Source organism: Pleurodeles waltl, chromosome 8, assembly GCF_031143425.1.
Source record: "Pleurodeles waltl isolate 20211129_DDA chromosome 8, aPleWal1.hap1.20221129, whole genome shotgun sequence".
NCBI lineage: Eukaryota > Metazoa > Chordata > Amphibia > Caudata > Salamandridae > Pleurodeles > Pleurodeles waltl.
In genome coordinates, this window is record NC_090447.1 from 495,987,629 (window position 1) to 496,059,717 (window position 72,089).

Here is a 72,089-nt window from a genome sequence, read left to right on the forward strand (position 1 = left end):
CATAGTACACTGTCACTGTTTGTCACTCATGCATACATGAAACACAGGCAAGGGATAGGGCCGGGATTACGTTATTTGAATACATGTCCCAGACCTTGATACCATATGTAAACTGATTAAACTATACAATATATTTGTGGATTCATCGTAGACCTACCAGACACAATACCCCAGGAGGAAAGTGAGGGCATGGAAAGCAACTATGAGAGAAATGTAGCCACAGGGAACCTCTACGGTAACACAAAGACAGGAAACAATCAGGCTAACAGGATGTACGCTCTGTCAGGAACTAACATGAACAAGGCAAATGCACAGTGAGCATACTCAGACTGGGAATAGCCTGAACAACACTGTGGATAACTGAAAACTGGATTTGTGCTGTCAGCTGCAACGTTACACAATAACCCAAGGGCTGTGTTACACAAGTGGTTTATACGGCAATGCACAACAAGGATATACATAAAATGGCTGCTTCTAAGCTGCTCCAGGCAGCAGCAATGGCAGTGCAGGTTCAAATGGCTGGTCTGCATGGAAGTGCTCACAGGTGTGTGCAGCTTCAGTCTCTCACAAGTCCTGTAGGTGTGAATCCAGTTCAAAGGACCAAAAGTACCTTTCACATGGGAAGCAATGGGCAGGTGATTACAGGTCCTACAGACTACCAGGCAGTGCATTTTCGGACCAGCAGTCCATGCAGTCAGATACACTAGGACTATGGCATGTCATACTAAAGAGGGAAGCACACTGGAGTCAGAATGTGAGTCTGGGTGTGTGTAGATGAAGGATTATCAGGGTACAAATAGTCCTGTTACAGGGCCACCTAGAGAAGGGTGGGGAGAGACTGAATAAATGCCTGTGACAGAACTTATAACCTGGGATGGCATGCACAGGGCATGTCTTGTGAGCAATGCTTATCATACTTGGGGCACTCGTGCTATCCATTTGCAGCTTACATGGACTTATTGTTCCACATGCTCCTTGCAGAGAAAGATGATGTCACACTTACTGCTGTCAAGGGCGTGGTCATACATTCCTGTTACCAATGCAATTGCAAATCCACTGCCTCCTGTATGAAGTAGGTTTTTTTACTTGTGATTGATGGTGTCTCAGTTGTGTGACATATGCTGCGATGAACCATGTTGCCAACATGGATGTGCACCATAGCTGTGCTACTCTGATATTGCCCTTCAAATGTGAAATGAACACGATGTATGTCATTTACACTGTATGTGAAGTTAGGTGTGCATTCATACCCAACAAATGTGATGTGGCTTTTTTTAGTATCCTAATCAGTATTACTGTACTGCTCGATGAGGCTAATCTCTGATTGTGATTGCTAAGGATCATGTGATGCATAAATAATTACCCAGACCATGATTTATTGATTAGATTAGGTGTTTAATGACATATGATAAGAAAGTGGTGATGGTGACTGTAGTTAAAAGACGTTTTGTATAATGTGTTGTTTCCGATGCAATCCTGCTGCAGTGTTTGGATGGTCCCCCTCATGTTGATGGACAGCATCCTCCTCTTCCTCTTCTTCAAGCATTTGTGGGTCTAGTTCATAGAGGGGAATGTTCCTCCTTACACATACATTGTGCAGGATGGCACAGGTCAGAATGATCTTGCAGACCATTTCCAATGAATATAAGAGGCTGCCTCCGCTGATATCGAGGCACCTAAATCTTGACTTCAGGATGCCAAAGGTCCTCTCTACTATGGTGCGAGTCCTCCGATGTGCCTCATTATAGTAACGCTCTGATGCTGTGCTTGGGTTGGCAAATGGGGTCATGATCCATGGCTGGATCCCATACCCCTGATCAGCTGAAAGAGAAAATGAGTGATAATTTTTGATGGAGTTGCACCATGATTATCACTATGCATGGCAGTTGTTATCTTGTGTTGTCTGTGATCTGCGTTTGTTTTATTGTGTTGAATCCTAGGCTTCTAGGACGCACCATCAGCATTGGGTTGTTTCATTATCTGAAATGGTTTTTGGCTGATTGACCGGATGCCAGTGGTATTTTTGTACACTTGCAGTACATTGTGTGCCCCCATGCATTATGTCATGTGAAAGGGGTGTCCATGTGTCTTAACTGAGAGTGACATGATACTTCTACCCACATAACCAATTCCACAGTGGTGGCAACATGGTTGCATCTATATGGCCTGAACATCCCATCCAATTCAACATATGCAATAGAATGTGTTATACAACAGTGAGGGCCTTTGATTTGACTAGGTGACAATGTACAACACATCTCCATAAGTTGGCAGCACTGAAGGGTTGACAAGTGACAATGCACAAATATCCCATATGTGACAAGTTCTACGCAAGCCTATTTTTCTGCCCTCACCGAGTTGGCTCATGTTCAAACGTGTACCTACACTACTGAACCTGCTCCACGTAATGTGCCTAACTTGGTTGTGGGGGTGAAGATTTAATTGTCAGAAGGTCCATATGCCTGTACATCTGTTGTGTATATGTGTAATTGTCTCAATCCGTATGTGTAGCAATGTGCAATTTGCAATATTGTCACATCAATATGTGTTCTTAGCACAGTCCACTTGCTTATTAGTAGTGGGCAAGGTTACCCCAGGAGTGATGTGAGATGTTGGCACTGCCTCAATGATTCCATGTCACCTTCATTAGAGTCATCATCATCATGCTATGTGTCTCATGGTGTTTGACACTTCAGCGAAACACATTACACACCCCTTACATAGTACTTGTTGCTTGGAGGGGTGGGTGATTGAGTACTATTGATGTGATATTGGAAGATTCATCTTCCAAATTGTCCTGCCAGTTAGGGCATGTCATTGTCACTGTGTGGTTTTAAATTGGTCCCTTGTTTCTCTGGAGTGGCACCTGTTGTTATTTGCATCTGTCATTTGTGGGAAACCTCCTGAACAACTAGGTCTAAACCACTACTTGCCTGAACCACTACTGCTAAACAACTAAAAAGTCTCTACAACTAAGTACTGAACAACTACTGTCTAAACAACAATTGTGCCTGAATAACAATTGCCTGAACAACTAATTTAAGGTAAGGTTTTCTTTTTGGTTTTTATGGTTTATTAGTTGTTTAGAATATATATTAAAATTAGTTGTTCAGGCAATTGTTATTCAGGCACAATTGTTGTTTAGACAGTAGTTGTTCAGTACTTAGTTGTAGAGACTTTTTAGTTGTTTAGCAGTAGTGGTTTAGGCTATAGCTGTTTAGGACCTAGTTGTTCTGTCATATATTCGTCATTTGTCCCTAGGTGTGTATCCCATTGGTTCAGGATATCAAAGATGACTAGCAGTGTCACAACTTCAGTGTCTTCCTGGCCACGCGCCAATGTAGTGGTGTATGTGTTGTGTGTCCTTCAGGGGTGCTGTGCTGTGTGTATATAACTAGGTTTCTGTACTTACCAACAAGTAGGCCATTGCCATATCGTCCATCCTGGAAGTGTTGATTGATGGTGCAGTGGCGGAAGATGAATGAATCATGTACACTCACAGGATACTTTGCCACGATGTTGGTGATCAATCCCCGGTGATTCGCAATGGCCTGCACATTGATGGAGTGTGTGTGCTTCCTGTTGCGGTATAGATGCTCAGTTTCAGCAGGTGGCACCATCCGTACATGTGTGCAGCCAATGGCACCAAGTACATGTGGGAAGCCGTTGATTTGGTAGAAGCCCTGTTTGGTGTCTTGCCACTTCTGCTGTGTGTTGTGGAAGCTGATGTGGCAGGGTGTTAGGGAGATGATGGCATCCAGTACCTTTGGTAGGATGAGGGCTGTGAGATCCCAGCAACCAGGGCACCAGTGGTTTGAAAAGAGCCACTTGCCAACATGTGGAGGACAACTAGCAGCTTGGTATATGGTGGAATGATGTGGGGTGTCTGAAAGCTGGGTGCCAACTGTGGCTCAATGTTGCACAGCAGCTTCTGTATGGCTTGCCAGTTTAGTCTGTACCTCTGGATGATGTCATGTTCCCTGAGGCTCAGAAGAGATGTCCTGGTCCGGAATATCCTCTCCTGCCTTCTGCATTGCCTTTGGGGTCCCTGTTGGTGTTGTGGAAGCTGCTAGCATTGGTCCTGTGTTCTGCAACTTCGTGCATGCTGGATGAATAGCACCTCCATGTCTTCCTTTTGGAGCTCTGCTGTTGCTTCTGTATGTTTCCCTTAAGTACTGGTGTGTTTGCCCCATTTTAACGCCTGCCCTGACCCAGGCGTTATTTTTTTACGCAAATTGGGCTGTGCACAATTTTCCCACTCTGCCTCCCAGCCGTGCAGGATTTTTGCGAGGTAGGATAAATATGGCGCACAGGTGTTTAAGTCATTTTTTGGACGGGAATGCCTACCTTGCATGTCATTAATGCAAGGCGTTTTCATGCATCCAGAAAATGACGCACATGGCGGAATTTTGGCATTCACAGGGTCGGGCGTCAAAGTATAAATATGGTGTTAGGTTTGTGCCAAATTTGCGGCAAATATTTTGATGCAAATTTGGCTCACAAAGAGTATAAATATGCCCCTTTGCATCAAATGCCATTTGGACTATGAAGGAGCATGTGGATCACCATATGTCCTTGTCAAATGATAAGGGCGGTGTAAAGTAAAGAATGCTGAAGCTGCACCAGTTATATTGATCAGAGCACAGCAGAAATAAGCTTGTCATATATCACATTAGGGTATGAGACAAAGGTAAGTTGTAGTAACAACCACAGGAATCACCATGTACCACTGGGCCAAAGGTATCACAAATCATAATGATTATGCACGTGTCTACACGGCTGGTACTATAGCCTCACACAGGATATCATTAGGGCATGGGATACTGTAATCATCATATGGTGCAAATCATATCCTCAGGCACATCTTTGCAGGCTTATCACACACTTATGGGGCCAAATACAACTCCTTAGCATAAAACAACGTGATTAGTAAGATGCTAGGTGCAAGACCCATTATTTTGCCCATACATAACTGAAATGCTGTCACCAGAATAGTGGGTGTAGCACATCTTTGCTTATATTAGGTGTAATGTGGTAATTCTCTGAAGCTCTGTGAGCGCACACAAATCTCTAAATACAATCAGAGGTCGGAGGGACACCTTGTTTACCACCAAGAACATTATGGTAGAACTCTTAGCGGCAAGGAGTGCCATGCAATCTCACTGGAATGACTCAAGTCCAAGTCACTAATTACCCAGTTACCACCTCGGCTGTGGGCCAGTAAAGAAAGCAACTGGGTTACCAGTGTCAGGCAACCAAGCCAGGACTCCTCGGATCTGAACCTGAGATTCACAGGGTCCGCAGAAAGTATACTCCCCCACCTCCTGAGAGGTGAAATCTGGATGCGGGGGGGCATGAGTAGTTTCCACCGGGCTTCTGAGTCGGCACACTCCTTTTTGGTGTGAGCGTTCTGAAAGTTTCCCCCGAGGGCACACCAGCCATGCAGCACAGTACCTAGTAGGAGCGCTGGACAGTTTCAAGGCTCCCCTTTCTGGATGGGGGCAGGGCCTGGGGTAGTCCAGAATGTCCTGCTCCAGAAATGTGTCACGGCCAGCGCACGTTGGTTGTCAAGTCATCATGGGGGGGTGCGCCTCGGCTCCAGCAGGGAGTGTCCCCTCAGGCTGCTTCAGCTGGTTCAATTTTACAACTGCAGCTCGTGGAAAGGATTTAGAGCACTCACCATGCACTTTTCAGGAGGTAGCCAATGAACAGGCACACAGTGCCCTCGCTGCAATGTGCTCCCTGGGAGACACTAAAGGGGGGCACAATGGGGACAGGTAAAGCAGCTCATCTTGATGGCTGGTGGGTCCTCTTAGCAGTCCTGGTCGTGCCTGGGTCATCCAAGGTCAGGGAGCAGCTTGCAGCAGAACAGCAAACAGAAAAGTCCAACACTGAGTCCTTTATGCCACCAAGCAGTATTAGGAAGCAGGGCAACAACAGAAGAGTAGTCCAGATGAGTCCCTTTGTGCAGTCCACCAGTCCTTCTGGCAGAGGTTCCATCCCAGTCCGAAACGTGCTCTAAAAACATGGGGTTACAGCCCCTCTGCCTAAATTCAAAATACCCATCTTCTAAAAGGTGGATGAAGGTTCCAGCCAGATCTGAGCAGTTCGAAGAATTCCCCTTGTCCAATACTCTGGCTCAAGACATCAGTAGGGGTAAACAAGCTTGTTGTGTTAGAGCAGGACACAACCTATGCAAATGTAAAGTGTGTCCTGATTCCCTCTCTCTAAACTCAAGAAAACCATTAGTATGCAATTGTAACCCTGTCCCACCTAACCCTCCCTGATGGATGGCTTTCTGGGGAGTGTGCACAAAGTGAAGCTGTCCGGAGACGTGAATTGGAATCATTCTGCAAAGCACCAAAATTATAAGCCCAGAGAAATGCCCACTTTCTAAAAGTGGCATTTCTGAAATAGTAATGAAAAATCCACCTACACCAGTAAGCATGAATTCTCACTACCGTTCCAAACATACCAAACATGCCCACACTACTCCTAATAGATCAGAAATTACCTCTTAGACATATATAATGGAATTCCCAATGCAAACGTCTGACAGGAGCATCACTCACTTAAATGAACAATTAAATAGGCTGTTTGTCACTACTACGACATGTAACACATAAAAATATATGTCCTACCTTTTACATATACAGCACCGTACCCATAGGGCTACCTAGGGCCCACCTTAGGGGTGACGTAGGTGGAGTAAAAAGGGAGTTCAGGCCTTGGCAATTAGTTTGACTGGCCATGTCAATGTGGAACTAAACTGTGCACACTGGCCTTGCAGTGGTGAGCCTGAGACAGGTTTGAAAGGCTACTTTTGTGGGTGGTGCAAGCTGCACTGCAGGACCACTAGTAGCATTTAATTTACATCTCAAGGGACTTACAGGTAAATTAAATAAGCGTGTAAACCAATTATACCAAGTTTTAGGGGTGAGTGCACATGCACTTTAGCACAGATTAGCAGTGGTGAAGTGCCCAGAGTCCTAAAGCCAACAAAAAGAGAGTCACGAAAATAGGAGGAGTAAGACAAAATATTTGGGGATAACACTGCAGAATACTGCAGAAAGGGCCATTTCCAACAGTTAGAGAGGCTTTAATCTGTCCCCTCCAGCAGAGGATGAGCTACCATATTGAGCTGATGTCTGAGGACATTGCAGCCTGATTTGCCGAAATTTGCAGCCTGCAAAACAACAAAATTGCTGCCAAAAAGCTAAGTTTGCAGTATTTTTTAGACATGAACAAAATGTGTCTGTCATGAAAATACTGTGGTCCAGCCAGCGAACCAGTACTGCGCAGCAAGTGTGAGGTGAGGAACAATGGGCCTGATGTAGGCCAGATGTATCATACACCCGATTTGAGATTCTCAAATAGCGATTTTTAAGAAATCGCTATTTCAGAAATGCAAAAAGTTATGCATGATTTTTGCGATTCGGTAATAGCGATTTCTTAAAAATTGCAAATTCTATTACCGAATTGCAAATAGAGAATCTGTCCCCATTCGCACCTATGGGCCTGTTGGCCCATATCTGCAAATTTTTTGCATTTCCAAAATTGCAATTTCTTAACCAGAAATCGCAATTTTGGAAATGCAAAACCCCAGGGTGCTGGGGGCCTAAGGCCCCCTCTGCTGCACCCCCAAATTTTGTTTTGGGATATGTAAGGTGCACACATGCCAAAAGGTCATGTGTGCTTTACATGTACATTTTAAAAATGCATTTTAAATGCATTTTTTTATTTTGCACATGGTTACCACCAGGTTCAACCTGGTGGTAAATAGCGATTCCTAAATGCCCAAATCGCATTTAGGAATGGCTTCATACATGTGCTAAGAAATCGCAAATAAGGAATCCTTATTTGTGATTTCTTATATAGAGAGTCGCAATTTGCGACTCTCTAAACAGGATCACAATTTTAAGGAATCGCTATTTTAGCAATTCCTTAAAATTGCGTTCAGAATGTCTTTCATACATTCTGAACTGGCTTTTTGCATTCGCAAACGGCCATTCGCACCGTTTGCAAATGCAAAAAACCTTGATACATCTGGCCCGAAATGTCTAATGGCAGAGAGAGTGCAGACTACAGTTTAAAATGTATGTTCTCTCTGGCACCATCAAAACATGTCATGCCACAGTGTGAGATATATGCTGCTAGAGAGAGGTATAAATGTGCCCTCTACAATCTCCTCCCATCTTAATGTAAGAAGGGAGGAGGGAGCTGCTGTAACAGCCCCCTGCAGCAGCATGTATTTCACGCTGATCCATCATGCAGAGGAGAAGAAAGGTGACTGGGGAGGAGGCCAGAAAGGGAAGGAGGGCGAATGCAAGGGCAGAGGGGCGAAAGAGGGCAGGAAAATGCCTACTGGGCAGGGGATTTGGGGGATTAGGTAAAAGGCCGAGATGCTCATATGCCAGCAGTGTCCCAGTCTCCAGGAGTCTTTTTCTCCTTTTGTGTTGGCACCGCTTGCTTTTAGGTTGTTCAAGGAGGTCTCTACCTTCAGGAAGCTCATTCGGAGAGAATCTTAATTAGGGAATCTGTATTCATAATGTTTGTACATCAGGCCCCTAATTGTTCAGTTCAAAAATCGCCAGGTCGGGAGGTTAAGCCACATCTCTTATGCCTTTTTTGTGTCTATGGATGTCTTCATACAATATTGGGACACGTTTGGAGAAGTAAGAGAATGGAATTCGTATGGGCAGTCGCTTTTATATTTTTTATAAGGGAAACCACTTTAAGAAGCAGAAAGTAGCAACACTGTTTTAACATAAGTGCCTCTATAAACAGAAGAATCAATCTTAGTGGAACGTGTACCTGCTTTAGCAAGGAACTTTTACAATAAGTGGAGACATGTACCACTCTGTATTGGCAAGCTGCTACATTAACTTGCAGGATGTTTTACACAATAGTGCCATTATGTAGTTGAAAGTAACGGTCTATTAATGCAAAGAACAAACTACCTTCTATGCTTTTCAAAACGAATGTGGGAGCTAAAGTGGTAGTCTCGGCAATAAAGTATTTATAACACGACCACTTACATGCCATTGCCAGCTCTCCCTTTCTTTGAGACCAGGATCGCTTTATCAATGCCCGGCTAAATAATTGCTGAAATACATTTGCTTCTCTCTGAACAATGTGCACTCTTTTATAAAGGCTGATCGAAGTAGTACAGGATTCAACTGAAAAAAGCTAGAGCAGGCTGAAAAGTAGTCAATATCGTTGTTTTTTATTTTACAAATGTGAGGTATACTGGCTGACAAAGTGTACATTTTCATGTGGCTTAACACATATCAACCCTAAAAGGATTTGCAGAAATGTCCTATGATGTAATTTGAACACATATTAAAAGATTTTCACAAACATGGGAAACTGTGCTGGTCCTAAATCTAAATATGAGATATTCATATTTATACTTTTTTAGCGCCGCATTTGTGTCTTTTTTTGACGCAAAAGCGGCACAATCTTGCAAAATACAATTGTATTTTGTAAGTTTGCGCCGCTTTTGCGTCAAAAAGCGGCGCAAATGCGTCTCTAAAAAAGTATAAATATGGGCCTCAGTGCCTCTAGTTTACTTGCAGGGCATGCAGTGCCCAATTCATAGCTATTTTCCCGCATGAAAATTAGACATGCACGTGGAGTGAGTCATAGCATATGCATGTTTGACTTCGCTGCAATAATGTGCATGCCGAATTATGACGTACGTATTTGGAACCCAAAGAAGAAAACAGTACCTCCACTTTCGGCAGTGCCATCTACATCTGCGTGTGCACACTCACACAGTCAGCGGTGGTTATTCACATACGTGTAATGCATTTCTCCCACTAATCTACACATTTAAACTGCCAGCTGAATGATCCAGATGTGAGTGGTGAGGAAAATGCTGGGAAAGAAGGATTAATCATTGTTTTTAGGAAAAATAAAACTAATCAAAAGCCAGACGGTAAATGACTAATGGAAAACCTGAGCCTCCGCCTGGGAGGGTTATAATTAGGCCTTCAGTTACTTTAATGATTCCAGTACACTACGGCCTTCGTTCTAGGGTGGTCACTTTATACCAATATGAATGGAAAACGCTGCTCTGAATGAAAATATAAAAGTGCCGGTACTCACTATTTAGAGTACCTCCATGCTCCTAAGAAGTACAAGTACTCTACCCGTTAAATGTTTTGCAGCAGTGCTGAGAAGTGCATTTACACTATTTTTAAAATAAAAGGAGTACAGGTACTCAATACCTCACAGTGCCTGTCCATTTGAAGCACTGGACGAAACTTGATTGACGCTCAAAACGATATTATAAGGAATACAGTAATGCCATAAACTGTATTACCATTGGTACCTGAGACAAATTCACCAATTTAAACTTCGATTAATTTGTTCCAGGTTAACGTCCTGGAATTTAAGGATAACGTTCAGAATTGCGTGTGAAAACACAGATTTCTGGTGCTATTTTGGATTCCATAGTGTCTTCACAGGTGAGGACCTTTAAACCCAGAGTAATAACTAATATTTGAGGCATTGATCACAATTGTACCAGTTGTTTCAGGTGTGAAACTACAAAACCTCAATAACCACAGTGCATGTTATAAAACTCCATGTGGTGAATAACACAAATATTGAATCAAAAATATCATATGACATGAATATCATGTTCAAAATATCATCTCTACAAAAAAAAAATCAAGGAACAGCATTTAGAAATGTGTCTTTTTTGCATGATATTGTTTTTAAGACATAATTTTATATAATTTTGTTTACTTTACTGTTGTATTATATTTTTTTTTTTAGTAAATGTAATATATATATAAGGTACAACATGAATCTTCGGTGTTAATCATATGAATGTATTTTTTTACTGTCTGAACGCGTAGTTTGTAATTATATAAGTGCAAATAAATTTTTTTCAGCTGTTGATTAGTGATTTATAATTTAGTTAGTCATGATTTGTAGAGAATGGCATGGGACGTTATTTAAATTAGAAATTACGAATTTTTGTTTCAATTATATTTATGTTAATTAACTATTTAATTGTAAATAATTATGTGCATAGATTAAATAGTTTATGCATTTGTGAGTTTTTACGACTTTTTAATGTATATTTTATTTTGTATAGATAAATTAGTAATTTATATTTCAGTTGAAGGTTATTGGGTTTGAATGGGAACAGTATGGCGCGTTATCTAAGTTATAATTTTTTTTTCTTACTTCTAATTTATTAAAAAAATATTTAATAGCTATTTTATTATATTAGTCCTTATTGAAATTTTCGAATACAATGCAATAATATCGCACTTTACAAACATGACTTACAGCAGCAGATGTGTCAATAGTGTCTACATCTCAACCTCGCATATCTCACAGGTAAGAAGAATGATGTTTCAGTGTGAAGGGACAGTTCACATCTGCCCCATACCCTAGCTAGCATCTTTGTTGTCTCCCAGGTCAACCATGAATCTCCCCCAAGTTATCCGTCACTGAAGGCCTGTCTGGGTATGGCTCCAGATGTTTTCCTCGTGTCTCTGCTCATTCTTTCCATATTTTATGATGTTCCCTGGGGCATCCCCGTGCCTTGTATATGTGCTATTCCAGCCCCATACAAAAGTCCATAAATTTGGCTCAACCTTCCACCGAGGAAGAGGTCACCACCTTCCAAGCCTTTGCAATATCTCTTTTAGCAACTATAAGGCCTAAACAGGAGAGCACCCATTGAAGTTGCGTGCCACCAAGTCCATTCGTGATATAGAGGAGCACTAATTTAAGGTCTCTCTGGACACACCAGTCCAGTACCCCTCTAACCTCCACAGGACTCCCACCCCCAAAAGCCATTGAGGACAGGACAATGCCAGAATGTGTGTACCAAATTTGCAAGATCAACCCGCGGCACAGACACTCACCAACTGGAAGAAGGCCCATTCTATTTCCCTGAGTTCTAGTATAATAAATGTGGTGGAGCAATTTTAATGGGATATGCCTAAAATGTGCTGCAATAGCTGCCTCCCTGGGTGTCTTCAGTGCCTCCCTCCAGTCGTCATCCTCAAGCTCTCCTAGATCCCTTTTCCAAGTCCCTGCACACTGCATTGGGACCGGCAGGGTCTGTAACAGCATTTTGTACATTTTGGATCATTTATGTTTGTTTATGTTCACCAGTAGGAGTTTAGCCTCCAGGGACAAAAATTCCAGAATGTCAGAAGCCGCCCATAATGTTTGGAGCCAATTCATGATGAAGTTGCAGGTAGCAAAAAAACTGTGGGGCATATTTATACTCTTTTTTGATGCACAATCGGCGCAAACTGTGCACCACATTTAAACTTTGATGCACGAGCCTGCAAACGCCAAAATCCCGCCGTGTGCATCATTTTCTGGATGCAGGAAACCACCTTGCGTTAATGACATGAAGGTAGGCGTGCCCGTACAAAAAATGACTTAAACGCCCATGTGCCTTAATTATGCTACCGCGCAAAAATGACGCACGGCCGGGAGGTGGAGACGGAAAATGACGCACAACCCGATTTGCTTAAAAAAATAACGCCTGGGTCAGGGCAGGCGTTAAAATGGGGCAAACGCACCTGTACTTAATGAAAACACACAGAAGCAACAGCAGAGCTCCAAAAGGAGGACATGGAGGTGCTTTTCATCCAGCATGCACGTAGACGCAGAGCACAGGACCAACAACAGCAGCTTCCACAACACCAGCAGGGACCTCAAAGGCAACGCAGAAGGCAGGAGAGGATATTCGGCACCAGGACAACCCTTCTGGGACTCCGCCAACAAGACATCATTCAGAGGTACTGGCTTAACTGGCAAGCCATTCAGCAGCTGCTGCGCAACATTGAGCCACAATTGGCACCCAGCTTGCAGACACCCCGCACCATTCCACCAGAAACCAAGCTGCTAGCTGTACTACACATGTTGGCAAGCGGCTCCTTTCAAACCACTGGCGCCCTGGTTGCTGGGATCTCACAGCCATCATTCTCCGCCTTCCTACCCAAGGTACTGGATGCCATCATCTCCCTCACACCCCGTCACATCAGCTTCCCCAACACACAGCAGAAGCAGCAGGAGACAAAACAGGGGTTTTACCAAATTAATGGCTTCCCACACGTCCTTGGTGCCATTGACTGCACACATGTACGCATTGTGCCACCTGCTGCAACCGAACATCTATACCGCAACAGGAAGCACACACACTCCATTATTGTGTAGGCCATTGTCGATCACCGGGGATTGATCACCAACATCGTGGCAAAGTATCCTGGGAGTGTACATGATTCATTAATCTTCCGTCACTGCACCATCAATCAACACTTCCAAGATGGACAATATGGAAATGGCCTACTTGTTGGTAAGTAAAGAAACCTACTTATATGCACACTGCACAGCAACCCTCTAGGACACACAACACATACACCACAACATCGACACGTGGACAGGAACACACTGATTTTGTGACACTGCTAGGCATGTTTGATATCCTCACCCAATGGGAGACACACCTAGGGACAAATGACAGTTCAAATAACAACAGATGCCACTCCACAGACACAAGGAAAAAATGTTAAACAACACAAAGACAAAGACATGTCCCCAACTACCAGTAAATTTTGGAAGATTAATCTTTCAATATCACATCAATAACACTCTATCCAACACCCTTCAAACCAATACGTACTGTGTAAGGGGTGTGTAATGTCTTTTGCTGCAGGTCAAACACCATGACACACATAGCATGATGATGACTACAATGAAGGTCACGTGCAATCATTGAGGCTGTACCAATATCTCATATTACTCCTGCTCTCACATTGCCCACTACCAAGAAGCAAGTGGACTGTGGGAAGAACACATATTGATGGGACAATATTGAAAGTGCACATTCCTACACATACGCAATGCAACAAATTAACACACACACAATAGATGTACTGGCATACGGACCTTCTGAAACTCTAAATGACAACCTCACAACCAAGTTAGCCATCTGAACTAGAACATGTTCAGTAGTATAGGTACACGTTACAACCTGAGTCGACTTGGCAAGGGCAGAGAAATAGGTCTGCAGTGAACTTGTCACACATGTGAAATTAGTCGATAGTCAATTGTTAACACGTCAGTGCTCACAACGTATGGAGATGTTTTGCACATTGTCACCTTGCAAAATCTAAGGGTCTCATTGATGGTTAAATAATTCTATTGCATATGTGAAATTGTATGGGATGTCCAGGGTATATAGATGCAACCATGTTACCACCACTGTCAAATTGATTCTGTGTATGGAAGTATCATCTCACCCCCAGTTGAGACACAGGGACACCTACTTCACAAGTCACAATGCAAGGGAGTACACACTGTACTGCAACTCTACAAAAATACTGCTGACATCCGGTCAACAGCCAAACACCCGTTCAGATAAGGAAACAACCCAATGCTGATGGTACATCCTAGAAGCCTAGGAATCCACACAATAACACAAACACTAATGAGTCACAGACAACACAAGAGAACAACTGTCATGCAAAGTGATATATATGGTGCAAGGTACACCAACATGTTCCACTCATTTTCTCTTTCAGCTGATCAGGGGTATGGGATCCAGCCATGGATCATGACCCCATTTGCAAACCCAAGCACTGCAGCAGAGCGTGCCTATAATGAAGCACATAGGAGGACACACACCATAGTCGATAGGACTTTTAGCATCCTGAAGTCAAAATTCAGGGGCCTCGACATCACCCGAGGCAGCCTCCTATACTCACCAGAAATGGTGTGCAAAATAATTTTGACCTGTGCCATCCTGCACAACATATGTGTAAGAAGAAATATTCCCCTATATGAACCCGACCCACAAATGCCTGAATAGGAGGAAGAGGAGGATGCTGTCAATCAACATGAGGGGGACCATCCAAACACAGCTGCAGGATTGCGTCGGAGACAACATATTGCCCAACATTAATTTTAACACTACTCACCCATCACCACTGTCTTACCACATGTAAATAAGCACCTATACTAATCACTATATCATGGTCTGCATAACCATTTTTGCATAACATTATCTCTAACTATCAGAATCAGAGTGTAGCCTCATGGAGGATTGCTGAAATACCGATTAGGACACAGAACATTCCTAAACAAGTTTGATGCATATGAATGTACAGCCACATTCACTCACACAGTAAGTGACATATATCCTGTACATTTCACATTTGAGGGGCAATAGCAGAGGACCACACCTATTTCACACATACATGTTGGCAACATGGTTCATCGCAGCATATGGCACACAACTAAGACACCATCAGTCAATAAGGTAAATAAATGCCTCATGCATGAGGCAGTGGATGTGCTATTGCATTGGTAACAGGAATGTATGACCAGACCCTTGACAGCAGTAAGTCTTACATCACCTATCTTTGCAAGGAATATGTGTGACTAGATTTCCATATAAGCAGCAAATTCATAGCACAAGTGCCCCAGGTATGACTAGCATTGCTCACATGACATCCCCTGCACATGGCAGCTCATGTCCTAAGTCCAGACACACCCATGTTCCCGGTCTCACCCCACCCTTCTTCAGAAGTCCCTGGAATGGTAATATGTGTCCCCAGATAATCCCTCCTCTACACACTCCCAGACTCACAATGTAAATCCAGTGTGCTTCCCTCTTTAGTATGGTATGCCATAGTCATTGTACTTCTGTCTGCATGGACGTCAGGTTAAATAATGCACTGGCTTGTAGTCTCTAAGACCTGTTATCACCTGTACATTGCTTCCCATGTGAAAGGTACTGTTGGCCCTTTGAACTTAAATCTCACCTACAGGACTAGTGAGAGACTGATGCTGCACATACCTGTGAGCACCTCCATGGAGACCAGCCATTTGAACATGCACTGCCCTTGCAGCTGCTTGGAACAGCATAGAAGCAGCCATTTTATCTATAACATTGTTATGCCTTGCCATATAAATCAGCTGTGTAACACAGCCCTTGGGTTAATGTGTTACGTTCCAACACACAGGACAAACACAGTTTTCCGTTTCCACTGTCTTGTTCCTCCTTTGACCACTCTCAGTCTGACCACTGTGTATTTACCTTATGAAATGTTTGGATCCTGATTGACCCTGCATCCTGTAGCCTGACTGGCTCCTGTCTTTGCGTTACCCTAAAGGTTCCTTGGGCCTACATTTGTATCATAGTTGCTTTCCCAACCCTCATATTCCTCCTGGGGTATTGTGTCAGCTGGGTCTACAATGCATACTCAAATACATTGTATAGCATAATCAGTTTATTTATTGTACCATGGGGGTGAACTTGTCTCCAAATATCCGAATCATGGCCTATCCCTTGTCTGGGTCTCATGTATGCATGAGTGACAAATTGTGACACTGTACCATGGCTAAATGCATGGATTGGGTATGGTGCCTCCAGCACAACAAACAACGTCAGATAATGTGCATGAAATGTCTACACATGTTAGGACCCTGACAGTCCACACACTGATTCACATTGCTCCCAACATATTGATGGGGCTTGTGTGGTGAATAGCTGCGAGATTAATCAGCACAGAGGCACTGATGTTCCCAGATGCTGTGGGAATTTTAGAGGCCAACCTGTGTACAAATGTTGTGAGTAAACCTGCCGGTATAGGAATCCTGAGACATTAACTTTATCAGCACACCAAGGCTGCCCATTGACAGTCTCATAACACGTCTGCAGTGACAGGATTGGACCATCCCCATGTGTGTTCTCAAATCCTCATTGGCTTTCCTTCTATTGATCTGCGAAGGATACTTTGTAGATACAGGAAATGGCTCCACAGACTCATGACTAGACCTGCACATAACTGTGACAACAAAGACCCCAATAATTATACAGGCTAAACATTGGCTCACACACACGAACCAGACACCTCTGTGCATTTTACCACTGGAAGTATGTGAACACGTGCTGCTTGGTCTGTTGGTCCTCCACTGCCACAGAAGAGACATGGCTCAGTTATATGACTCCAAATGTGGCATAACATTACAATTGTGTATTATATTTGGGACCCACATAGTACCCACATAGTATGATTCCATGCCTGACTCATGGTGGGTTAACAAACAAGTGCCTAGGAAGTAGTATCCAATATTCCAGGACATGTGATGGCTAAGTTTTGGAACATTGACATGAACAACCGTCTTCTATCTATCCAGTGCATGCTTTGTCATTGGTGGTGTTTATGTTCCAAAAAACCTAGGAAGTGCACACAGCAGTTATTGCTATGTGTATGACTAACACATGTCCTCTCTCATTTCCACATTGACTTGCATCTGAGGTTTGGACACATTGACTCCATGTGCATACAAGCAGATTTGCAAAAATGCATCTTGTGATGTTCACACAGTGGGTCAACAACAATAGTAGTAGCCAAATCACACACATTGACCCATAGGCATTGAGTTATTGTAGTGAGTTGCATCACCTTCTATCCTCTCTTGATGCAAAACATGCCCAAACTGGGTAATACATAATTGTATCCCACACGTTTAGCCATCTATTGCGTCAGTGACGAGTGAAAATCCGGTACACCTAGTAGTGGATCATGGTCCGCAGTAGTATGATCTGTCACATATGCCCATACACTGCAATGCCCAATGTGGGTGCCATCATCCTATCTCTGTATTGTCACAACTGTCATGTCCCATTAAAAATGAGAAATGACCCAAAGCCAGTTAATGACAGAAAATTTGACGCATACGCATCAAAAAAGACGCATATGGGTACCGCACCATGGCAAGACGATATTGCCATGAAAGAGCCTCCGGAGTGTGGAGGGCATTTGCCCAAGGGGGCCCTTCCGTGTCCACCACAGCCACCACCACCAGCACCACCACTACCCCCCAGGTGGCACCAACAGTAGCTGGGACTTTTGCTGGACCATCTACAGCAACAGCTCCAGGACCAGTCACAGCAACACCTGCACCTTAGCCTATGGACATGGCACCGACAAGGGCCCATACTTCATCCACTGGCACCCAGACCACCCCTGCTGCAGCCATAGACCCTTCAGCTTTTGCACAGATGCACAGGAACTTGGACCGTGTCCTATGGAAAATGACCAGACTGCAGCAGGAGGTGGCACAAGTTAACCGGAGGGTGTGTGCCATCAAAAAGACCCTGGGGAGGGCCAACTTGTAGGCTTATACTCAGACATGATTCCCTCCCTCCCCTCCCTCCTATTTCCTGCTTTAACTTAGTGGGTTTAGGGGGCTGAGTGTTAGGTTAGTATAGGCTGTTAGTTTAGTTAGTAGTAGTGGGTGGGGGTTTCATACTTTTTTCAACTGTTTTTTATTATGTGTGTGGGTGGGTGGATGTGTTGGCGATGTTGGGGCTTTGGAGTTTTAAAAAAAGAAAAAAAATAATATATATATATATATATATATATATATATATATATATATATATATTTGTTTAGTATTAGATAGTATGGGGCATATTTATACTCCGTTTGCGCTGGATTTGCGTTGTTTTTTTTACGCAAATTCGACGCAAAACTAACTCCATATTTATATTCTGGCGTTAGACGCGTCTAGCGCCAAAGTCCATGGAGTTTGCGTCACTTTTTAGCGTGGACACCTACTTTGCGTTAATGATATGCAAGGTAGGCGTTCCCGTCTAAAAAATTGACTCTGAGGCATGTGCGTCCAGCCGCTTTTGCGTCGTTTTTTAGCGCCTGGTCAGGGCAGGCGTTAAGGGACCTGTGGGCTTGGAAGGAGCCCAGAGGTGCCCTCCCATGCCCCCAGGGACCCCCCTGTCACCCTTGCCCACCCCAGGAGGACGCCTAAGGATGGAGGGACCCATCCCAGGGAACATAAGGTAAGTTCAGGTAAGTAATTTTATTTTATTTTTATTGTGGCATAGGGGGGCCTGATTTGTGCCCCCCTACATGCCACTATGCCCAATGACCATGCCCAGGGGACAGAAGTCCCCTGGGCATGGCCATTGGGCAAGGGGGCATGACTCCTGTCTTTGCTAAGACAGGAGTCATTTCAATGGGGGTTGGGAGTTAAAAAAAATGTCGCAATTCGGGTTGAGGCGAAAATTTTGCCTCAGCCTGACTTGCCCCATTTTTTTTGGCGCCCAAGCTCCATATTCCCCTACGCCGGCGCTGCCTGGTGTACGTCATTTTTTTTCACGCACACCAGGCAGGTCCGCCGGCTAACGCCGGCTAACGTCATTGAATAAATACGGCGCCTGCATGGCGCTTCAGAATGGCGTTAGCCGGCGTTAGATTTTTTGACGCACAACTGCGTTGGCGCAGTTGTGCGTCGAAAAGTATAAATATGGCCCTATGTGTTTAGGTTAGTATCTGTTGTCCTCCCTGTGTCCCGTCTTATAAGGGTGGTGGGGGGTTGATGTTTAGATCGTTTCGTTAAATGTGATAAGTAAGTTTAGCTTAGGTTAGTTAGGGGCAGTTGTGGGTAATTGTAGTTAGAGTACATTAGGTTAGGTAAGGTGTTCAGCATTCCGTCCATCACTTGTTGTTTTTGCATTTGTCGCCCTAAGTGGGAAGGGTATGCCCAGACGTGGGTCCCGTGCTTCTCATGACACTGGATTCAAGCTAGCCTGGCTGATGAGGGGTGAAACCCCGAAACCGGTAACAGGATGCTTGTTTCCAGTCCAGGGAAGACCTGGCCTAGCAGTTCGGGCTGGACTGTTCCCATGGGGAACAGGGTCAAGACTGATTTGCATATGGCTGGGTCCAAACTGGAATGGCATGGGCAGCAAAAAAACGATGGATTTAGGCCCAGATCACTGTACTGGGGGTGAATGTTTGACAATGTTCAGCATTCCGTCCATCACTTGTTGTTTTTAGGTAAGGTGTTTCCCCTGGTTTTAGATTCTGTTTTTACTGTTTAATAAATATCTAGGTAACCCTTTACAGTATGTGTCAAATGCTTGTAGATCAGGGCCTTGCCATGAGTGAACAGTGTCTCTTTTGTATTAGCTTTTGTGTCCCATGCAGCAACCATATCCCAACTGAGCTGTTACATTGGCAGCTACACCAAAGCTAGTTAGCTGAGATTCGGCCATCCATTGAACCCACCACTCACGGTTACTATGGATCCCAAAGTGTGGTTATTTTGTGCTGTATGTTTTCAATGTCACATACTTTACTACCAGATTTGGTATTGGGGACACAGTGTTAAGTCTGCCTGCAGGGAATGAAGGGAAAGAGTCCAGCCAGTTGACTTCCTTAAAATGGCGAATAAATTAGAATTGTTGTGAGAACTCCAGCCGGAGGCCTGGACCCTAAACCTCCCAAGTAATTAGGTACTGGATTAATTGAAGGTGAGCTCCCACTCCAAAAACGTTTCTAATAATAAGCACAATGCTTCAGTAGTGATTTATTTGCAGTAGAGACAACAATTCCAAAGGCTTATGTTTCAATTAAATTAATGATCATCTTGAAGCTGAAAGAAAGTTCCAAGAGTCGGCAGCTTAATAGTCCAAGCAAAATTTATCAAGGATGAAAAGAAGATGAAGAACAGTATTCGATGAAAGAACAGCCAACACGTGTTTCACCCCATAGGCGAGTAGGCGGGGGCTTTCTCAAGGCTGTGGAAGATATATATGGACAATTTAAATTGCATGCCAGACCGTACCAAATTGCAAGCATGCATTCCGTGCATATCATGCAGGGCATATTGTGCTCCCTCTTGGTGACATCTGTAAGTATAACGGTATAGTGCCATAACAGACTCCCCAGTGTTAGCCAAGGATTGAAGTCCTGAGGGAGTGTTAATAGAGTGTGGCCATAGATTAAGTTAGGAAGGTATACTATTCTTATTCTTATTGTGAGAGGAAAAAGAGGAAAATAGAAAGTGGTTATAGTCCTATTTAATGGTGAATGAGGAAATATAAAAATGCAAGCACAACCCTGACACATGGTGCACTGTACCTTACTTATGGCACATGCACGTCGGCTGTGGAGTGTGCTATTGGTTGCCAGAAAAATTAAGCAGAAATGGGTGTTGAACCACTATCCACACATATGGCCCATTGTCAGAATCTATGAATGAAATGGGACAATGCACCACCAAATTATTGTCTGGGCACAATATAGACAGAGTGTGTTCTACTCCCTATGTATATTGTATACACACATGTCACACAAATTGTCTTGACACATGCCTACAGCAAATTTTATATACAAGCGAAGACTGATGTAAGGTTGTATGGCCTAGGTAGCAAGGGGTTTGGAACTACCAACAATGGTTGACCCGTATCAGCAAGGTAACCTAGTATAGTCTGTTTTCCACCATCACACAGCACGTAGAAATACACAGCACTCATTGTCACTCATATGCCAGACCAAGAACAAGGTACCAACAGTGACAACATTCCCTAATATTTTAGGTCTCCAGCATGCCAATATGGTGTGGGATGTGCAAATATGTCCAGCAATGTACAAACATGTTACAGACCCACTAAAAAATGAATAGGAGTAGAAGTAGACAGATTGGTGCATATGGCTAATGAAAAAAGCAGCACTGAGATGATTTCACACGTCGACATCATACAGTCATGGTAAGAGTTACATAGGTTGTGGAATGCAGGAATAAATGCATACCCATGTTCTACACAGCATGTGAATGGAAAGCTGAGAGATACCCACAGATACTTGGAAATGCAACATGGGAGGTCATTTGAAGATGACACAAGTGCTGTACTAGGTGTAATGTCATGTGTGTGTGTGCTACTCATTAAATCTCTCAAAACCAGGTGATGGGACGGTAACTATCATGTAGCCAGTATTAGAAGATGTGTACAAAATGTACACAAATCACACGTTGCATCCTTTCCATGTATGACCTGACAATGTTGCTGTCGAAGATGTGTACAAAGTGTAAGCAGCCTAAAGATTGGCAACAATGTAGGAAACAAAATATTCCTAAGAAGTAATGTGGTACAATGTAGAGAAGGAACACTCATAGACCAATACTGACTGTGCAACACATCAATGTCTACATGTGATCATCCAACATATGTACAGAGAGGGTGGCTAGATCAATACATAACTCACTCATGTTTGCCACTACTGTAACCTGGCAGTTGCCCATTGCTTACCAACATGAAAGGAAGCAGTGACAGATAACACTATCTGTCCCTGGCATGGTCCCAAAAGTTACAACAGAGATACAACCCTTAACCAAGCTGCCCTTGGAAATTACTAAGGACATCATATCATGTCTGTCAGACCATGCCAAATGATGAGACATGTCCAACACGTGCAACTAGCCAGTCCTCAGTACATGATAGGGGAAAGCTGACATTAAGCATCCCAGAGGAAGAATTGATATCCCGGTCCGTTTGAGCACAATTGTACATGTGTCTGTCTGCAGATGACTGTGCATTGCTCTGCTGAATAGCAATCATGAAGAGGCTAGAACTCGGCCCAACATACCCTAACACCACTGCTCTGGCGAGATAGACTATGGGCATTATCAGTGCCCTGATGCATGTGCACAGTGGACTGAGTAGTCTGGAACTCCGTAAACCTGTGACTTCACATGAAACCATGGTTCTGTGTCAGCATAAAAACTCCCGTAGTAGTGATGATGAGTAGGATGTCATCTTTGCCAGAATGCAACACTGCTACACAGTGTTATGCCATTGTATGTGACAGTCGTAACAAACATGATGTGGTTGATTGTGAGTACCTAGTCGGTGGCATGCACTTATATGCTAGATATCTCTGCGCACATGTACCACTTAAATGGCACAGGCCTGGTAATGTGTATTGGAGTCTGAACAAAAGGCAACTTACCACAAATGGAAGTGCATAGGTATCACAAGATTATTGACAGAAATAAATGACCTTCACATGTGCTCCAACATACGGAAACATAGGTGGCACTAATATGACTACACAGGCATTTGTCAAAGTCCAACATGTGTCCATGCAGTAAGATAGATATGTGAGGTTTCATATCCCATGAACACACCGCTGTGGTCATATATTACTGAAATTACACTATACATATCTTTACACACACACACATGGCACATAGCAACCTTCATTGACACATGTGTGTGCACCATCTCCTGCAACTAAGATGCATGGGGAACTATATGTCACATATGTAGCAGAGCATCATGAAGGCTAATCCCACAACACGCTACAGAGTGGACACACATGCACACACATTGCCAGGGGTAGCATGATTTTAACACAGCTGTAGTCCACTGAATTAGCTAAGTATCATTTGTCATGGCTGTCACATGCCTTACCACGTATTGGACATAGTCCATCATATCTATTGTGTTGTTGGTATGAGTACATGTGTATATCTGACATAACAATGTGGTACACCCACAAATATGTGTTAGAACACCTAAGTACACTCATAGTACACATGTGCTAACAAGTATGTGGACACAGTCTAGCCACACACAGTACACAGTATCAGTCATCGCATACATCATACACATAAACAAACATGTAGGTTAAACATGCCAATGTCATTATCAAGATATGAACGGCCATGCACACACAGGTATCCATAACATACTGACAACATAATTGCATAGCCCCTGTGACATGGTATGTGAATCTGGGTGCACTGTAAGCCTTCCTAATTAATTTCCATGCATTCTTGTCATGCGTCAAAATATTTTGATGCATGCGGCCATACTCCGCAAGCCCAGGAAAATGACACCTGCACCTGTGCATCAATCGCACAGCCACAGGCCTTGTCAGACTGTATGGGAAGGAATACCACGTATGACCATCATGTGTCAAAAATTTAGATGCAAAGGCCTAAACTTCATACATTCTTATGCAGAAAAAAGACCCCTGGCCGCCGAGCATCATAAGTCCACAAGCCTTGTCAGGCACAATGGGACAAAATCGATGCATGACTGATGTATAAAAAAAAAGATGCGCAACTGAAAATGTGACGCACAGGCCCAGGAAGAGATGAAACAAGACATCCTGCCTGCCCACATGGTACAGTGAGTTCACTTTTACTACACAGTCTTATTGCCTGTGACTGTGTGAGGGTGTGTGGAGCTGGTATTGTTGGTAGATCAGAGTTTTTGGAGTGTTGTTGTGCTGTGTCCTGTTGCAGTTGAGTCTTATTTGTCTTTTAATTGGTCTTTTGTAGTGTGTTTGTACTGCATCTGCAACTGTAGTGTGGGGTGTTTGTCTAGGGGTAGGATAGTTTGTTGGGTATTTAGGGTAGCTGGGGAAGTTTTATCTTTATTTTTTTTCCTACTATTATATTTGCAGTATACAAATACTGCATGATGCCTGGGAAAGGGAGGATGTCAAAGATGACGGCTGATGAGCTGGGGGGCTTTATATGACTGGTGCAGCATTACCTGTCGATGATGCTGGTGTTGGGTGGCCTTGTTATCCAGTGCTACCACACAGAGGCCAGGAAGCTGTGGTGGAGCAAGGTCCTCCACCACCTTACAAGTATATTTGGAGCCGGATGCAATGATCGCCAACTTAAACACGTTGGGCTGACCTGATCTCAAGGGAGCAAGACCTACTGGATCACCTGGGAATTGAGGTTGTTGGAGCAGCTGGTAACTATCCCATTTGCATAGCAACACCATTATTTGCATGTGATTGGCAGGTGGTGATAAGGTTGAGTGCAGCATGTTTTGTCAAAGGATCTGGACATGTAGTATTGTGCCTGTATTAAGAGCCCCAGCGCCACCTTAGGGTTGCCATTGTAATGAACATTTAATGAAGCAGAGCCAGGGCAGAAGTGCCATCTTCCCTGCGCAATCATAAAAAAGTGGTGCTATGTATGAATAGTGCCACTTAAATTTAGACCAGCACAACATGAGGCCTGCGACAGGCATCATGTATGGGAGGCGGGCCCTACACCTGTTTGGGGGGCTAAAGTACATGGCTCAGGGAAATTTGAGACTTTCCCTATTGCCATATTTCCTGTACTTTGAACGAGTGCTCAGAGCAGGCGTTATAAGGGGGCATATGATTGTATATGATGGGCCCCTATGTACTCAGCAAAAGTCGTGCTAATCTTTTTGTTGCTACTCCTGCTGAGTACATCATTTGTGTCCCTATAAATTGACACAGTTGCTCCCTACCTTCACCATGCTGCACCGTATTTCTCATAAGGTGCACACATGGCGTGGAAAAGGGGTACGGAAAGAACTGTAGTGATGCACTTGGTGCAGCATCATTTTCCTTAAATTTGCCCCCTTGTGTCACTGGCCAACACCATTTAAGGGAGCATGACTATGCACTGGGTCCAGAGTACTAGAACTTTCCTCTTCGGGTACATTGTGTATCCCATACACCCTATAATGTGTCTATTACCCCACACACATATGTAGATATTTTGATAGTGCACCACTTGAAGTAGAACAATAAAGTCCAATTAGTCCATATCATCACAAGAACTTCTCTTTATTTAGTTTTCTTGCACATAAAGACACATACCCCACACACATATGCTGAATTTGTACCACAGGCCTGCCGTGTCTTTCTGACAGAATGGGGCAGGCCTGCATCGGCACCAGCACTAGCACATTACTCAGAAACCTGCACCAAGTACAGACATCCTTGGACCACGGAGCAAGTGTTTCTGTGTTGAGGCATATGTCTATGCACATGTTGGTATCCCTTCCTGGAGCATTAATGGAAGACCATGGCAACAATGGCTGGCCACACAGTATTGGCAGGACATCTATAATTTGAATTAGTCAATGTGCAGTTGGAAACAAGTAAATAAACATGAGTAAACTGCCATGGCCTTATAGTTCAAGTGTGTGTGCTTTGCAAAGGCACAGACATATTAGTAACTAGAAACAAGGATGTATCAAAGCATTCCTCAACACTTTGGAATACTCACACAACCCCTGTGCAGTTGTCCGTCGGTTTGAGGTAAAAATGAGTTTAATGTCTTCAACATCTGGGGCAGGCTCAAAAGCTATGCCTGTCACAATGGGATGGCAACTGCAACAGCCAGTGAATGTCCCACAGATGCAGAATACTGTGTCATGCAGCCCCATATGGTCAAGGAGGTGTAAAGCAACAAAACACCTGCATGACTATTCCATGTACGTATGGTGCAGTGAGATGCATCACAGGAGTGTCAGGGAAAGTGATGGTTTGTAGGTGCCAGGGTCTCCATTATCTGAGACTATGTGTGACTGACTGATTATAGATGTTTGACAGTTGGTCTGATCTACCACTTGGTTGACCTGCTCACTCAGCCCAACAAGTTGATTTTAAAGCTGTCATCTATGCACAGAAATGTTTAAATATCACAAAGCTATGTTTTCTTTTCATATATTGCAGGTGGGCCTCCACCATCAGTCAGCCTAACAATTTGATTTTAAAATTATCGTCCATGCACAGAAATGTCCAAATATCACAAAGCTATGTTTTCCTTCCATGTATTGCAGGTGGGCCTTACCCCACACCAGTGGAGAGATGTCCAGATTTGAAGACCCCAATGCTGCTAGTAAGTGTCACCTTGTGCATCACATATGGCAATCCAGTGTTTTATGTGAGACAGTCCAATGTGTGCAATGCAATGAATTTTGTTTTTCTGCGACCAATGCTATGATATCATCTGTGTTAGGATGGTGACATCACGTCTGATGAAATGTTGAACATTGAAAATTACTTGATTGTTGCATACGTGGCAACGTGTGCTTCTATGGAATTGTGAGTGTTAGGAAATGATAAGCATGGCCACATACACATTGATGTCAATCATGATAGGTGTCAGAGCAGCTGTTTATGTAGTTAGCATGCCTGTTAACAACAAGTTTGTCACAGCATTGTTGACAGCACTGTGTGCCACACATAGCTTACAGTTACTCATGAAACGGTACAGATGAAGGAAATGTATGGAGGTCTCTAGGGGCCTTTTGTAGGGGACACTTGCACTGCTGGTGCCTCAGTACCCTTCAGATATGAGTTGTGGCTGCAGTCATGCAAGGAGTCATATTGTTCTGGACAACAGTCACTGGAGTACACAATTAATATACAACTAAGATCCAGATGTTTGTGGGAAATGTCTATGGATTGTCACAAGCTAGATCTCAGCAAATTTACCAACCTGGTCTTGCAATCAGAATAATTGTGAGTGATTATGGTCACATCACATGTGCATATGATGTGAATGCTGAGTGTGTACCTGGTACTTCGGTGATATCTGACATGCATGTGCACATGTTGTTCAATAACTTTGAGTACTGTAGTAGCACCCAGCACAGTGCCAATCTTACTGTGGCCCTAAGGGCACACATACAGCAACCATGTGTTTGCCACTTTACACATTTTGCACAACATAGCACAATCTTTAGACAACGTTGATGTGCTATTCAGGCTTTGGCCAATTTTTATGGGGACTTTACATTATTTGTACATGTAGGCACACCATGAGCAATGGTGTGCCTGCTTGTAACATATGCTCAGACCAGGTCTTAAACTAGGACACATGAATGAAGCTTTAACAGACCTTAGAATAGCTGGTGGGAAGTTTCTAGCCCTCCTAACAGCTGACCTCCATCTTGCATCCATGATGCCTGGGCAAGGCTTGATGTAGCACCAGGGGTGTCAGAGTGGTGGACTGCATACAAAGCCCACCATATTGACAATGGCACAGGGAATCTAGACTTGTTGGGCCAAGTGATCCTCACTAGTCTGTTAACACAAATGTTGAGCAAGGACACAGTAGTCCACTCACCTCTGTGCCCTGATAGTCAGCAATGGACAGCCGTTATCCCAGAGACATGGACATAATATCACAGATGGCTGGTATGAAATAGTCATAGATTTGGAGTAAGTCGTTGTGGAATGAGTGTTGGACTGCATGTGTCATCTACGGATACTGTGTATATTACATGTCTATTCTACCTCCACCCAATGCTGTATTTAATGCTTTATTCTTCTCATTTTTCAGCTGCCAATATGACACCAGCAGAACAACATGCATTCCAAAAAAGGGAAGACATATACAGATACATATTGGATGTGAATGCTGGGTACCAGAGGATGAGAGGAGGTTCCGGAAGGAAAAGGCCACAGAGGCATAGCGTGTTTTCCGAAACGGGGGACCTGCGCAGCAGCCACAAAATAAGCAGGCCACATTGCGGAAAAAATCAGGGGTTTAAGGGGCCTCTGTGGGTCCGACCCCCTCAACATCAGCTACACCTGTCACAAGCCAGTCACCCCTACAGTCACCTGCTGCAGCCATCGCATCTAACTTTGAAAGAGACATGAGAAGGGACATGGCCACCATGATGGCCAGATTGGAATGTTTAGAGAAGGAGAGTGCTAAGAACCACAAGTTGTTAAAGTACATTAAGAGGAAATAAAAATAAATAAAGTTGCAATGCCACAACCTCCAGTTCCTTCCCTCTTCCTTTTATGGTTGATAGTTATTTATGTTGGGTTTTAGATTGGTACTGTTAGGTTAGTGGAATAGTTTAGAGTAGTCAAAGGTTAGAGTAAGTATAGTTTTGGGTGGGTTTAAGTACTTTTGTTATTTCAGGGGGTTGGGTGTGGGTGTAGTGTGTGGTATATCTGTATAATAATTAAAAAGAATATATATAGATACAAAAAAAAAAAAAAACTTACCAAAAATGTATATTTTTGACATAGGTTAAGTAAGTACATGTATAGCCTTAGTTTATGTTGTCCTACTTGTATCTTGTCTATTAAAAGGGTGGGAGGATAATGTTTAGAGTGTGGTGTTACACGAGTAAGATATGTTTAGAATAGGTTAGATAGGTGTATTTGTGAGTTAAGTTAAGTTAGTTTAGTGTAGGTTAGATTTTAGGATAGGTTTAGGTGTTATTTAAATAATTTTCAATAAATACCGTTTGCATTAGACTATTTTTTCTCCGTGTTCATTGAGTGTATAGGTGTTCGCATGTGTGCACTGGCAAAGTAGGAGGAATGGCTTAGGGTATGCTGACTGTCTTAATTTCAATGAATTACCATGTGCATCCCCTATGACCAAGGAGCTGTCAGATTGGCTGCTAAATGACATCAACTAGTCCATATATTTGACATCCACTGTTCCAGCCATTCACATTGTGTATGTATACATTATCTTGGACAGGTAAGTATGGAACTTCAACTATCATTAAAGGGGTCTTGCAGTAGCATTGTTGGCAAGTGTGGCACATATGACAATAGCCAAATTTGGGACTGTATCCTGCAACATTGACAGGTGCCTGTCAATGATTAGGTTAGCCTCTTCTGTACCACACATTAGTTGTACTGGTACTCCCATCTGCATACATTGCTATTGACTTGGTTCTTAGCCATACATGCCGTATGTCAACTTCTAAGGATTTCTGTTCCATACATGTATTGAACACTCTGTAAGTTGGTTGTAGCCCACAACACCATGATTCACCTTTCTCATGTTAGGATCCTAGTGAGTAGCTTTGTGTCTTACAGTAATGCACTCATGTAATGATGTTTTGCACTCATTGACATGGATTCACATAATGCAATTATTTTGCTGAATTGATGGATCACAGTAAATGTAGAAATGTTACATGTGAACAAGGTGCTTTATTTACAGGTGCAAGTGTAATTTCAAATGCTATACAATGTCCAGTTCACAAACCCCATGGGAGAACCTTAGCCATTTGTAGTACAATCAGAGTCCAGGGGTGACAGACATGTAATGGGACATGGTTAGGAGAAGTGTGCATCAGTGAGGAGGTGTCACAATTGCCAATAGGTAAGAAGTGAGACAACAACAGTACAAAGCAGACACATCAACAGTGGTTGATTGAAGAGGGCACATTTCCTGCTGTCACAACCCTTGCATGATCTCAAGCCCAGAACTAAGGAGATACTGTCCAATTTGTACAGACTGGTACTACCAGGTGGTTTTACTTGTGAATGTTGTTCCTTCTACATCTTCATCCTCTGATGTGTGTGGAGCCTCCTGTGCCATGGGTGGTGCTATTGTTGAGGTGGAGGGGGCCACAAACACATCAGGTGTCAGAGATGTGGAGTCAAAGGTTCTGGCAGCTGCCATTTGTGGGAACACATAAGACATCACTGTGGCAAGGAGGAACTGTTGATTTCTCAACACCACAGCAACATCACAGTAGTAGGCAGCTGTGTTTTCCCTGAGGGAGGCCACTTCCCACTGTATGGACATCAGGGTATACTGTATGGCCCCCAGCCTGTTACCTATCATGCTGCTGCCCCTTTGTGAGGGCAATTGTGAAGCGTCTGCCTCATGTCAGCAGCTATGATGGCCAGGGTCTGCTGGAGTCCATGTAGCGGGGAGTGGCAGCTGAGTTGTCCTTAATTGGAATGAGGGACTTCAGCACTCCCTCTAGACAGCCTGCTATGATCTCCATCCCCACCCATACCTGCTTTGTCAGCTCTTGCTAGACTCCTACCACTGTCCTCTTGAAGGTGATGTCTGGGTCCTTGGAGCCGAGGGTTGTGTCAGTACTGGCAGGTGCTGCGTGTTGGCAGCTGAGTGGTTCATGTGGAGACCCCACAACACTGTGTTTCCTCCCTGCAACTGAAGGTGGTGTCTGGAGGGAACCTAGGATATCCTGGAGAGTCTCTTCATTGATGGTCGGCAGCTGGTCATCCATGTCATCTGCAAAATCAAGGACAGGCAGGTTAGCAGGAGGTAAGGCGTCATCCTCTGCAAATGAGATAGTGAAATGTCAATCTTGGATTGTGGTGGCTGCTGAGGGGCACAACATTTACTTGCTACTGGGGGCTCAGTGACATGTTACAGACCCAAGGTTGTAGTTGTATATTATGTGTAGCATTGTGCATCACAGATGGGTTAAGCTCACAAGGTATTTTGGGACATATTTAGGTGCCCCTAGCACCACCTGAGCGTTACTTTTAGTGATACCCGGGTGACGCAATGCCCTGTGACGGTTTTACCAGGTGGTGCTAAGCGACTTATTGTGGCTTAGAGCCATCATGTAAAAAGGGTGCCTTCACACGCAGCACTTTGCCTGGTAGGGGCATGCAATGGGTGTTGCTGAGGGCACAGCAGCACCCATTGCATTTTGACAGTGCTTCAGATTTACGAGTTTTTGTAAACCAGAGTCCTTACCAAAATATTACACCACCCCAGGGGTGGCATGGGCCTGGTGCAATGAAGTTATATGCCATCCTTTCTCCTCATTTTGAACTTGTTCCATGTGTGCTGTATTTTTCAACACACACAGACCAAGCTAATGACCTTTTTTTTTTTTTTAATTTGGAAAGGAATCATACAGCAAATACATTCTTGAATAATTTTACACTGGATAAATGAAATTCTAAACCAAAAGAGAAAAACATCAGGAGATGAGTACCACCTGTCTAAATAATGAAAAACACAACAGTCCGACTAATCCAGACGGGGAGGAATATCCAGTTATTTAAATTAAGTTGAAGAAGGATAGTCTGGTTTCACTTTTGAACATTAATCATTATGAGCCCAAATCCAGTCCTGAAATAGCCCCCATATTGCTTTCCCTCTCCTCCTGGCATGTTTCCCCTTGCGTTCAAATAATGCCATCTCCAAATGATATACAGACAACAATCTAGCCAACCATTGCTGCCAAGACGGGGTCGTACATTCAACCATGCGGATGATATACATATTCGATAGACTGCCATAGCCACAAAGATAAATGCTCTATGTGGACCACCCGCTTCTCCAGCGACCCCTAAAACCATAATCTCGGGGGTAAGAACAAGAACATATCCCATAACTTCATTCAAAACAGATTGAATACCCACCCTTAAACCCATTAGCTCCCCACATGTAGCCATCATGTGTACAATATCTGCTCCATACATCCCACATCTTGTACAGTTTGTTCCTGATAGACTCCCCCATTTGACGATATGAGCTGGAGTATGATATAGGTCGAACAAGGTCTTATAATGTTGTGCTTGCAGGGAACAAGATAATAGAGTAGTGTATCCCAGCACTAATGACCTCATAAAGGGCCAGATGTAGCAAACAGTTTGCGAGTCGCAAATGGCGTAAATCGCCGTTTGCGAGTCGCAAACGTGTGTTTGCTATGCAGAAATGCATTTTGCGAGTCGGAACCGACTTGCAAATAGGAAGGGGTGTTCCCTTCCTATTTGCGACTCGCAGTGGTATGCAATTCGCTTGAAGTGGATGGTAACCCACTCGCAAACTGGAAGGGGTCCCCCTGGGACCCCTTCCCCTTTGTGAGTGGACCCAAAAATATGTTTTCAGAGCAGGCAGTGGTCCAAGGGACCACTACCTGCCCTGAAAAAATCAGAAACTAAAGTTTTCGTTTTTTTTTCTAAGTGCAGCTTGTTTTCCTTTAAGGAAAACGGGCTACACTTGGAAAAAAAAAACTGCTTTATTTAAAAGCAGTCACGGACATAGAGGTCTGCTGTTCCCAGCAGGCCTCCATCCCCGTGAGTGCCCATAGTGGCTATGGGGGCGCAAATTGCAACCCACCTCATTAATATTAATGAGGTGGGTCTTTGCGACCTTGTACAGCTGCACACGTGATGTTCACAGACATACCCCATGTGTTGTATGTGTTTAATTTTGTGGCCATTCCAATATGGCGCATGGAGTTGTGTGAGAGATGTAGTGGGTTCACCCTGTGTGGTTTGCGTTCCATAGGGTGCACACTTTAGGCCTGATTTTTTCTCAAGTGGCACAGCTGAGTGCAGCAGCAATATGTGTTGCACGACGATGCACCAGTTGAGAAATGCAAGGATGTACCATGTTTACTGACATACAGTACACCCCTGCAATTCCCCCACCACTTGCACAGATATTGTTGCAGCATAATGAAGGGGTGCCTGCCTTGAGGGGATAAATTGTGTACGTTCAGGGAGTTGTCCCTTCCTGCACATGTACAAGCTATTTTTGCTAAGCTGGCATTTCAATGTGTGCTGCAAGATGCAGCACATGTGAGAAGGGCAATGAGACAAGAGGGAAAGGAAGCATTTTTGCCTGTTGCACCATCCTGACACCTCATATTGACTTCAGTCCTAGTCTCTGAAGTACAAGTTGTGTGGGATCAGGGGCTATGACTACACGCAATGGGTGTTGTCGTGTCACAGCTACACTAATTGCATGCCACTTCCAGGGAATGTGATGCATATTTACATGGTGGAGTATAGCCATATGTTGGAGTGCATTGTGCAATTAAACCATAAGTACAAGTTGTTGCTTGGATGGTGACAGAGTTTTTTGATTCAGGGCCTATATGTCCCGCTGTTAACCTTTAGCATGCTTTGAGTGTGTCCTATGTGCCTACCCCTTCTGCCATTTGTGAGAATCCAGATATTCCCCCCTGCAACTTACTCTGCATTTCTATTCGTTTTGGTACTCTACAACGTCCTGTTCTGCGATTACAGTGACCACCTTCTCCGGGATAACTGCTGCGACCATCGACTCCAGCTCATCCAGGTCCTTCCACCTCCATTCTACATTGCTGTCTTCCTGGTCACTTTCTCCTTAGTCTTGCACTTGCAATTGTGCCAGCACTTCTTGCAATCAGTGACAGTACTCCTCACCTAAGCCACACTGCTGACTTTGTCTACTATTTCCTGCTGTATTGCATCTCTCCTACTGACTGGCAATTTGGAGGTGATGAAGTGTTGGTGTTGGTGCTCCATACCTCTTTGACCAGGATGTCATGCTCCTCCTCATTAAAGCGACAATTCCTCTTCCTCTTCTCCTGGGACTTTGCTGAACCCTCCTGGTTGGTACCTGGGTGATTGCGGTCTCTCCTGGCCTGTACTCTCCATCTTGTCTTTCAAATTGTTTTTTCTTGCTTGTGCATGTTTTGTTTTACGCTATTGTGGTTAAAAATGGCGGTAACCTGCTTTGCATCAAAAATACGGGCTACAAAACCACCTAGTGCAACTTTTGCAGCATTAGCATAATTTTTCCTTACGTCATGTTGCAATGGTTAGAGTCATTTGTTTGTGCTAACCATTCCGTAGCGCCATTCGGCATCATTTTGACGGTAGCTTTGGTTAATAATTTTGACGCTAGCACAGTTGTGCATCATTTTCCATAAATATGGGTCATAATTCCTGAAACAAAGTACAATGAACTGTCGCTGTTACTACGACCGACAAAGACCACAGTATACTCTTGGGCTGCATCGACACCCATGAAAAGTAAAGATTAATTTGTAGCGACAGTGAAACATAAGAAAACAAAAGTGCAAGCACCGATTTTTGTACTACTTTTCTACTTGCTCATTTTCAAGATGGTTGCTGGCATGTGACTGATTGTAGTGAATTACAACATGAATGCTCATCACGTAATAGTAAGTCAATTCCCATCATTGTGTCATGGTTTAGAAAAGTAAGACTGCATATTAATGACGATGTTCGTCCTGTTGTCTGAGACACAGCAGAGTTGCTTTTCATTCACAAGAAGCTGTTGAAAAAGAACTTGAAATATTATTTAAGCATGATATTATCAAACATTTTACTGGTCCAATGCTATAGGTTTCTCCCATAGTAGTGGTTCCTAAAAAGGCCCATGAAGGATATGTGCACATATGCATTGACATGCACCTGGTAAACAAAGTGATTGAGCGTGATGGACATCCAGGGCCACACTTTGCTGACATGATCATGCAATTGAATGGTGCCAAAATCTTTGCTCAACTTGATTTGAATCAAGGTTATCATTAGTTAAAACTAGAAGAAATCTGCAGATATATTATGATCTTTGCTACACATGTTGGTTTCTTTAGACAAAAGAGACTGAGGTGCTCATTCCGAGTCTGGCGGTAACCAAACCGCCACGCCGATGGCGGTCTTGTGAACGCCAGCAGGGTGGTGGAGCAGACTGCCAAATATGAGTAAGGTGGTGAATACAACACAATACAGACAACTCATTGCCAGCCCCGCCATCGCCGACGAACATGTTCTGCCAGTGGAAGACAACTTCAGGCAGGAGGCAGCCAACGTCCTGCCTTCCATATTCCGAGTAACGACTCCACTAGGATATTCAGTGGGGCCATACTGCCATGAAAAACGTGGCAGAAACAGAAAGTATAAATTGAAACACCCCCCTCCAGACACAGAGACGACACCGCAGCCGCCATGGCAAATGAACTGCTAGTCTTCCCAGCATTGTATCTCGCCATACACCTTCAGGACCACCGACGATGAAGACGACAACCGTAAGTATACCTAGCACAGAGGGGAGGGAAATGGCAGTGATACACACCCACACACAACACACATACCCCACATACACAGTGAAGGCCACACATATATACACATAACATACGTCAATGCCAAATACCCAATAAACACACAAAGCCATGCAGATGTGTGCCAAACATACAGCACAACACACAACATCACGACCAGCCACCCCATAACCACAAAACAACAACTACCCCACAAACACCTCAACAATGGCAAACAACTGGCACATTGTGCGACACTACACACACACAGCATGAACTCCATGTAGCAATGACACACAATCAATAGCTGTGAACACACATCCAGACAATCATTCAGGTGACACAAGACGTACAACCAACATTCAAGGAAATACACACAACCAGCGCTAGACACACGGACACACACATCACCCCATGCAAACACACAAGTAAGCAGACACACACATCGCATCTCCATGGCCTTAACCATCTACCAAGCACATGCAACAACACAGACACAATCTACACACAGACACCACACACCTTTGCATACAGATGTCCCACAAAAATGTAGAAGGAAACCAGGACAAGCATCTCATCTTGCCAATCACAGCAATATGGGCAGTTGGATTGAAACTATAAACTACATACAAAAGTGCCAATGGCAAGTTTAAATGTCCAATTTTGCAGGACACGTTGTCCATCAAGAATGGCCCACCCTTACTCCTGACAGAAGCTAGGCCTCCACTTTATAGGGGCAGCAATGGGACAGGCAGGCACCTCAGGGATGTGGGGTTGTGGAGGAGGCTTGGAAGTGGAATATGCCCGTTTTGGCTTTGGTTAGGGAGGGGTGACCTTGGCACTCGGATGGGTGGATTTTTTGTTGAGTGGAGGAGCAGGGGAAACACTGGGGGGGGGGTGGGAGGTGGAAGGGCCTGAGAGAGGCAGGGGGACACGCTGTTTACAGGGAAGATGGGGAGGGAGAGGAGTAGGGAAGAGGTCAAAGGTGGCAAGAAAAACTCTCTTAGGTACACGGGGTGGTCACATGATTGAGGGTTGGGAGTGGAGGTAGAGGGAGTGCTCATCTGACGTGTCTGTGTGCTGTATGTGGGTGCTGGTGTGTGCAGTGTCTGCCTGAGCGTGGTGGCTGAATGCTGGGTGGGTGAGTGGGTAAGTATGCATTTTTTGAGAGAGGGGGCAGAGATGCAGGGAGACGGAATAGGTGATGTGTGAGTAAATGTTGAGGTTGTGTGTGCAAGTGAGGTGGACGTGCTGCAGGTGGCAGATACAGAAGTTCTGGTGAGTGTGGATGTGGTGTTTGGCTGTTAGTCTGCTGTTGTGGTGAATGTGGGATGACAGGAATGACAGCAGGACCAGTGTGTGATGATGTTGTACTGGCAGGTATGATTGGAGATGTGACTGTATGGGAGGAGTTGGTGGGACAAGTATCTGTTGTTGTGTCTGCAGATGTGTGTTGTGTGTGTGCATGCCTGGGTGAACGTTTGGGATGGTCATGTCTGTTTTTGCGCACCTCGTTTGTTGTACTGGGTGTATGCGCGTGTATTGGTGTGCCATGGACAGGTGTAGGGAGAGGGCTTGTGGATTGGGAACAGGTAGCTGGAGGGGGAATGGAAGATGAAGGGACACTGGCTGCCATCAACAAGGAGGCAAGAGCCTGAAACGATCCCTGGAGGACAGACAAGGCACTCTGAATGCCTTCCAGGAACGCATTGGTCTGCTGCATCTGGGATGCCAGTCCCTGGATGGCATTCACGATCACTGTCTGCCCCACAGAGATGGACCTCAGGAGGTCAATAGCCTCCTCATTGAGGACAGCAGGGCTGCCTGGGGCAGGGGCAGAGGTGCCTGTGGCGAAGGAGATGCCCACCCTCCTGGGTGAGCGTGCACGGGCAACTGGGTGGGGTGCTACAGGGAGCGCGGGCAACTGGGTGGGGTGCTACAGGGAGGGCAGTGCTGGAAAGGGGGGTGGCGGACAACGATGGTGTTGCTGTGGTACCAGAAGGGTCCGCCACTGCCAGGGAGCCACCATCAGAGGAGGATTCTGACTCAAATGTTGTGGTAGCTCTAGTCTCTGCCATGGTGCTCCCCTCGCCCTTCGTCCCACTGGTCCCCTCTGCTTCACTGCTGGCCACCTCCTGGGTCCCGTGGGCTGCAGCATCTCCACTCACCGGTGCCCTTCCTCCCTCGCCAGATGAAGCTAATGTACACATAGACAGAGGAGGAGAGAGAAAAAGAGGGTGGCAGAAACAGAAAGGGAGGAAAATATTAGAACCTATACATCCACTTCACATACAAACAATGCAGATAACAGTCCCTGCCTGCCAAACATTGTACAATTTAGCAGTCTTTACCAAAAAGAGTCAAGCAAGCTCTGTCCAAAACCATAACAACCCTGCAGACCAAACAACTGCATGAAGACACCTACAGGCCCATCAATGGCAACATTACTACTCCTAGAATCAAGCCCTGGACTATAACCAATCACATGTCATCCACTTCAGGATCATATTCATCTAAGCAGAGAGGGACTCAGGACACTAACTAACTGATAAGAATGTGATGAGTTACATGTGGTACAGAGGATCCATTGATGTAGGAAGTGATGCAACTGCAACCCTCACACAACATGCCTGTCACTACCCATATACATTGCCATCATTGCCACTTCAAACTACAGCAGTACACACAGAGATGGAGGATGAAGCCATTGACATGATAGCAAACTTGAGAGACCCATACCTACAGCTGAACATGGGTCACTATACCACCACTACTCATCCTACATGGCTCAACATAGCGTTCATCATACACTCCTACCTGATGGGTGTGGCAACCAGGACTGCACATACCCTATATCACATCTGACTACATTCTTTCCAAGTCCAAGTCCAAGGAGGGTGACAGTGCACAACCATGCAGAAGGGACCTGACAGTCAACACTTACCCCCTTGTGGCTGCTGTGCTGCCTTCAAGCGCCCATCCAAATCAGGGTACGCCACCGCCAGTATGTGGGCCATTAGGGGGGGTCAGGGTCCGACGTGCACCCCTCCCATGTTGCGAGGCCATCCCCAGCTGGGCATCTGCGCTCTTCCGGGCCCAGTGACGCAGGTCCTCCCACCGCTTCCTTCAGTGGGTGCTTCACCGAAAATAGACCCCCACGGTCCGCACTTCCTTACGACAGCTCACCACAACCCTTTCTTCTGGTGGGCACTGACCTGTTCGGGAAACAATGAGAAAAGGGGGAACATGATGGTAATGATAACAATCCAGTAGTGAGCGTAGGTGACACACAACAAACACTGCTCATGCACACTGGCAATGTCCCACACATATCATGTGCATGGTACACACCTAGTAAGTCATGACATGTCAATGTGCACACACATACATCATCAAACAACATACAACTAGTGGGACCATGGACGTTGTACTGACCAGTTGTCCTGTAGCTCCATACAACCGCCCATACAGAGGTAGGATCCCCTTCCAACAGTTTTTCCAGCTCCATTGTTCAGAAGGCTTGGGCCCTTTCCCCTGCTGTGCGTGCCATCATTGCTCCAAGACACAGGACACAGCAGCACAAAATGTGTAGGTCTGTATCACCCGAATGCCAGGAGTCAAGTGCGCTGTCTCACACAAAATGGCGTTTAGGACTGCAGCGGTCATGAATGTTACCGCCGGCTGTGATCGTCATTGGTTCCAGTCTTCCGTTGACATAAATGTTAACCAATGAGGAGTTGCATGGCGGTTGTGACCACACTCCTCCATGACAACTTCCGCCAGTGGAACAAGGTCACTTCCAGCAGTCCAATGCATGCCACACATGCAGGTGCCATTTCAGTTTGTGACATTACTGTTCTGATTTTACACAGCGTAACTACCTGCCTCTCCACACAAATACATACTTCAGGTCTGACATGGTGAATATGGACAAATGTAGTATGTGTCTAGTGAAATGTACAGATTTGGCACAAAAATTGTCAGCATATTTGACCAGTAAGGTAAAACACAGGAAAGGTGTAGGTGTACATGTCCTGTATAAGTCCATCCACACAGTATCTATGTGCCATTGTCTGGTTAGGTATGGGGGTAGAGTAATCTGTACTGACACATTACAGGCAACTTGCATGACTATTACATAATGACAGTTGTGTGTCATACTGTATAGCCTATATTGTGTTTGTATCCTTGCACAGATTTGGCCAGAATGAAGTGAGGAGGAATGTCCCAATTTTCCGGGCACTCGTTAATCTGGAAACCATGGAAAAGAGCGCCACATCAACCTGACTTATCGACTGAACCGTTTCTGCATCAGAGAACTGGTCGCCCAGTTGAAGGCAGACCTCCTGCCGGGTTTGAGGAATCCCCATGCCATCCCACCAACAGTCCAGGTATTGTCAGTCCTGCATTTCACGGCAAGTGGCTCATTTCATAGCACAGTGGGACTGGCTGCAGGCTTTTTGCAGCCCCAGTTCTGTAAGGTGTTGCAGGATGTGCTGGATGCCCTACTCAAGCATGTGCACAGGTATATTAGGTTCCCACTACCTCAAGATTTTCCCACTGTGAAAGCAGCCTTCTACAACATCTAAAATGTCCCACACGTAATTGAGGCCATTGATGGGACTCACATTGCCCTGGAACCACCGAGGATCAATGAACAGGTTTATAGGAACAGAAGGTGTACATATTCACTCAATGTACAAGTGGTGTGTCTTGCAGACCAATACATTCCACATGTGAATGCTAAATTCCCAGGATCAGAACATGATTACTACATCCTGAGGAACAGCAGTATCCCCGCAATGATGTCAAGGTTACAGGGAGAAAGGGCCTAGTTCATGGTTTGTGTACTGCTCTCCATGTCAGACGTCTATACCCCTCATTACCCAGTCAGCACTCCACCTAGCAATGTTACCCATGGCCATGTTTTGTTTCCCACACAGGTGATTCTGGATACCCCAACCTGCCCCTGCTCCTGAAACCTGTGAGACATCCAACTACATTAGGGGAGAACAGGTACCATGAGGCGTGTGATTGAACGTACTTTCAGTATCTTGAAAGCCAGATTTCATTGTCTCCATGTTTCTGGTGGTGCACTACAGTACAATCCAGGGAAAGTCTGCAAGATCATTTTTGCATGCTGCATGCTCCATAATCAGGCCCTCATAAGGCACATCCCACTGTTGGAGGAGGGGGACGTTAATGCTGGAACTGTGTTTGTGGCAGGTGACTCTGATGCTGAGGGGGAGGCAGACGAGGATGAGGCACATGACAACAGGACAGGAATTATTTATCGCTACTTTCCTTGATGTACAGGTATGTCTGCATTACATGTCATTTGGGCTTGGGAGATGTATTGTTAAAGGCAATCTGTAGGCAGTATTTGCATGCATCTATGTATGTGTGGGGACTTGGAGCCTTACATATTGGTTAACGACCTTGAAGGGTAGGTGACTAACCATGAGAGGTAGTGGAAATGCAAAGCTGCTCAGTTCATTTGTGGTATACTGGTGCTATTGTGGTACAGTCTTCAACTTTTTGTGAAGGTTTAGGGTCCTCAGACTACCTATTTGAGGTTATGGTAAGGGGACTTCTTAGACTGTCTTGCTGCTTAGGCATATCATGCTTTAACATATGCTGGGTGTCAGGTACCTGTTCATGACTACTCAGGGAGTTGTGCAATTGAGGATGTTACCTATGTTTCATCTTTCCTGTCCCACACATGTGTGAATGCCAATGCAGACCCTTACATATTGTGTAACATAGCTGCTGGGACACTCACCCTGTGTTTGTGGCCAACTGCTATTGATGTATGACTGTAGATTACATTCCTTACCACCTTGTACCTCATTCCATTTATTTATCCCTCTTCCAGTGACATCTCTGTTTGCAGTCTACTTGCTGATTTGCCTGTTGGTGTAGTTGACAGTGGATATTAAAACAAAATGGATGTACTAACCCACCTGCTGGAGTATCACAATACATATGTAACTTGGACATCTGTGTTTTGTAGACCTGTATATTATTTTGTTGTTCTCCAACATATTTTGCAATACTAACAATGAAGAGACATGCACCTTGACTTGTGATTATAGGTGTTTATTTAGTGTAGCATTTCACAGTCCAGTGGAGTGGGGTAGTGGTCTAGGTGATGAGCAGAGTGGGTGGTCCAGCTGTTAGGTTCACAGGTCCTGTGACCATTATCCTAGGAAGTATGTGACCTTGGTGTTGGACAGCCAACAAGGTGTTACAGTGGCACACAAGGTGACATTTCAGAAGAGGAATCACTTCCTGGTGCGGGGATTTGTCTTGGCCTGGAGTCCTACAGGATGTCTAGATGGGTGACCTCTTTTACGGGGTGTTCCTCAGCTGCAGGAATAGGGGTGCTGTTGTTCTGTGAGTCCTCCTGCTGTGCCTCCATTCCATTAGCAGGTGCTGATGTTTAGGCCAGTGGTGTTGACTGACTACTGGATGGGGCCTGCTGTTGGGTGGAGAATGTCCACAGGATGCAGTTGAGTTCCTTGAGCTATCCTAATATGGAGGCCATGGGTGGCATTGTGTGCCTGACACTGCTGCCTGGCCTCCTGGTGGTATTCCTCCTGCAGCCTTTCTGTGTCCTGCAAGGTGGTGAGTATATGGCCCAACTGGTTCTGGTTTTGCTGGTAGGCTCCCAGCACCCTGGAGACGGCCTCCTGGCCAGTCGTGTCCTGGGCCTGCCTCGTCCCTTGTCCCACGATTGTCCTCCCACTGGCCCTTGCCCCCTGTGCCTGTGCCCCTGGTGCAGTGTGCACCCTCCGAATGACACCAGGACCGTCTTGTCTTGTGTTTGCACCATTGACTCCTGTCCCTGTCCTTTGGGGCACAATGATGATTGATGTGACCTTGGGACACAGGTATGGGAAGGTGGGCTCTGCTGTGCACTGGCTGCCACAGAGGAGGTGGTTTGAGTTGTGGGCAGGGTGAGGCTTGTGGTGGTGGACTGACTACTCATGCCTGATGGGCAAGGTTCATTATCTGAATCCAAACTTGCATGTGGATCCTGCCCTATTGGTGCTGCATCCAGGCCTGGGATTCCTGTCACTGGGTTCCTCTGTTGTGTGTCAGTACTTAGGAGACCTGTGAGATGAGAGGGATTGTGTCAGATGATGTTATTTTTGCGGTGGCACACATGGTTGCATTCCCTCATTCACTGTATTTGCAGGGCAGTAATGGCTTTGACAGTTTTCAGTCCACCTCTTGTGTTCACATCAGTGGAAGGTTGCAATGGCCCTAATTTGCATTACAGTTTACATTTGTCTTGCTACTGTCATTGCCATGTACTGATGTGCAATGCTACCACATATTGGTGATGGGGAGTGACATGGTTTAACGTGCAATTGCAGAGATGTAATATGGACGTAGCAGTCAGGCAAGGGTAGGGAGTGTTGCATTGTGGTAGTTGTGGTACTTTCTGCTGTGTTAGGCATACGTGCACTAGGTTGTGCTGTGAGAGAATGGCATCAGTGGGGAGATGTGGCATGCAAGTGTGGATATAGGGCCAATGATGGGATTGTGCACGTTCGGGTGGTTTGAGGGGGTGTGAAGGTGGTGGGGTTACATGCTGTGCACAGGGACATGGTGACAAGTGAGTACAGTGGACTTACCAGTGTCCAGTCCAGTAGCAATTCCCGTCAGCCCTTACGGATGTAGCATGGTCAGGACCATCTCCTCCCACAGTGCCATTTCTGGGGGAGGTGGTGGTGGTCCACCACCAGTCCTCAGGACGGCCACTTGGTGCCTGGAAGCCATGGCCCGTACCTTCCCCCTAAGGTCGTTCCACCTCTTCCTAATGTCCGTGGATGGTTCCCCACTGCATTCACCCTGTTGACTGTCCTCTGCTATAAGTCGTTCTTCTGGGCTATGGATGTCTGCAGGACCAGTGCTCAAAACAGTCTCGGCTCAGATTTGACTATTTCTTCGACCATTACCCTGAGCTCCTCTTCTGTGAATCTGGGGTTTTGGTTTTGGTGCCATAGTGGTTGTGTTGTTGGGGGGGTGTATGTGCAGGGATTGTGGGTGTGCTGTTTGTAGTTGTGAATATGTGTAATAGTATGTGCATGTGGTCTGTGGTGTTTGTGTGCAGTGGTGTGTTGTGTGCTGCGTGCTTAGTATGATGATGCCTGTGGTATGTAGGTGCAGTGCCTCCTTTCAGTGTGTCCTTCTCGTGCTCTATCTGGGTTTCAATTTGCAAAGGGTTCTGGGTATGTGTGGGGATGTGTTTTGTAGTGATGTAGACAGGGATGTGTATGTGTTTCAGGTGGTGCTACTGGTGTTATCCTATCTGGTGCAATGTTGCTGTGGTGGTGGCTCCTTATTTTTCTGCAGCAGTTTGGACCGCCAATGGATTACCGCCATGTTGGTTTCCGCATTGCTGATTTGTGTATCGGAATTTGGTGGCCAGCATTTCCTCTGCGTTGCGTTGGTGGTTGTAAAACCGCCTCCTTCTTTCCTTCATTTGGGCTGACAGTGTTGTTTTTCAGATCAAAATTTGACAGTGTTGTGTTGGTTACTCGTAATGCGACGGGATTCATTTTGCCATCGATGGCGGTCTGTCGGCTGCCTTTTGCATGGCCGTCTTTGGGTATGACCGCCAAACTCGGAATGAGGACCTTAGCTTTGGTGTGTCATTGGCTTCAGAACGTTTCCAAGACGTCATATGATGCATCAAACACAATGGCAAACTGTTTTTTGGATCTATACAGGAGAAGCACATTAGAGCTCTCTCACATGTAGGTCAGTTACACAGTGATGCAGATTTGATTTTAAACGCAGACAAGTGTGAGTTCTATAAGAAAAAAACTGAAATTATTTGGGCATATCTTTTCTGAATGGGCTATGATGCTTGATCCTGCAAAAGAACAAGCTTTGACAAATGCTGAACCTCCACAGGACTTTTCAATGATATATTATTTTCTTGGAATTTCCAGCTACTGTTCATGATACATCAAAGATTTGCCACTGTTAGGCCCATATTTATACTTTAAAATTTTGCGCCGTCTAACGCCATTCTGAAGCGCCATGCGGGCGCCGTATTTATGGAATGGCGTTAGACGGCGCAATCACACCGGCGCTGCCTGGTGTGCGTGGCAAAAAACCACGTAGACCAGGCAGCGCCGGCGTGGGGAAAAAATGACGTTAGGGCGTCTTAAAATGGCGCAAGTCAGGTTGACGCTAAAAAATCGTCTTAACCCGATTTGCGCCATTTTTTCGACGCCCAGACGCCATTTCATGACTCCTGTCTTAGTAAAGACAGGAGTCATGCCCCTTTGCCCAATGGCCATGCCCAGGGGACTTGTGTCCCCTGGGCATGGTCATTGGGCATAGTGGCATGTAGGGGGGCACAAATAAGGCCCCCCTATGCCACAAAAAAAATAAAAAAATAAAAAAAATTATACTTACCTGAACTTACCTGTACTTCACTGGGATGGGTCCCTCCATCCTTGGGTGTCCTCCTGGGGTGGGCAGGGGTGGCAGGGGGGGTCCCTGGGGGCAGGGGAGGGCACCTGTGGGCTCATTCTGAGCCCACAGGTCCCTTAACGCCTACCCTGACCCAGGCGTTAAATTCAGGCGCAAATGCGGGTTTTTTTGACCCGCCACCTCCCGGGCGTGATTTTTGCCCGGGAGTATAAATACGACGCATTTGCGTCGCCGTAATTTTTTTAGACGGGAACGCCTTCCTTGCATCTCATTAACGCAAGGAAGGCGTTCACGCTAAAAAATGACGCTCTTTCTTCATACTTTGGCGCTAGACGCGTCTAACGCCAAAGTATAAATATGGCGTTAGTTTTGCGCCGAATTTGCGTCGAAAAAAACGACGCTAATTCGGCGCAAACGGAGTATAAATACGGGCCTTAGTGCTCTATTACGAATCTTAACCAATAAAAATGTTTGTTTTAATTGGCCATGAGAATGTGAAAAGATTTCAAGAGAATCAACATGCCATGGAAAATGTTACAGAAATGGTGTACTTGAATGCAAAGCTCCATACAGATAGTTGATGCTAGCTTTGGTTGGTTAGGCGCTATACTTGCACAGCCGAGTTGATGCCTAAACGCAAGACAACATCTTGTGGCCAATTCTTGTAGAAGTTAGCTCAAATTGAACATGCTTACTCACAGCTTTGAAAAGGAAAGTTTGGCTGTAGTATGGGACTGAGTGAACATTTCCACATATTCCTGTATGGAAAGCCTTTTATGCTGGTGACTGACCATCAAACTTTGCTGACCATCTTCGGCAATTCAAAAGCTGAGACGCCTCCTCGAATTGAAAGATGGGGACTGTGATTGCAAGAGTATGATTATACAATTGTGCATCCCACAGGAAAGGATCAAAATCCTGCAGCTTGCTTTCCGAGAATGCCTATTCAAGGTCATTGTACTCCATCCAAAATGACTGAGGCCTACAGAAATTTTATTATCAAGTAAAACTCACCAGCTTCTATATGGTTAGCCCAGATTGTCACTGCTACAAGTCATGATAGTGACTTCCTCAAGTTAAAAGACATAAGTAGCCATGTGGCATTGAACTTTAGAAGTGGCTTAACGAAATGGAGCCCACCCCTCCCCTGCACAGAGAATGCAGGGGGTCCTCTCCAAACTCACTCAGGCCAGGTGCTGTGCTGAAGGGGTCCCCTCGAGCTCAGGAACTCTCCCCTGCACAGGGGGTTGTGAGGGCTTTTGTTGTGCCACTGAACAGTGCAGATGTACAAAGGAATGGGCCTCAAATAGTGGTTGCAAAATGTACACTGGTTATCATTTGCAACGTCTCTCTGATTTTGCAATGTAGCCTATGTATTAATAGGCTGTGTAGCAAAATGTCCAGCCTCAAGAGGATTCACAGAACAGCTTGCTAATGAATATTTACTAGGTCAGTGGCTACCTACGACCCCTTCTCATTGGATACAAACACAGAGACGCTGGCCTGCCAGAAACATTAGATCTCAAATATTGTATTTGCATTTTCAAATGGATATTTATTCCCAAAGCATCCTGTGAACCTACAGGAACTGGTGCTACTTAAAAAAAAATCTTCCCATTGGGCAACAAAGAGGCGAAGAATACAGTGGTCCTACTGCTTTTCATCCCTGTTGCCTCATAATAACCAAAGAGAAGCTTTCCAAATGGGATAGCTTCCCCTTTGCTACTTTCTTTGAGGAGTTGGAAACCTTTGAATGATTACGAACACAATTGTGGTCACATTGATAAATCTCATTACGATTCACTGTTAGGAAGTGAGTCCCTTTCAATCACATCCCTAAATAGCTTTATGAATGTGTTGGAAAACCACTTTTGTGATTTGAAAATGGCTATAGAAAATACTAAAAAGTCGTTCTGTGGTGTCATACCATGTGATTTTTTGAGTAAAAGGGTTTGTAAACACAAAATGGCTTTGTAAATTAGGCTTTTAATGTTCATTTGCATAAACGTTGATGGAATTCCTCATACCTAAAAGAACTGCACTTTCTTTCTTCAGAACGTAAGACATCATCGCATCGTGTACTCCTAATAACAGAGTTACCTTGTGATTTCATGTCATTAACCTCTGTACTTTCTAGGCAAACACTTTTTAATATCATTAGTGTATTCCAGAACTCGCCGTGGTGTTGAAGTTTTTTTTTATTTGTTTTAAAGAAAAGCCATCGGCCTATCACCCCTACAAAATTGCATGTAACGGAGTCCTGGGCAAGGGCACTAGCTTTTGGTGACCAGTACTTATTTCTCATCACAATTTCACCGAAAGTAAGAGAAAGGCAAACAAGGGAGTAGAAATTGAAGTGAAATATGGAAAAGCGGTGACAAAGGAAGATGACAAAGTACCAGCAAGAGTGAAATAAAAAGACTGGCTGACGACCACATAGACAGTTTTGACTGAATGTCCTTTGAGGTGACTATGGCAGTACTTGGTGCACTTTTCACCACTGTGTAACGTGGTGATATGTGAAAGAACGTTTCAGGATAGTTGTTGTGCTGCATTTTGTTGAGTGGTGATTTGTTTATTTGTGTTGTTACGCGTTTGTGTTCTGGTGCTGCATTATTTCATCGTGTTGGTGTTGTGCTGTACTGTCAATTTGTGGTTGTACTGTGTTCTGTTTTCACAGTTTTTTTGCGTCCTCTTATGATTTGTGTTGTTTTGCTGCTTTCCGTTATGTGATTGTGTTACGTTCTCTTGTTCAGTTTAGAAAAGTTAACAAATGTTCTATATTTGGTGACAAAGGTAGCTTTTAGCACCGCAACAGGTTTCCAAGAAATATTTGACAATTTCACATATTTTTTTTGCAAAACAAAAATTGCTTTTTTTCACACATAATTAGCTGGCAACCCAGTCAAAGAAAATATATTTCTAAGAGGCCCACAGAAACATCAGATGGTGCATAGGAGTATTTCAGCTTAACACAACACACCTTTCCCGGAGCGTCGCCACTGCACTCGCCTAGGATGATCACGTTATTCAGGCGCATTTAGCCATGAATAACGTCGAGGCATATGCCAGAAGCGTTGATAAAAACATGCACACTAATGTGTCAGTCTGTCACTTTAAATGCGACGATGTTACTTATGGAAATGAGCACCTGTGAAGAAATTACGCGCACAATAAAGAAAGCGTGCTTCTTTATCGCACGCCTGATTAAATGCTTGTGGCAGGGGGTCTTGCATGCACTAAAACAGAAGAAGAAAGCTGGGCATTTATTCTTTTGTCTAGAGAATTCAATGGAAGCAATATGGGAGGATAGTCAAAACGTGCACCTGGTGAAAGCAGTCTGCATTGTGCTGTTGTGAATGTAAGGCTCCCTGTGGCTCGCAGGTTCATTTGAAGACGGATGTTATGTTGAAAGGTGCGGATGTGGTGCAGGAGAAGTGATATATGAGTCAGTTAATTGTTTTGTGAGTGAGAGAATTACATTAGCTAACTAATACGTGGCTTTGTTTAATTTATCTGTGTAATCCCTAATTTCCAGAGGCTGCACAGCTGCGATTAGGAAGCTAGCGAGCTGGAAGCATTCTCTATCCAGGAATCGCAACAAATTTTTAATGCTCCAGAAATAAACAAGTTTTAAATAACAATTATGCACCCTTGAATTAGATTTATGTATGCATTCTTATATAATGCAATGAAAATGGAATTTTCTATACTATTATAAAGTGCTTTGTAATTGACATAAAATGACATTAGATGACACTGCTTACTGTCTCAAAGAACGCATATAATGATTAGACAGAGGAAAACACCTCTGCATATAGTCACTCTGTGTGGCTGATGACAATACATTGATTTAACACCTTGTTTTCCAGTTCTTATTGCACACCCTTCTTTATAACTCGTGCACAAGAGCAGTGGTTCCCAACCTGTGGTTCGGGGACCCCTCAGGGTCCGCAAAGCCTCCTCAGGGGGTCCGTGACTGCTTAGAAATTTAAATAATCTTAACAGATTGGGTCCCCAGCTTTCAGTAATGACTCAGTGGAGGGTCCCCAGATTCCAATAATAATTCAGGAGGGTCCCCAGGTTCCACTAATGATAAAGCGGGGGTCCACAGAAGTCAAAATGTTGGGAACCACTGCACAAGACAAACTGGTATGACATAAACTCACAGGTTCATAGAGAGTAATATGCCGTGCATTACTATTGTTGAGCGTTGAGAATGACATCATGAAAGACATCACTCTCATAAGTCATGATCCTCCCCAGATTCAAAAAAAGAAAAATAGCATAGAAGACTCTGAGGATCTGCACAGCTATGCAATGGCAATGAAAACAAACGTGTCTCAATAAGAGCACTGATAAACACAGGTCCACATATTTATTCCTGCAGTGCAAAGTTCAAATTCCACATTTTAACACAAACTCTTTAAATCAATCAATCAGAAATCTGTAAAGTGCACTACTCACCGGTGAGGGTCTCTAGGTGCTGAGGTGGGGGGTGCGCTGCTACTGCTCGAACAGGCAGGGCTGGAGAAGTTTCCAGAAGGTAAGGAGGTCTTTGGTCTGATGCAGGTGGGTGGGAAGAGTGTGTGGAACCTGGCGGCGAGGTGCAAGAATGATCTGCCGCCAGTTGTAGTTACATGAAGGAAAATCTACTAACATGAAGGAAAATCTCGATTTAACTAAAAGCATCAATATTCAGGGTGGCTTCAACATTAGTGCCTCCCTGGGAGGCTTGGATCTCTGGGTCAGAAGCCACATCCTTTACAGGTGAACAGCAATCACAGAAGGCTAAAGCCAATGCAAAGGAGCATCCACATGGATCTGAAAGGACAGGAGCTGCAGGTGCCCATACAGTTACTGATGCTAGGGATATTCTCAGTCTCCATGAGATCAGTGACACAGATCAGATGCCCTATGTTGGACCTGACCCTTTTTTACAGGGTCATCCCAAGCTTTTTGCCTTCCTCCTCCTATTTTTTCTGACCTGTTTTTGTTGGCTTTAGGACTCTGGGAACTTTACCACTGCTAACCAGTGCTAAAGTGCATATGATCTCTGTAAATTGTATTGTTTATTGGTTTATCCATGATTGACATATTTGATTTAATTAGTAAGTCCCCAGTAACGTGCACTAGAGGTGCCCATGGCCTGTAAATCAAATGCTACTAATGGGCCCGCAGCCCTGGTTGTGCCACCCACATGAATAACCCTGTAAACATGTCTCAGACCTGCAGTTGCTGTGTCTGTGTGTGCAGTCTTGCACTGCCAATTCGACCTGGCAAGTGTACCCCCTTGCTAGGCATGAACCTTCCCTATTTATACATGTAAGGCACCCCTAAGATAGGCCCTAGGTAGCCCCATGGGCAGGGTGCAGTGTATGTTAAAGGTGGGACATGCACTGATGTGTTTTACATGTCTTTACAGTGAAGTAATGCTAAATTTAGTTTTTACTGTTGCAAGGCCTATCTCTCTCATAGGTTAACATGGGGCTGCCTTTAAATAACTTTTAAAGTGCAGTTTCCCTTTGGGAGCCGATAGAAATCTGAAGTTTGGTGTCTCTGAACTCACAATTTTAAAATACATCTTTTAGTAAAGTTGCTTTCTAGATTGTTAGTTTGAAAATGCCACTTTTAGAAAGTGGGCATTTTCTTACTTAAACCATTTTGTGTCTCTGCCTGTTTGTGGTTTCCCTGTCTGAGTCAGTTTGACAGTTGGGCTGATTGTGCATTTCCTCTAGACAGTGACACAAAGGGAGATGGGGTGTAGCCTGCATATCCTGACTGGCCATCTGTGCTAGGGAGGAGTGGTCACTTACACCTGAATGGGATGTGCCTGCCCTCTCACAATGCAGTCTCCAATCCCCTGGTGTGTGTCTGGGGCCTGGCCTGGGCAAGGCAGGATCTTGTGAACAACAGAGACTTTCCTTTGAAGTTTGCCAAATTCTAAGGCAGAAAGGGATATACGTATTGGACCCAAAACCCCAGACTTTAGATTTCTTCAAGATCACTTCTGGATTCAAGAGGCACCTCTGACAAGGAGAAGAGCTGAAGAGCTGAGGAGAAGTGCTGCCTGTGACTATGCTATCCTTTGGTTGCTCCTTCTGCATGTGAAAGGGGTCAAAGACTGGACTTTGCAGACTCCTGCTTGTGAAGTATCTACAAGCGCTTGAACTGAGCTTGCCTCCTGTTTTGAAGTGTCAGAGCCATCAAATACTTCCTCTGCAAACACCTGGACTCTCTGCTGAGACTCCTGCCCTGCTAAGTGATGTCCTATCCAGTCCCTGGAACCCTGAAAGGTGAATTTGGCAGAACAAGGACTGAAATCCTTGCACATATCGGCGTGCAGGGACAATTTTGATGCACCATCTGCAACGCAACTGATAAACGACGTGCCACTGGCTTTGCAGCTGAAATCAACGCTCCACCTGCATCATGGCTGGGAGAGCGGCGCATCGCGGCTGGAGAAACGACACACAACACCCGCTTGCGGCTGCGGATAATAAAGCAAACCCCCCACAGCGCAGGTTTCTAACACTGTGCAACTGGACTTTCCACTCATCCTCCCTGGGCATCAAAGCCATCCCGACTCTGAGCGGATCTGAGGTGGCCCATCCAGAAATCGACACATCACTCTCTTGAGAAGGAGAAAACGGACACATTGTTGACTCGACTGGAGAAGAAACAATGCATTGCCTCCCTTGCGAGGAAGAAGTCGATGCATCACTGACTTTTCCCACGCATACTCACCTGTATGTCTTTATGTTTTATTCTAATCAAGTACTTTGTGCGAAATCATCGTTTCCATTGTTTTCTATGGAGTATGACTCTTAATATTTTAAAAATTCATATTTTAAGTTGTGTATGTTGGATTTTTGTTGTTTTGGTCTTGTTTGATTTAGATAAATATTGCCTATTTTTCTAAACTGGTGTGGTGTCCATTTTGTAGTGTTTTTACTGTATTACTGTGTCTGTTGGTGCAAATACTTTACACATTGCTTCTGAGTTAATACTGCCTGCTCGTGCCAAGCTACCAAGGGTGTGAGTGGGGGTTAACCATGTGTGTTTCTCCTTTACCCTGACTAGAGTTGAGGGGCCTTGCTTGGACGGGGGTAACCTGACTGCCAAACAAAGACCCAATTTCTAACACCCTGCATGCAGACTGAGGCACACGTTGAGAGAGATGTCACCCATAATATCATTAACTCTATGAAAAATGTTGTAGCAAATGGTTGATATATTCAGCATTTTTACTCCAGCCTCTTCATCCGTTGCTGGGGAAGTGCTACCAAATTCCTCTGATACGGTGGCCACCTTAGGATTGCAGTATACTACAGCCTCGACATCTGGGAGAATACTGCCTTTGCATGTGGATTTTGTTAAAGATCCAGCTAAAGCTTCAGTTGGGAATTCACATGCAATGCAGAAAGGCAACGTGGGCTGTAGGCAGCACGGATGTGGAGGCAGCTGTAACTTCTGTGGCCCTAGTGGACAGTGACTTCTTAAATAAGGCTGAGACTCAAGAGGCAGCTGCTGCAGGGGCAGGCTATGCAATCAACCTGGTATATACCTCTACTGTACAGGAAAATCCCAAAATGTTCTTGTGGCTTTCCGACTACTCTGATGAAGACTCACTGGATCTAGAGGTGGACAAATTCATTATATGTTGTCGGTCCTAGGGGGCATTGTCTTCAAGAAGCCTAAGGCTATTATGGTAATATTGATCTTTCAGCTCAAGTTTCCAAGGAATGGGTGAGAGCAAGAGTGGGGATGAGGAACAGAGAGAGATGCTGCACTGGGATTTTTCTGCCTGTGATTTAGCTGAAGATACTGTTCTGCAATGTCAGATGAGGCCAAAAGCCGCAACAATGTTTAGAGTAGAGGAGAATCATAGACAACAGCAGCTGTCACAAGCTCCACCAACTCTAGCCTCAATCTACAACCTACTGTGTACCCACAGGGCGCAGTATGAAAAGGACTCTGCAGTACTCAAAACATCTCATTTGAAAAAACAGATTGCTATAGGTAGGCTGATTAAACAGCTGAGATTGATAGCACTAGTATTTCTGGGGCCGAGCAAAGGATTTCAGATCCCAAAAATAAAATGGAAGTAGTGGTACAACAGATTTAAAATCAAGAGGTAGTTACTAATGAGCTTTCACACAAAGAGGAAGATTTTAAAAATAGAATGCACCATTGTAAATTTATATTACTGTGGGTTCTGGAAGATGCAGAGGGAGATGATCCATGTGGCTTATAATTCAGTTGATTCAGCAGATTTTGCCCACCTTGGCTGAGTGGGATATTGATTTCTGGATCCAGAGAACCAATTGGTTTCCATTTGTCAGATCTAAGCATGTTGAAATAGGCTGTCAGCCTAGAGAAATTCTAATCTACATTGAAAAAGTTCTATTGCAGCAGCTTCTTTATCAGTTAGCATGCTGTAACAGCCCAGGCACAGTTGGTAATATAGTTTTTTTTGTGAGATCTAACTTTTGCTCAGCTACTGTAATTCAGTGCTTGCAGCTTCACTAGTGATCTCTCAGCTTCAGGATGTAGGGGCTCTGGAATTTTTGCAAGAGCCTGCAAAGTGGAAAATCATCAATAATGGTCAGACTTTCTTTGCAGCGACTGACTGACAGGCCAAAGTACTTTTGGAGCAATATCCATAGCCTGCTCAAGTGGATAGTGATTGAGCCATGGACTGTGTGGATTCGGTTGGTTCCAATTAAAGGGAGGTCGCTGGGTTTCATTTGGAGAATATTTAGTATTTGAGTAGGCTAAACATTTTGATTTTAGGGGCACCTTGGAGCGAGGGGTAACACTTCCCCTGGATCTGTTTGTCTTTTTGTGTTTTCAAGGTAGGGAAGAAGGGGGGGGGATCAATATGGGTTTATGAGTGTAAAGCACCCTCACAGCTAAAGGAATCGGGACAGGTTGAGGATAAGGAATGTTTGGTGGAGTGTAGGTGGGGTCGGGCAGGATGGCCCTGCTATTTCTGTTCTGTGGCTGGTGTACAGGATGAAAGAAGGTTTTTCTATTTCAATACTGGATGAGTTGTGTTAATAGCAAATTTCATTCACAAGAAGTGAGGATTATAAGTTGGAATGTCAATGGGTTATGGTCACTCTCTAAGGTTTGCAAGAGTAAATATGAGCTTTCGCTTATGAGACCATCACTGGTCTACCTGCAAGAAAAGTCATTTGTCCTGAATGGAATCAAGTAAGCTGGAATCATTAGGATATACGGTGATTTGTACATCAGATCATGATGAATCAACTAGACATGCTATTCTAGCACTTGGTAACTTGTGGAAGTGTCTTAATAGCCAAAGAAATAGCTTGGAATAGGGGTTTAACATGAGACTTAAAGTTAAGGGACAGATTTATGGAAAGTGGTGCTGCACCGAGTGCAATGCCACTTTCCCTGCATCCCTTAGCACCCCTCTACCACCACCACGTGTGCACCGTATTTAAAATAACGGCACACCATGGAACAGGGTAGGGGGCAATAGTGTAATTTATCATGACGCTATTGAAGTACTCTGCAGGAGTAATGCCAAAATATTGGTGCTACTCCTGCAGAGTACATAGGGCCCCATTCTAAAGAATTAGCAAGCGTTAAAAGTGGCATAAAAAATGGCATAATGAAATCTCATAGATTTCCTTACACCATTTTTCTGGCTCTCCTATTGGGGGAATGCTTCCTTTGCATACAGTATGCCTGGCACAGGCATAATGTAGTGCAAAGGGTTGCAGAGTGGCGCAATGCATGCTTTGCGCCAACCTGTAAATAAGGCACAGGGATTTCAGCCTCGTTGGGCCACATTAACGTACAAAACAATGACATTAATGTGATGCAAGGTGGCGCATATTATAAATATGTCCCTAAGGGTTTTTGTTGCATTGTGTAACTTTCATCGCACTAAAATAATGACTATACCTTTGCCGCAAATCCTTGTTGAATTTGCATGTTGGGGTGACACAATGGTTGTTTGTGGAGACTTTAAATTACTATGTGTCCCCACATCGCTGCTTCAAATATGGGTCCGGTCCATCGCAAAGTTCAGACTGGGGAGTATTGCAACAGTTAGTGCATACATATGAACTGGTGGATAGCTGGTGGTTTACCTGACACATTTCACTTGGTTTTACATACTAGTCTGCACCCCATCAGCATAATTTTAGGCTCCATATTATTTTTGTCTTGCTGGATCTGACAACACATATTTCAGCTCATCTATTTCCATAGATTTTGTTTGCCCATAATCCTCAAGTAGTTAGAATTTCCTGAGAATATGGTGGTAATTCTGGCCAAACCAATAGATGAACAGATGGGTGGCCCATTCTGCTGAATAGTTTGCATTGTGAGTACATAGATGCCATCTTAACTAACCTTTTTCAAAAGAACCAAGGTTCAACTTCTCCAGCTAGTGTGTAGGATACCATGAACATTGTGGTACTGGGTTCCACTTTAAGCTGTGCTATACACAGGAATATGGAGTTGCCTAGACAGCATGAGCATTAACGGCAGGAACTATTGTATTAAAATGGGTGCATGTAGATGCACTTCTCCAGAAGAAGTCGGAGGCAGAAATCAAAGTGTTATAACAATAACTATAGTTAGTTGAGAAAAGTTCCAACAAGCAATATGGAACAAGGTTGTCAAAGTGGGTCATAGTTTGAAACTAAGGGCTTTTGAGATCAGTCAAGATATGGGGCAACCACTAGCCCACTAAGCTGTACCTCTTAAAAACAATTATGCAACTTTTAGTTTTGTTTTCATACATTATGTTGGGGTCTTCTAATCCAGCAAGAGTTATTTTAGCATTTGAAAAATAAGCACATTTTTTGGGTAAGTGTCTGGTTCTAAACTCATTACTTCCAAAACTGTGGAAGAATGTTAAGGTTAAGTTGGCAATACCATCGCTGACAAGATATAGGTGGTCATTACAACCCTGGCGGTCAGTGTTAAAGCAGCAGTAAAACCGTCAACAGGCCGGCGGAAAAAAAATGGAATTACGACCGTGGCGGAAACCGCCAACATAGACAGCCACTTTAACACTCTGACCGCCAAGGTGGTACAAACAAACACCGCGGCGGTAACTGCCAACAGACAGTCGGAAGACAATGTACCGCCCACATTATTACAAGGCACCAATCCTCCACCTTTTCCGGGGCAGATACAGTGCAAACAAAAACACGGCGGAAACAGGACTTGAAGGGAAAACGCTCACCTCTACACATCCCACGAGGAACCAGGACACAATGGAACCAGAACTTCAGATTCTTCCAGCCTTTATCTTCCTGCTCCTCTACCAGGAGCACAAACGCCAGCGGGGAAGACCACAGTGAGTACTGCACCTACAACACAGGGGAGGGGGAGGGAAAAAACAGTGACACACACACGCAACACTCCCACCCCCACCCTCACCCACGACAACACAGACACTAATACATCATGATACATCACATTTACACCCCCCAACCCCCCTTGAAGAATGCAAGGACAAAAGGAAATTAGTCGAATGATTGTCATACATATGAAGACAGTAATAAAAAATATATACATATATTAAGATATTCACACTATAAACATATATATACACCAAGAATCCAAGTCCAAGGTATTCCACTATCATAGTCCGTGGACCACTGGGCCCAAAAGGCATGGGCGAGGCTCACACTCAATATCCGAATAAGACGGAGAGAACACTACTGGGGCATCAGAGAGAAATAAAACAGGCACCTCAGGGGGAAGGTAAGGGGGGTGCACCTCAGCCGGATGAGTGCACAAAGCCAGATCCACGAGGGGGCACCATGCCCACTGTTCAATCCTGGGGAGTGCAAAGCCACAGTCTCTCAAGTCTCTACAGTGGGTGGTTTGCCCACTGCTATATCCTGGGTAGTGCAAAGCCACAGTCTCTCAAGTCTCTACCATGGGTGGTTTGCCCACTGCTCTTTCCTGGGGAGTGCAAAGCCACAGTCTCTCAAGTCTCTAAAGTGGGTGGTTTGCCCACTGTTCAATCCTGGGGAGTGCAAAGCCACAGTCTCTCAAGTGGATAACATTCTCTACTGGTTTCTGGAGGGGCTTTGTGCCCAGAGTGCTTCATCCTGCCAAGGACTGGGGTAGTGAATGTGATACTCCACTGGTTCTGGAGGGGGCTTTGTACCCAGAGTGCTTCATCCTGCCCAGGACTGTGTGAGTGGTTGTGATACTCCACTGGTTCTGGAGGGGGCTTTGTGCCCAGAGTGCTTCATCCTGCCAAGGACTGTGTGAGTGGATGTGATACTCCACTGGTTCTGGAGGGGGCTTTGTGCCCAGAGTGCTTTATCCTGCCAAGGACTGGGGTAGTGGATGCTGTTCTCCACTGGTTCTGGAGGGGGTTTTGTGCCCAGAGTGCTTCATCCTGCCAAGGACTGGGGTAGTGGATGCTGTTCTCCACTGGTTCTGGAGGGGGCTTTGTGCCCAGAGTGCTTCATCCTGCCCGTGGCGGCCTCAGTAGCGTCGGAATCAGTGGCGCTCACTGGCCTACGGTGCTGCTGGTGGCGGTGTCCTGAACAGCAGTGCTGCTGGCGGAGATGTCCTGCGCAGCGGGGCTTCTGGCGGTGGTGTCCTGGGCAGCGGTGCTTCTGGCGGCGGTGTCCTGGGAAGCGGGGCTTCTGGCAGCGGTGTCCTCGGCAGCGGGGCTGGTGGCGGCGGTGCCCTGGGCAGCGGGGCTGGTGGCGGTGGTGTCCTGGGCAGCGGTGCTGCTGGCGGCACTGTCCTGGGCAGCGGGGCTGGTGGCGGTCTTGTCCGCCGTGCAGATCTCCCCAGACTTGCTGGTTTTACTGTGCCCCTTCCCCACCTTGGATGGTGGCGCAGCTGTCTCCACACCCCCAACTGCACCCGTGGGAGTGGCTTCGGTGGCTGATTTCTTTCCCCTCTCCCGCCGGGCACTGGCCAACATTTTATGCTTTACAGGTGAGGGACTGTCCATGCTCTGGCTCCTTGCCACACTGGCTGCCCTGCTGCCTGGCGCACTCCAGAAGCTGGTTACTACTGGCACCACTGGTCCCGCAGACGTTGTGGCTGAGGTGCTGGGTTGGGATCTGGAAAGTGTCGTGCCCTAGGAGACTGAAGGGGTGGGGGAGGTGAGGGAAAGAGGTCAAGGTTGGACAGGAAATGTTTCTTAGGAACACTGGGATGGGTAGATGGAGGGGGTTTGGGAGTGGAGGAAGAGGTAGTGGTTGTCAGAGGTGTACGTTTGGTGACTTTGGTGAAGGTGAATAGGCTGGAGGCGGTCATGAGGTGGATGGCTGTTGGGTGGGTGTGTGGCTGTGTTTGTGTTCCTTGGGAGGTGGCCTCACAGACACACTGGGAGAGGACACAGGGGACGTGTGAATGGTAGTGGGGGTGCTGACTGCACGTGAGCAGGGTGTGGTGGTGGGTGTGCTGGTAATGGACGTAGTGACTGAGGATGTAGTGCATGCAGGTGTGAGTGGAGACGAGACAGGGAGGGAGGAGGGAGACGAGGAGGAGGGGAACACAGTGAAGGCAGTGGATGTTGGTGTGTTTACATGTGTGTGATGCTTGCGTGAGTGCCTGTGGGATGTGTGGTGCTTATGTTTGCCAGAGCTTTCCCTGTGTGTTGAGGTGTGTGCATGCTGGTCTGATGGTGCTTGGGATAGGCTGAGGTACAGCGGTTTCTGTCTGGGTGGAGGAAGTTGGAGGGGGGAGGCTAGAGACAGGGACAATGGCTGCCATCAGTGCTGAGGCCAGAGTCTGAAAAGCTCGCTGATGGGCTGCCTGACCAGAGTGAATTCCCTCAAGGTATGCATTGGTTTGTTGCAACTGCCTCTCTACACCCTGGATGGCATTCAAAATGGTAGACTTCCCAACAGTGAGGGACCTGAGGAGGTCAATGGCCTCCTCACTGAGGGCAGCAGGGGTGACTGTGGCAGGGGCTGAGGTGTCTGGGGCGAAGGAGATGCCCACCCTCCTGGGTGAGCGGGCACGGGACACACGCAGAGGGGCTGCTGGGAGGGTGGTGCTGGTAGGGGGGGTGGCGGCTGTACCTGTAGATGCGGGGGGCACCGATGAGCCCGCCACCGCAAGGGAGCTCCCATCAGAGGAGGATTCCGTATCGCTGGTGTCAGCTCCTGTCCCCGACGTGGAGCTCCCCTCGCCCTCCGTCCCACTGGTAAATTCAGACTCCGTAGTGTTGCCCTCCAGGGCCATGTGGGATGCAGCTCCCTCCTGCTCCGGTGCCACTGCTCCTCTGCGTGATGATGCTAATGCACACAAGAACAGGGAGACCACAAAAGTGGGGGGGAGACAGAAGAAAGACATGTTGAGTGTATGCAATACCGCTACTGTTGGCGGACACTACAGACACAGAAGCCCCCTGCACTACGCCGCGCACTTGGAGTTCCCAATTCAATACCAGGGACATGGGTTACAAGGCTATGCCCGATTGCTGCACACATGGATGTCACAGGAGCCTTTACTAGGTGTAGTTGGCACTGTACAAAGGTGGGGTGGGGTGCCACAGGACCTGCCTTAAGAAGGGTCCTTGCCTACTAAACTCGCCCTGGCCTAGGGGAACCAAATTCAATCCCAGGGACATGGGTTACAAGGCTATGCCTGATTGCTGCACACATGGATGTCACAGGAGCCTTTACTAGGTGTAGTTGGCACTGTACAAAGGTGGGGTGGGGTGCCACAGGGCCTGCCTTAAGAAGGGTCCTTGCCTACTAAACTCGCCCTGGCCTAGGGGAACCCACAGCCCACCTCACCCACCCTGACACCTAAAATGCGCGCTGAATCAGCAGAATGAAAGTGTACTCACCACCTTGTGGCTGCTGTGATGCCCTCAAGCACCCATCCAACTCCGGATACGCCACCGCCAGGATCCTGAACATCAGGGGGGTCATGGTGCGACGGGCACCCCTCCCACGTTGGGAAGCCATCCCCAGCTGGTCCTCCGCCTTCTTCTTGATCCAGCGGCGAATGTCCTCCCATCTTTTCCAGCAGTGGGTGCTCCGTCTGTGGTAGACCCCCAGGGTCTGGAGTTCGCCACATGTCCTTCTTCTGGTGGGCGCTGACCTACAAGAATAGAACAGGGGAAAAAGATAAGTTATTACCGTCTGCACCGTCACAGAAGTTGGCCACCATTCCTACCCTTGCCATGACGCACATGCACTCACCGTCGTTTCATGCATGCCTCATTCTCACCCCCCCCCATCTTTCATCCACACCACTCCACACAGGCATTGCCCATACAGCATGCTCACAGTGCACTTACCTGTTTGTCTGGAGGACCGTAGAGTAGCGTGTACTGGGGAGGACCCCATCCACGAGTTTCTCCAACTCCTCCGTGCTGAAGGCAGGGGCCCTATCCCCAGACACACGAGCCATTGTCTCTTCCAGACTGAGGTCACAGCAGCACTTGCAGTGTAGGTCCTCTCCTGTCGAAGATCAGGTATCAAGTGATTGAACAGAGAGAAAATGGTGGTCACGTCCGCGGCGGTGCGTACCGTCACCGCCGGCGTACACCGTCAATGGCTCCTGGGACCCATAGGGTCCAATGTTAACCAATGCAGGATTGCATTGTACAACACCAGTGCAGTAACCTCATATTCCATTGTCCCACTTTACAGGTCAGGCAGCTGTCATTTCATGGGCCCACATGCCATTATTTTGGACTGCGTCACACATATCTAGGCCTTGCCTAAACACTCATACAGGCATATGTCGATTTGCTAATATTTCGGAGTAAGCTGTGTTTACGTACCTCAGAGTTGGTTGACTCTCTGCTCGCTGTTCTTCTCCATAGGCACCGCCCGCTGGGCATGGGAGGAGATGGCGGCATTCTCCGGTGTACAGACCTCTGGTGGACCTGTCGACAATTAAGGAGCGAGATGTGATCATCACCTACATACTTGATCGTGCCACAATCCAGGAACTGTGTGCCCAGTGGGAGCAAGACCTGATGTCAGCTATCCGCCATCCCACAGGAATCCCACCTCAAGTGCAGGTGCTGTCAGTACTCCATTTCCTAGCAAGTGGGTCATTTCAAACTACAGTGGCCATTGCATCAGGGATGTCCCAGCCTATGTTTTCCAACGTGTTGTCCAGAGTGTTGTCTGCCCTGCTGAAACACATACGGAGCTACATCGTTTTCCCTCAGGTGGAGCATTTGCCTACAGTGAAAGGTGATCTCTATGCCCTGGGACATATCCCCAACATCATAGGTGCCATTGATAGGAAACATGTGGCCTTGGTCCCCCCGCAGGAGTGAACAGGTGTGCAGAAACCGGAAGGGTTGCCATTCTATGAATGTGCAGATGGTGTGTTTGGCAGACTAGTACATCTCCCATGTGAATGCCAAATTCCCTGGCTCAATGCATGATGCTTACATCTTGAGAAATATCAGCATCCCTTATGTGATGGGGCAACTCCAGAGGCACCGTGTGTGGCTATTAGGTGAGGACATGGACCCAATACAGTGTGAATAGTTGTCTGGGTCTGGGGATGCCCCTATGAGTTAGTGTGTGTCTAACAGTTGTCCCTCGCCATTTGCAGGTGACTCTGGTTACCCCAACCTGTCATGGCTACTGACCCCAGTGAGGAATCCCAGGACAAGAGCAGAGGAACGCTACAATGAGGCCCATGGGCGAACTAGGAGGGTTATAGAGAGGACTTTCGGCCTCCTGAAGGCCAGGTTCCAGTGCCTCCATATGACAGGTGGTTCCCTATTCTACTCACCAAAGAAGCTGTGCCAGATCATTGTGGCCTGCTGTATGCTTCACAACTTGGCTTTGCGATGACAGGTGCCTTTTCTGCAGGAGGATGGTCCAGATGGAGGTGTTGTGGCAGCTGTGGAGCCTGTGGACAGTGAAGACGAGGAAGCAGAAGAAGAGGTCATAGACAACAGGAACACGGTGATACTGCAATACTTCCAGTGAGACACAGGTAAGAAGACAACGCAGCCTGCTACATCTGATTTAATTCTACTACCTCTCATCTGTCTGTCATTTTCACCCAGTGTATGGTCACCGAGTTGTCATTTTCTCTTACGATTTCACAGATGTGGGTGCCACTGTGTGACATCTGCTTTGTTTCCGCATGGACTAGAGCTGTGTGACATAGGTATGTTGACATTACATTTGATATAGCATTTTGCCACTGTTATTGCAAATACAAATTTTCGAAAGCACAGACTGACTCCATATTGTTGTTTGATTTAAGGGTGTTTATTAAAGTGCTCAATAGTGGAGGGGGTTGTAAAATGGTCAGGGGTGATGGTGGAGGAATGTCCATGGCAGAGTCCAGTCTATTAGTCTCACAGGTGCATTGTCCAAAGGGGCATAGGAAGTGGAGCTGGGGCAGTTTAAGTATGGACAGGGCGACAAAGTGGGTCAGAAGGATGACAATCAGGGTGGTCTCATTTCTTGGCGGGGGTCTTGGCATTGTTCTCTGTCTTTGTCCTGGATCTCAGGGACTGTTTGCGGGGTGGTTCTCCATCTGCAGGGGGTGGGGTGCTGGTGTAGTGGTCGTGTGGCAGTGCCTCCTGTCCACTAGCGCTGGTGGAAGTGGTGGGCAGTTCATCATCCAGGCTAGTGTCAGGGGCCCCTTGTTGTGCCACAGTGTCCCTCCTGGTATTGACGAGTTTCTTCAGGACCCCTACAATGGTGCCCAGGGTGGAATTGATGGATTTCAGTTCCTCCCTGAAGCCCAAATAATGTTCCTCCTGCAGCCGCTGGGGCTCCTGCAACTTGGCCAGTACTGTTGCCATCGTCTCCTGGGAATGGTGGTAGGCTCCCATGATGTTGGAGAGGGCCTCAGGGAGAGTGGGTTCCCTGGGCCTGTCTTCCCCCTGTCGCACAGCAGCCCTCCCAGTTCCCCTGTGTTCCTGGGCCTCTGTCCCCTGAACCGTATGCCTACTACCACTGCCCCCAGGTCCCTGGTGTTGTTGGGGTGGTGGGTTAGCCTGGGTTCCCTGTAGTGTTGGACACACTGCTGATTGACGTGTCCTGGGGACAGAGATATCGTCCTGCTGGGTGGTTGCTGCGCTGGTGTTTCCAGAGGGGTCAAGCTCTGTAGTGGCCTGTGCCAGTGTGAGGGGAATCAACTGTCCCGAGGTCCCAGATGGGCCGGGCTGGTCATCTAGATCCAGTTGGACAGAGCTGCTGTCATCACTGTGAGCCTCTTCTGTGGGAGGAGTGGACATATCTGGATCCTCCTGTCCGGTGACGTTGGGTGGGGTCCTGCAGGGGTGTAAAGGCATGATTATTGCATCTGTGTGTGCCATGGTGTGCAATGGGTGGGTGACCGTGTTTCCCAGTGCTTGCAATCCTGTGTAGGACCTTGTGTGATAATGGTTTGGGGGGGTGTATGGGTATGTGTAGTGGCCATGCATTGGTGATGGCTGTCCATGCTTTGGTGTTACATGCAGGGCTTGAGTTTGGGATGTGTGGTTTGTGATATTGGGACATACGTGAGGAGTTGGAGTGATGGGGGTGAGGGCGAGGGTGGGGGTATGTGATAGCATGTAGGTGGATGGGGGATGTAATAGTTAAGATTTGACTTACCAGAGTCCATTCCTCCAGCTACTCCTGCGAGGCCCTCAGGATGCAGTATAGCCAAGACCTGCTCCTCTCATGTTGTTAGTTGTGGGGAAGGAGGTGGGGGTCCGCCTCCAGTGCTCTGAACCACAATGTGGTGTCTTGAGACCACGGAACGTACCTTCCCCCGTAGGTCGTTCCACCTCTTCCTGATGTCATCCCTAGTTCTTGGGTGCTGTCCCACTGCGTTGACCCTGTCCAAGATTCTTCGCCATAGCTCCATCTTCGTAGCTATGGTGGTGTGCTGCACCTGTGATCCGAATAGCTGTGGTTCTACCCGGATGATTTCCTCCACCATGACCCTGAGCTCCTCCTCAGAGAACCTGGGGTGTCTTTGCGGTGCCATGGGGTGGTGTGGGTGATATGTGGGGTGGTGTGTGTTGTGATGTGTGAGGTGATATTTAGAGGTGTGTTGTGTGAGGTGCGTGGATGTTGTGTGAGTGATGGTGTGGAGTGCCTGTGGATGCTAGTTTGTAGATGGTGGTGTCTCTCTCTGGCCCTCAGTTGCAATTGTTGACGTAAGGGTTTGTGGGTGATGTGGGTGTGTGTTTTATATTGTATTGGGTGTGTGGGAGTGGTGTGTGTATGTGTTTCAGATGTGTGTATTTCAAAATGTCCAATGTGGTTGTGTTTTGTAAGTGAATGTTTTTTTTTAGCGCGGTGGTGTGTACTGCCAATGGAATACCGCGGTTGAAAGACTGCTGCGTGGATTCGTGGGTCGTGATAGTGTGGGCGTATTCCTGTTGGCGTGACGGTGGAGGTTTTGTTATTGCCAGTTTATCACTGACCTTTGGTGTGGTGGACTTGTGTGGGTGTCTGGATTTTGGTGGATTCCGAGCTGTGGGTCATAATGACCGTGGTGGAATTCCGCAGCCGCGGCGGTGTGTTGGCGGTCTTCTGCACGTCGGTAAGCAGCTTTTACCACCAATGTTGTAATGACCCCCATACATTGATATAGTGCAACCCTGATGTTCTCTCTTTCTCACATGATATCTACTGAACTATGGTCGAACTCCCATCTTCGAAATGCGGAGCAGTTATTTGCAGGTAATCAACTTCAATCATTGTATGATCTGGTTTCCCACTATTTTATTCGTGAGATGGGTATTTTCTAATTTATATGCAGATAAAGGTCTTCTTTTCTGGTATAACCAAGGATAATCAGAATCTGGCGGCCATACCGTAATCTGAACTTTTGTATAGCACCAATAACAAGGCTTATTGGCAATCAAATAGTTCCATAATTTATCTCTCCAGGTGGGTATCTCTTGTATCTTAGAATCTATTCAGTTTAATAATCTGTGTGTGAACATTTCTAGACAGAAGTTGCATCATTTCAAAGTATTACAACTCATATTTTACACAACTAATCGTTTATTTAAGTGGAGTTGTCGGTCAAACTCCCAGTGTTTTGGCTGTGGAGAACCAGAGGCCAATATCAAGGGGGTTAAGAGATATCCATGATACAGGTGCCTCTGTAGGTGCATGTCTATTATTAGTCCTGGTGTTACATGGTAGTTCATTACGAAGATTGAGCTGTGGATTTTTGTATTGGCATTCTGAAGAGGATAAGAAGGAATAATTAAAAAATACAAGTTCAACATTCTGGGGGTTATTACAACTTTGGAGGAGGTGTTAATCCGTCCCAAAAGTGACGGATATACCACCAGCCGTATTACGAGTTCCATAGGATATAATGGACTCGTAATACGGCTGGTGGTATATCCGTCACTTTACCATCACTTTTGGGACGGATTAACACCTCCTTCAAAGTTGTAATAACCCCCTCTGTCTTTTCTTTTTGTTATATCACATATATTTAAGGGTGACAATGCTTTCAAAGAAATATTGAGCAGTGGGAACACACATGTATAGATACAGTTGTTATTTGTCTTCCCTTCAGATAGCGCAGTCTCGTAAAAACCGGTGCTGCAACTTTTCATTCTACTCTCCAAGGGTTAGATATCTATAGGTATATTTTGAACACTGGACTGTTGATATATTAAAAGATACTACCATTCATGTGATCAGTGGTCCCTATGGTTTTCTACATAGTTTCATATCTCCAAGAACCTCTGTCTTGGCAGCTGTGGACTCCTAGTTCACAACGGAGAAAAACTCCGTTTTAGTTTCCATATTTTCAAATAGATATTTGCTTGCATCTTTTCATTGTTTATTATTCCTGTTTACTTATTATCTTTTACACTTTGATTTTTCTTAGAGCTCCTAAAGTGTTTCCAGAAAAATCTTGTGTTCGTGGGAAAATTCATTTCATATATTGTCTCCCTCTGGGTAAACAAAAATAACTAATGATTTTACCATCAATCATAAATATACAATTGTTTTGAGATATTTACATATCGTTACAGTAGGTCTTGATCTCTTCAGATTTTTATAAAGACATGAGCATTTATTTTTACAGAAATAAACAGCCTATTCCCGAGGAGGAACTTAAATCATTGTATTCAACTCATAATGTTATGCAGGATGTCAAATGGCATCTAATAGTTTATTTTAACCTGAAAGAAGACGTTTAGTTATATAACAGTAAATTGAATACATAGAATAATATGGAATATGGATTATATCATCAGCTTCGAATAACTCCACTTGTTTTCATCCGGGTGCCTGTGTGTTCCTGCATCCGCTTTAATTTCAAACTGCGCGCTACGGCAACTGGATGCCGAGATTCAATTATTCTTCTGGCTTCAGGTAAATCATGAGTTCGTTCTGTTTGCACCAGCAGCCAATGTTGGTTTTTACATGGTGCGCTGCTTATTGTTGTTCAAGACCATAATCCTATATTTTAGTCTCAATCAATTAATTATTTGCTTGCAATATTCCTATGAATTCTTGTTAAGTAGTTTAATCAATAAAGCATTTACCTTGTTCTCTAATTTTGGTTAAAGCTATGTTTGAACTCTTCAACATGATGTTATAAAGTGAATGATAATCGCTCCGCTTCTTTGAGACTGTTCAGTTCCAAAGAATTGAAATAGATTTCTTTACCATGCTTCTCATTGGTGGTGTAATGTTTCTATATTGTGTTGTGTTTAGAATGCTTCACACAGTGAAACATGTCTCCGCTAACACTTAAGATTGTTATGAGCTCAGCGAGAGGGCATAGAGAGGACGATGCCCTGCGAGGTGGTTGGCGTTGTGTGCCGTCCGGTGCCTGCTGGGTTGAGTGCTATGAATAAACCTGAACTTTTTCTGGCCAACAGACGTATTTCATGTGTGAATCAGGACATACAGGTTTGGCAATGAGCTGCCTAACCAATCCGAATCCACTCATATCCATCACATCACTGTCAGTTACTTTGTAATGGGCTCCAAAATCTTATATATAAACTTTTTTGAGTGCCGCGTCCTCTCACCTGCTTGTACTTTTCTCCATGATTTCCAGATATTATTTTAAGTTGGGGACGCCTCTGACCATTTTGAGGCAACAGTTGTACGTTTTGCCTCATGCCTACGCTCTCTCACCTCTAATGTGCATTGGAATCCTCATGGATGTAGAGTCCAGCTGGACTCGTTCTAGTGTTTCTGCCAGCCACTCTGCTGAGGGCTGGTCTTACATGTACACCCCACACCCACGCAACACAGGCGTCACCAGTCAGGTGACCCTGCCAATAAAAAGGGGCCGGGCGCACGTGCCTGTGGCCAGTTCATACCACCGAGCTACTGAGTCTGTGTTACTTATTTCCGTAGCATGAGGGCCTAGGGTCCCCAACACTACATTGGCGACGAGGATAGACGATCACACGTGGGAGCTGGCAGCATCTTCGACGTTGTTCCAAGGGGGAAGAGAAGCCTGTGTCCAAGGCAAACCCTGTGCTGCCAGCATGAAGGCCGCCCCATGAACAGAGAGGACACCATCCAGGTCACAGGCCCTGCAGTCTCTGGCCTGCATGACCCCACTAAACCACAAGGGGTCTGGTGGAGTGCCCTGCTGATCTGCCGTGCAGAAGGTGAGCCCTGCGTATGCCAGTGTGGCACCACCACGGTGGGAGAAATAAAAAATGGGGCAAAAGATTGATGCGTGCCGTCCCTGGGGCAAGGGAGTCCTGGCGGCAGAGTAAAACAGCCCGCAGCATTAGTGAAGGCTGCCGCGGCTGTGCTGTGTTCACCAAAGAGTTGTGCAAAAATACCCAGAGGCCCCCCTCCCCCGAGTCGGATGCAGCGCGGCCTGAAGCGTGAGAGAAGGATGCTGGGGCCGCACATTATGTGGGCAAATGGTGCTGTCACGCACCGTGAAGGAAAAAAGAACAGGGTGCCAAAACATGACTGAGGCCGATCGCCCCTGCCCCCAAGAACAGAATGCGGTCCGCAGCGTGTGCCAGGCTGCTGCGGCCGCGCTTTAAGATAAGATAATGGTGCGATCGTGCACCAAGACTAATGAAAAATGCCCTGGGGCGTTTTTCCCCTTTATTTTCACGGAATAGTGCTGTTGCGCACTGAAGAAGTTATGCCCAGGGCCGCCCCCACCTCAGAAATGCCCTGACACGGGCGCAGCAAAGCAAGATTGCCACGGCCACAAGAAATTGGGAGAGGTTCAGACATGCACCGAAACAAACTGAATTACCACGGTGGAAACATGCACCAAAGTAGTGAATTGCCAAGGGCCACTCCACCCAAAAAAACAAAACAAGGAAACGTGTGGAATGAAGGATTGAGGTGCTGCTACCACCTAGAGAAAGAAAAAAAACAAGTGCTCCCACCCCCCCTCACTGAACTTCATGCCGTCTGCCTGCCTCTTCAAATGAGGCTGTGCAGGAAAATGGACAACATTAAACAAAAAGAAGAGGAAAAGAGAGAACAGTGTAAAATAGAAGAAAAAATGGCACTACGTAGAGCTCCCACTAGCCTGACAACTCCTCCCGACAGCATGCCCTCACCGGCTTCTGTTTCAAACAAACGAGGCCCGGTAGGAAGAAAGACTGTCTTCAACCTGGAAAGAAGTGCACTAGTGGTATCCAGTGGCCAAAATTGGTACTGCACCCTGTTTCTGTTTAAAAGGAAAGCAAGCATGGTAGAAGGCAAGCTTACAGCAGCACCCCCAGAAAGTGACTGCTCCAGACTAGCAGTGCACCCACGGACGGAAACGGCGCAGAAGACAGATGCGGCGCAGAAGATGGAAATGACGTGTGCGATGCTGCACAGGGAAGGAGAGGACCGCAGATGTTCCAGCCAAGCTGCAACGGTGAGGAATGGATGTAAGTGCACCGTGAGAGTGCACAAGGCCTGCGCACCCCTTGGCGGCCGTCCGCCGCCACCGCTGAAAGAACTCCACATACCCCAGCGGTGATGGACATCACTGTAGGACAGGAAGGGACATGCCAGGCGTTCACAAAGGACACCCCAAAGTGGAAAGAAAAAAAGAGACTATGTCACATGCGCAGAGAGTTGCACCAGAGAACGTGACAACACTGGCAAAACCCGCGAAGATGGAGAGAGCACCCAAGAGCATGATGTAATGCATGGGACAAGAGGCCATGTCAGCTGGCCACACAACGAAGGAAGATGGCCACCGTTGGCCCATCAGTGAGCAGGTCATCTTAACTGACGGACCCTGTCAAAGCAGATGGCAGGAGTGAGCAGGAGTGAGCACCGCAACAGCACAGCCTTGAGGCGCAAGCGTGGCACCCACGAGTGAAAAGATGGAGGAAGAGAGCGGTGACCCTCCTGCCAGGGAGAGCTCCACCAAGAGGATCCGGGAACGGACCAGACCTGGAGAGGTCTGCCTGAAGAGCAGATCATGTCCTACCCGCATGACTCAGCCTGCGCGAGGCTGCGACCGAGCAAGATGCACCAGAGGCGGTGCAGTGATAGGTCCGTGTGAAGCAGCATGCGACCTGTGGCACAAGGCCACTTCGAGGATGAAGAGGAAGATGCACCAGCGGAAGTGCAGTGATAGATCCGTGTGAAGCAGCATGTGACCTGTGGCACGAGGCCACGTTGAGGACAAAGAGGAAGATGCACCAGCAGAGGTGCAGAGCAAGGTCCATGTGATGCAACAGGCGACCTGTAGCACAACGCCACACCATGGAGGAAAAAGAGAAGAGAGAGTGGCGCGACACCAGAACAAGAAATAAGAAGAAGAGACAGACCGGTCACACCACAGATCAACTCCATCCAAGGTGTGCAAGCGGAAGGAAGTAGAGTGACACAACTGAGGACTTGTGCGAGCAGATGAGAAGGTATCTATCAGCATAAGACAGTCACTGGGGTGAGCAGACGTCACTGAAGACAGCGATGCGGGTGGTACCCTACACTTCTCAGTGCGACCGCCCTGTCACTTGTCACCGGCCCCTTGGCTGCGATGGCATCCCTGTCACTGACTGCACAGGTCACACAAAACCCGCCAGTGGCCACGACGTCCATCAAGGGGTCTTTCTGCCGAAGAAGACGCCGCCACCTGTCTCCTCTGCAGAAATATGAAAAACACATCATCATCATGATGAGGGGCATCGCCCAACCACTAAATGAGCACAGCACCACCCAACTGGAGCCCGAGTCAGTAACAAGAACTGAAGCTGACAAGGCATGTCTGGCAACGTAGAAACGTACCATCTGAACACCTGCCATGAGCCCCGTGAACCAGACACCTGCCAGTAAGAGCAGACCAGATCATTTGGACCATCCACCATGGGGGTTGCACAAGACTTGGACGTGGTCCTGTGGGGAGTTCAGAGAGACTCCTTTGGCGTGGCCTACATTGGCCCGCACAGCCCAAGCAGTCCCGCGGCAATCCAGGGGCAAGGGCCTCCAACGAATTCCTGTGAGAGAGGAATCCTGCTGAGAGAGATGCATCTGAGACAGCTCCATGTCAGGCATCAGGAAGCACGGAGGTCTTATATTGAGAGTCTGGTCACCCAAAGACTTTGCACTATGGCCAGAGCACCCGAATCCCGATGGCTCGAGCAAGCTGACCCTGCATGAACCACCCTTGTGGCTCCACACAAGACTTGGATGTGGGTCCTGTAGGCTGTTCCTCTGTGACATCTTTGCTGGGCCTGCGATAGGCTGGCACAGTCCACACAGTCCCATGGCAGCCCGCGAAAAGGGCCTTGAGGAGACTCCTGCTTGATGGAGGTCTGGCACGAGAGGGAAGACTGACGCTGCTCTGCCGCTGAACCCCCAGGTGCACCAGGCTGTCACGTCATCTGCAGTCTTTGGAGGTAGACAATCTCCAAAGCCAGAATGCCATCCAGAACTATATACAGTGGACTCCTCACTGCTCCAGATGCACCCGCATCAGAAACTGTAAATAGAATTTGACTACATGAGCCCAGGCGGGACTGGATCGACAATATCCAGCGAACTGTGAGGTCGTGGACAAGCAACTGAAGTATCCGGACTTCATCCACACAGTGTTCGTGCCCAGCTGTACCTGGTTAAATCCTGGACTTGTGCGGAGGTGTCTGGGTGCTCCCAGCTGCACCATGTCCACTGCAATTCTGCAGTCTGCCTTTTCGAGGCCGAGAGACTGATTGTGGTACTTTGTTATTGTTTTCTTTTACAGGTTGGACTTTGTTTGGTTCCTCAATAAAGTTTGGGAGGGATGTAGAGTCCAGCTGGACCCGTTCTAGTGTTTCTGCCAGCCCCTCTGCTGAGGGCTGGTCTTACATGTACACCCCACACCCACCCAACACAGGCATCACCAGTCAGGTAACTCTGCCAATAAAAAGGGTCCGGGCACACGTGCCTGTGGCCAGTTCATACCACCGAGCTACTGAGTCTATGTTACTTATTTCCACAGCATGAGGGCCTAGGGCCCCCAACACTACAATGCGCATGTCTTGCCAGCCTGTGACCATGGTGCTGTTGATGAAAATTCTGCCACGAGATGGGGGAGCATGAGCGCTCTGAACTTGACAGCTCTGTTGGAGCTTGCGTGGAGTGAACTGGTGTGGGCAGCACCTCTCAAAGCTGAGCTGTTTTTCTACTGTGTGTATAATCTACATGCTGTCTCCTGACCTTTGCCATTACCCTTGTGCTTCTCTTACCAGAATCCTCATGTTTGGGAAAACCTCTGCTACGTCCACATTTTTTCCCTATTTGCTGTTTCCTTTTGGATGCTCATTGGCTACGGGAAGCTTCGGCCACTTGATCTGCTTTTGCCGCCTACATCTGAATGCTCATGGGTACTGGAAAGGAGTAAACCATCGTCATTGGCTCAACACCTCAGCCACAAGGATTGGTATATGATGCATGTTACACATTCTTACTCTGTGTTCCTGTTCATGTTCCCAGGGGCCACTTTGAATAAGGTAATTCCATGTAATTTAATAATCTCTTTCAGTTACAAAACACGGCTACATAGAATATACCAGCTCCTCACCTTTTTATGGTGACTGAAGGTGAACCTAATACAAATGGGATGAATGGAAGGAGTATTTTGTTAATTGCATTTTTACATTTGATAGTGATGAACTTACTCTGGAAAGGAAAAAGAAAATCTTAGTACATTGTCTTGGGCCATAGAGGTTGAAAGTATATAATCGCATGGCGAAAAATCCTCATTTGGGGAAATTAAGGAAATGTATTCACTCACACACTAGCAAGCCTTGATGCATATTCGAATGTATGTCGGAACAACGCATGCTGGAACCACGCATGCCTGAACAACGCGGTTGGAACAACAACTGCGTTGTTACCACTAATGCCTTTACCACAAATGCCTTAACAACGATTTATCGTTGTAAAGGCATTCCTGGTAAAGGCATTAATGAACAGCATGCATGGTTCCAGCATGCGACACCCCCAGCCCCCCTGCCCCTGCCCCTAATAATTACCGCGACCCCCCCACCTCCACCCCTAAAACCTAAAACAACCCCCACACCTGC